Below are 72,089 nucleotides of genomic sequence, written 5' to 3'. Positions count from 1 at the left end.
CCTCGCTTTGACCTTCGAGAAGACGTGTGCTGTAGAGCTCGCGATCAGCGTGGGCTCTGCAAAAGTTCGCATGGAGGGCACATATCAACCACAAAGTATGCGTGAGCACCCTTCCGATACCTAAAATGAAAAATGAGACACCCTACGGTCTCATGGAGTTAATGGACACACGAAATAAGTACACAAGACTGAAAATTCATATGAAGTGTGCCATTTGAGACAGGGACAGTGCCTAGGACCGTGAACCACAATAGTCACATCTATGAGGTAATTCAAATGTAGTTTAATTTTTGATGTCATAGGTCAATATCTTTTGCAGCACTTAAACGTGTTAATCCAGAAGGCCAGTATTTATCCGGAGGTCTCTGTTCAGGTTTATTAATGTAATTATAATTTAGCACTGCTGAAGTTTCATCGAGATCAGTTAATGTATGCAGAAGTTATAACACACTTCCTTGCTTTTAAGCTGCCTTTATGTGCTTTTTGGAGCTTCAAATTTCATTTGCAATGTGTTCCACATTCAAACCAAAATATCTGACTTTCTGTTGGTCTGAGCTAATGACTGTAAATTAGAAAGTTGTTCGGCCCGACGAGATCTAGAAGTGTTCCGAGTTTCATATTATTACATGCAAGCATGTTTGATATATGGACAAGTGTTTGAATCCCATTCCAGGTGTCGCTGTCGAGCCCCCTGCCACGCCCGGGTACCAGATTCAGCCCCCCCCCCCCCCTCCCCACACACACACACACACACACAAAAAAAATTTGGCAGGCCCATTCTGTCTGTCAGACAGAGAGACACTGAGAGAAAAAACACAGAAAGGGAGGAGGAGGGGTCACTCAGAAAGAGAAAAATTTTAAGAAATCCACATTCAAACCACAATATCTGACTTTCTGTTGGTCGGAGCTAATGACTGTAAATTAGAAAGTTGTTCGGCTCGACGAGAACAATATACACGCCGAGTTTTGTAACTGTAGATAGAACTAACTAAGTTATAACACACTTCATGTGTCCATTTTTAGTCATAAATCAATTTCTCGCCACGGCCAAACCGTTCGAGATATCAAAAATCCGTCCGGAATGTAGCATCCTCAATGTCTTGACTTCATGCCGACCGAGTTTGGTGGCGATTGGATTCATTCTCTAGGAGGAATATATATAATTCCAGAGCACGTGTTTCCAAACAACCCATAATAGCCGACTTCCTGTTGGGCTGGCGTAAAACTTAGAGCACGAAAGTTGTTCGGCCCGACGAGACCTACAAGTGTACCGAGTTTCATATCATTACATGCAAGCATGTTTGATATATGGACAAGTGTTCGAATCCCATTCCAGGGGCGCTGTCGAGCCCCCTGCCACGCCCGGTACCATCTTCGGTCCGACCCTGATGGCCGCGGGTTCCGACCCGTGTGCAAAGTTTCAAGAGTTTTCGAGCACGTTAAGGGCCCCAAAACCTTGAAAAACAAAAATAAAAGCATTTTCACTCCTCAGCAAAATCAGCACCCTCCCCCAGACACAGAGAGACGTAGGGTCAGTGAGAGAGGGAGAGAAAATTCTCCAAAACATCCACATTCAAACCACGATATCTGACTTTCTGTTGGTCTGAGCTAATGACTGTAAATTAGAAAGTTGTCCGGCTCGATGAGAACAATATAATTCCTGAGTTTTGTGACTGTGGGTCAAAGTGTAAAGCAACCCCCACTTTTGTCAAAAGGTGGCGCTACTGAGCCCCTGCACCACGCCCGTTTCTGAAACTTTGCACATGTGTACTGGCTAATAAATGTGATGAGTCTGTCGAGTTTCATGCAATTTCAAGTATGCTAAGAGTCTCAAAAGCATCAAAAAGAATATTCGAGTTTGAAGCGTTGCGCGCTGACAGTATCGAAGATATCAATAATCCTTTCACATGTCTACATCTGCCGTGTGTTTACATTATACACCTAAAGTTTTAAGTAAATCGGGTAAAAATAAGTGGGTGATTTCAAAGCATTTTAAAAGTGACACACTTCCTTCTGCCAGTTGGTGGCGCTATAACTTTGACTGACAATAGTCACATCCATGCGATCGGCTTCTTCCAGCGATCACGCTGCTGCGGTTTCATGGAGATCAATTAATGTATGCAGAAGTTATAACACACTTCCTGTTTCTCTTTCGCGCCATCATTTCGTTTCTCGCCACGGCCAAACCGTTAGAGATATCAAAAATCTGCCGGCAATTTTTCATGCTCAATGTCTTGACATCATGCTGACCGAGTTTGGTGGCGATTGGTGGAATTCTCTGGGAGGAGTATTCCAAATTCCATTAGCGTGCGTTTTCAAACAACCCTAAATAGACGGTTTCCTGTTGGTCTGGGGTAAAAAGTAAAAGTATGAAGGATATATGAAACGATGAGATCTATACGTGCATCGAGTTTCATATTATTACATGCAAGCGTGTTTGAGTTATAGACCAAGTTTTCGGACCCTGTTCCAGGGGCGCTGTCGAGCCCCCTGCCACGCTCGGGTACCAGCTTCAGCCCGGCCCTGACAGCCGCGGGTTCTGACCCGTGTGCAAAGTTTCAAGAGTTTTTGAGCACGTTAAGAGCCCCAAAAGTGCCCCAATAGTCGTAAAAAAAAAAAAAAAATAATAATAATAATCCTAACGAAAACAATAGGGTCCTACGCACTTTGTGCTTGGGCCCTAATAATAATAATAATAATCCTAACGAAAACAATAGGGTCCTACGCACTTTGTGCTTGGGCCCTAATAATAATAATAATAATCCTAACGAAAACAATAGGGTCCTACGCACTTTGTGCTTGGGCCCTAATAATAATAATCCTAACGAAAACAATAGGGTCCTACGCACTTTGTGCTTGGGCCCTAATAATCCTAACGAAAACGATAGGGTCCTACGCACTTTGTGCTTGGGCCCTAATAATAATACTAATAATAATAATAATAATAATAATAATCCTAACGAAAACAATAGGGTCCTACGCACTTTGTGCTTGGGCCCTAATAATAATAATTCTAACGAAAACAATAGGGCCTTGCCTTTTCAAGGCTTGGGCCCTAATAATCCTAACGAAAACAATAGGGCCTTGCCTTTTCAAGGCTTGGGCCCTAATAATCCTAACGAAAACAATAGGGCCTTGCCTTTTCAAGGCTTGGGCCCTAATAATCCTAACGAAAACAATAGGGCCTTGCCTTTTCAAGGCTTGGGCCCTAATAATAATAATAATGTAAGAGTCATGAGAAATTAAAAGTACGTAGTGTGTATCTTACTGAGCAATTATTTCAAAACACAAGAAAAGAGATATGTTTTTAGATATGTTTGTCTTTAAGACTTTATTCTGTTTAAACTTTTACTTTTCTGTTAGTTTAAAAACTTGATTGATATTATTTTATTAGATAGAATGGAAGTTCCTTCACCTGAGAAAGTGTAAGAAATGGAGAAAGTAGTAATAATAAATTTAAAATGTAAAATGTAAAGCTCTGCATGAACAGAAGGCTAAAAATAGTTTTTTGTTTTTAAATGGTCTGAGATGAGAAAGTTTGAAAGCAGTTAATATAAGCAGTTATTATAAATATCACTATTTTTACTGTTGAAGAATAAATTAAATATATTATTGTGAGATTGTAAAATGAAAAAATAAGAAATAACTGTAATGAGATTAGAAACAGTGTGAGGGAGTGGAATGCGCCACCCCCCCCCCCCCTTCTCACTCTCGGTCTAAAATTGATAAGTGTCTGCTTGAAACAGAAACACAAGAGCAGATTTTGAAGAAATATCCATAAGTTGTTTTATTTTATTTTATTTTATTTTGATTTGATTTGATTTTTATATGTAGAATGATGTGCCTTGACAATAATGTTACAGTGATATGAAGGAGATGTTCAAACAGCTCTCCTCATCAATGATTTAAGATTTTATATATTCAGAGGGCAATCTAAAGTTAAGGGTTTATACTGAAGACAACAGATTAAGTTGAAAATTCATCTAAAAGAATAAATGTAGGTTCAAAAACTATCTAGAGACTATTATTGAATTAAGGTGATGTTTTTAATTAGCTTCCTAGAAGCGTGAGAGGCTTTGTTCTGATGTTAGACCCCACCATGATACATAGTTTTGTGTACGATTTGCTAAAGTAGCAGAAATAAAACCTGAATGGAAATTAATGATCTATAAATGAGTTCAATTTTAGCATATTTTACTTTTACTTTGGACAATTTTCATAGATTGATTAATTTTGAATAATGCTTTTTTTAACCATGTTTTGAATTGTCTCCATATTTAAGCATTTGTAGATGTTCCATTGGCTGTGTTGGTTCTCTGGTGATACTCCCTGAAAAAGAAAATATCTGTTTACTGATACCAAATTATTATGGATTGAGGACTGAGCAGTATCAAGACCAGTGGCAAGAGGTGATGACCCAATGACGGGTAAGACTTGACAATGGCGCACCGCCCAAGAAGGTTTGAAAGGGTTTTAAGGAAGTGGATGAATGCTCTTAGATCAGAAGCATCAAAAGGGAGGTCAAGAAGAGACCTGCCCAAAAATTGAAAGTTCCACTGAACCCGACTGCATTTTAAGCATTCTGTCACTGTGTTGTCAGGGGATCATACCCTGTGTAGAGGATTATTTATAGATTGTTTTTGGGGGTAAAGTTTTGAGAACCGTTGCAGACAAAGGAGTGCTTGACTTTTTATAGAAGTATTAAACAAACATGGGGAATGTTTGTATGATAATGAATTTAGACTGGAAGATGATGTATTACTTTTACTTATGCTTTAATTGAACTCATGTACATTTTATGTTTAGATACATGGTGGTGACTAAAGATTAAGATTGCTTGTCTTGTTTGTTTGTAACAATATAAATGGAATTAATTAAGAAATAGGGTGCAGGGTTGGCTACAATTGGTATAATAATTTAAACAACAATTCTTGAGAGGAGAATAATATTATATTGTGTGTTACCATTGATTAAATAAAAAAAACAAAAAACAGATGAAGTACTGATTAATGAAAATGGTCCAATGCAACAGAAGGACCAAACTGGGAGGAAATTGATTACTCCAATGATATGTTATATATTTGATAATTCTTTTATTGATTTAATAATCTGAATTACTCTGATGTAGTCTGAAACTATGAAAAACAGCTTAGCTTGCAGGGAAAATTAATTAATGTGATACAGACATTGAGAGACCTTGGGAAACAGGAGGAAATGAAATGTATGTGATAAGTGAATGAGTAGGGAGTTTTAAGATAAGGAACACCAGGAGGAGGCAGAGGACCCATGTGTTATTGTGATAGAAATGAGATGCAACAAATGTGTGTGTAGCAAATGACTGTAATAAGGGAAATCATTTAATATACTAACCAAATGAATGCAGAAAGTAATGATTGTTAGTTAATATAGAACATGTAACCATATGAGGTGATTACAGTGTGCTTTCTGCATATAAAATGAAATAGTCATGCTGTTGCCATCATTGAAGCAAGTTAGGACAGGATGACCCGCTGAAGGAGAGAAGGTGGAAAACAATTGCGGCCTACAATACCAATGAATAAGAAAGACATATTAATATGGATGTTATTACTGACATACTTGGGACAAGTGTTGCCCCCAATACAGGGCCTACCAGAGAAACGTCCCAAGAAGGACCAGGATCCCCAGATGAACAATTCTAAGAAAGCATACTGCAGAGTGGGTTCCCTACAATCAGCCTTGGGGATCTTGGCTGGCCTTTCCAATGAAGCTGACCTAAAACGAAATACTCCAGAAAGTGAATTCAGAAAGTACAGAGCACTTGATGGACTGTATTGAAGTAACTATGAATATGGACTTCCCAACGATGAATACGAGGCAAGATTCAGACAAAGAAGAACAGCAAGCACAAAACCAAGAACCCGAGGAAGAAGATCAGCAGGAAACGGCTACAGAATCTGAAGAAAGAGAAGAGGAAGCAGAAGAAGGACAAACGCACGTAGGGGAAGAGCATGCTGAGGCAGAAAGAGGAATTGAAGTATGTGCCGCAGTAGAGCAGGAAAGCATAGAAAGTGAGACGGAAGTAAATGTCACAGAGGAACAGGACCAAGAAGGTGAAGAAGGAGAAAGACAAGAAGAAAGTGATCGTCCTGCTGAAACAGATACAGAAGCAACTGAAGGAAATGAAACAGGCCAACAAGCACAGTCGTTCGATGAAGCGTTGTGGCACATGGAGGAAAGAATGGAAGCTCAAGGAGGTATTAGTGTGGATGATGCTGTTACTAACATATTTGGGACAGGTATTGCCTCCCATACAGGGCCTACCGAAGAGGAGATCCAGGAAGGCCCAGACTCCCCAGGCGAGGGACCATCACAACGACCATGGCATGATGAATTTCCTACAACTGACATCTCAGACCTTCAATATTATTCCCCCAAATGAGCAGAGACTAGATAACATAGCACGAGAAATCAGAAAGAAGCGAACGCCTGGATCACTAAACAAAGGTGAACCCGAAAAGCAAAGAATCTGGATAAGCAATTTGGCCAAGCAGAACAAACCGAATAATCTGCCTAAAAAGACACCTGACAAAAATAATCACCCAAAGACTGAAAAAGCCAATAAATTTAGAAAATGATATGGAACCCATAGAGTCAGCAGGAACAGAGGAACTATTAGAACACGCAAATCAAAATGACTGGTATAAATGGGCCAGATATACAGCTAAGCAAGCAAAAATGACGAACTGTGTAATGTGCTCACCCTCTCCATTGAAAAAATTGGTAGTAGTCCCGAATCAGTATGATTATAAGCATTGTGATGAGTATTATGCCAAAAAATTGTGGTAAAACAGGCAGAACAGTGTTCTGCCCAGCAGAATGTTTGGCATTCTTGGGTCATCCGGAATATGATAAATATTATAAGATGATAGGGTGGGGAGATGAATGAAGAAAATTAGACGTACATGTGGATAATGAGAAAAAAGAAAGCCCATTATCATATCCAATAAATCGACAACTGGAGTATCAATGTTTTAACAAAACTAAAGGAAAAATGAATGTAGGACAATTTAAGGGCAATTGCGCAGTAATATGGCACTAAGATGATGAAATGTTTTTTTTTTTTAATAATAATGTGATTAGGTTTAGTGGATCGCAATATGGAAAAGCGACATTAGAACAAAATTTTACTGCGAACATAACTGCAGGATGTCTAGGTGTAGTTGTCGGTCATTGCCTTACAAGATGTGAAAATCAGACTCTAGTATCGCCTGCAATAAAAATCCATGAGGAACAAACGGAAACTTTAGGGGAATATTTTTGGTTATGTGGGAGAGGTCAATTGAAACCCGCACTACCTAAAGGCTGGAAAGGACTGTGCGCTAGAGTAAGGCTAATACAAGAAGTAACTAGAATGGGACCCCTCTGAAATCCAAACTGCACCAAAACCTTTAGTGCACACACAAGCAAGGGTGAAAAGAGCGTACACCCCAGATCCTGATGTTTATCTGGATGAAATTGGCCAACCGAGAGGAATACCCCAACAGTTTAAAGCTAGGAATGAAATTAAAATCAGGCTTTGAGTCAATATTCGTATGGTTAACAGCCAACAAAAATTTAGAATGGATTAATGATATTTACTATAACCAACAGAGATTTATAAACTATACTGATGAGGCACTGGAGGCGTTAGGACACCAATCAGCAGCCACTAGTAAAATGGCATGGCAAAATCTTCAAGCACTGAATTGGTTATTAGCAGATAAAGGAGGAGTATGTGTTATATTCGGAGCAGATTGCTGTACATACATACCAAATAATACATCTCCAGAAGGAGCTTTTACCCAGGCAATGAAGAAACTGCATGATCTGTGAAAGGAAGTTAAATCTAATGCAGGTAGAGATCAGCTTGTTGGGACATGGTTTGATGATCTTTTTGGTTCATGGAAGTTGGGGCTAATGAAAATAGGTATAATAATAGTTATAGGACTGACCCCATTTGCATTATTGTTTTGTTGTATTATACCCATTCTGAGATCAATTATGACTAGAACGGTGGCTAAGCAAATGGTAACTGTATCAATGATGCCAACGCAAACAAGTGTAGCAACCAGACAATATACCGTTGGGCCAGGATTGGATGAACTTGATGAGATTTACTGAGAAGCAATCCAGAAACAACACTGGAATTTAAGGGGAATTTTATTTTTGAACACTTTTCTCATGTTTTTGATAGTAAGGGAGATAACATGACTATTGTACTTTCATTTTACATAACAGAATAGATAGCAACTCAAGAAAGGAGTTAGAGGGTGTTTTGTTTGTTATTTTTGATATTTTCCCCTAAAAATATACATATGAAATAATTGCCAAGAGAAGAAATGTGAGGGGGATATTTGAAGAAAGGAGCGACGAGCACCTCAGTGCTTGGCTGCAAGAGCAAATAGACTCAACTGGTGGTTTAAAAACCCGCTGTCTGCTCCAACACACCACCAGATAGCGCTCCAGGCTACCGGAATTGTCTGTGAGTTCCTCTGGCAACGAAGGATGAATATTACTATGTTACTTTTACTAGTGTTTTGTTAAGCATATATATCTTCTACTTAATGGATAATCAGTTGTACTCTACATCACGCAAGGCTTCACATTTGCATGCACATGCTTATTACAAATGAGTTGATTTTTGTTACCCACCCCCAGGAACAGTGCTAGCTAGAGGACTGGGATCTTTTACTCCTTCCTAGCCAAGTGTGGAGGGAGATGTTTGGTCCCAAGTTCTGCAGAGTGCAGCCCCATAAAGATGGCATTGGATAGTGGAATGAGTGGCCTACTTTAGCTACATGATGGAATGGGACAGGCTGGCTTGTGTGACTGCACTCTGGTTTGAGGGAAATAGAGTGTGAGACTTTTATAAGTCTCAGAGGTGGGAGTATATAGTATATTTTTCAATATTCTAGTATGTTTTTATATCAAAGTACTTATATGAGTTTCCTGGCCTTTGTGTGACCCAGGAGAGAGCATATGAGGTTACTAAAATTGTTGTTGCTGCAGAGGCCACAAAGAGCACCCAGCTGTAACAAAATAATGAGACTAAGGACATTGAAGATAGACTAAAGCCAAGTTTCTACCAGTAAAAATATATCAAAAGGCTCTGTGAGATAATGGTGGCAAATAGTATCCATTGGTTACAAAAATAACAAAGGGGCACAGAAATGAGGTAATGCCAGATAACAAATTGTATAGAAGAGGAGGTTTTGGACTTAGAGAGTCAGAACGGACAGCTGACCGGTCTCATGTTTGTTGGTGTTCAATAAACTACAACTTTGGCATCTGGAACTCAAGACTCCGAGAGTTTTCTTACAGCTTAGAGAGATTTATCGTGATTTTCCACGACAATCCCTGCATTTTGCAGACAATGTGGTCCTGTTGGCATCATCGGTAGTGACTTCAACTGTTTATTGGGATGGAGTGTGAAGCGGCAGGAATGAGGATCAGCACCTCCAGGTCCTCTGCCGGCAAAGGGTAGAGTGCCCTCTACAGGTCGGAGACTCCTCAGTGATGATCGGTTCTGTGCATAACTTGCTCATCTCAAATGAGCCTAATATCTAGGCGCTGTGCAGTCAAGCCGCACGGCTGTGCTGATGATGCAGTTTGCATCACACATACTGTGCGCAGAGAAATCTGCAATGCGTACACCCAAAGTATACTTTGGTCTTTAATAAGATTGAAAGTCTTAACTCAAACTATTCAATACAAAATTCAGGCTACGAGGAACAACCACAATACCTTGTGCTTGAATATATAGGGTATTTAGTTTCTTATTAAGAGTTAATAGAGGTTTTAGCTATTTTGTCATATTATTTAGGTTGTTTTGTTGCAAATAGTTGTTTTGTGGGTTGTCACCATTAGAGTTGTGTCCCCTTTGGCCAAGTGTCCTGTTTTGGTCCTTAGAATCACTCATTTTCCTGTTGTCTTCAGAAGTACAGGTGTCCATGCATTTATGTGGAGAAATACGTTTATCTAATAATTGACGTAGAATCTGTTTTAATCTTCTTTATCTAAGCTGTGTTATTGTGTGACCTAAATTTGAGACCTAAAGATTTGATTCAAATTATTAGGTAGAAACAACAACATTTAAATAGCAAATCTCAGCCAAGTCTACTTGTATCTACTTACCTTAATTTAAATAGTGAAGTTCAATCTATATGATCACCAAGTTATGAGAACTGAGTTACACAAGTTTTAAAGGCACAATTACTCAATTCCATTGAGGGAAAGAGTTTACTCAATCAGTGAATCAACGTATTATGGTATTCAGTGTTTATATCTCGTACTCTCTTATTTATAATCCACAGAATTTCACACTTTTGACTTGGAAAACGTTGGACCTAAAGATAAACTTTCCTCATCTTGGAGTATGAAACTTTGCTCATCTTGGGGTAGGAAAAAGAACTCACAACTTTGGACAATGTTGTAGATTTAAATGCCTCATTAGATGGCTGAATTGTGTGAAACTCCACCCACATGAAAGGTATTGGAATGGCTTTTCTCCAGTATGTACTCTCAAGTTTTTTACGAGCACTTGTACAGTTTTTCTCCAATATGGGTTCTTTGGTGCATGATCAACTCACTGGCTCTAGTATTGTCATTCCCACACACAGAGCACACATTAGCTTTCTTACCAGTATGTTTTTTCAGGTGGTCTTTAAAATAGCACAGCCATAAAAAAGTATTTCCAAAAATAGTACTGAAGTAAGGCTTCTCATCTGTATGAATTTTGACGTGTCTTCTAAGGTGTGCTACCAACATAAATTTTTGCCCATATTGATCACAGTTAAATGGTCTTTCTCCAGAGTGAGTGAGCAGATGAGTTTTGAGACTTATTGCATGTGTGAAACTCTTTCCGCACTGAGTGCGCATGTAAGGTTTCACTCCAGTGTGGATTCTTATGTGATCTGTCAGGTTCGCTCGGTGTGAGAGAATTCTCATGTGGTTCTGAAAATGTCCTATATGTGCAAAAGTCTTCCTATATGAAGCATAAGAAAGGCTTCTCTCCAGTGTGAGCTCTTACAGTGCATCCAGAAAGTATTGATTAAATTGACTAAATTCATTATTTTCCTCAAAATTCTACAAACAATACCCCATAATGACAATGTGAAAGAAGTTTGTTTGAAATCTTTGCAAATTAAAAAAAAAAAAAAATCACATGTACATAAGTATTCACAGCCTTTGCTCAATACTTTGTTGAAGTACCTTTGGCACCAATTACAGCCTCAAGTCTTTTTGTGTATGATGCTACAAACTTGGCACATCTATTTTTGGGCAGTTTCTCCCATTCTTTTTTGCAGGACCTCTCAAGCTCAATCAGGTTGGATGTGGAGTGTCGGTGCACAGCCATTTTCAGATCTCTCCAGAGATGTTCAGTCGGGTTCAAGTCTGGGCTCTGGCTGGATGACTCAAGGACCTTCACATAGTTGTCCCGTAGCCACTCCTTTGTTATCTTGGCTGTGTACTTAGGGTCGTAGTCCTGTTGGAAGATGAACCTTTACCCCAGTCTGAGGTCCAGAGCACTCTGGAGCAGGTTTTCATCAAGGATGTCTCTGTACATTGCTGCATTCATCTTTCCCTCGATCCTGACTAGTCTCCCAGTTCCTGCTGCAGTAAAATATCCCCACAGCATAATGCTGCCACCACCATGCTTCACTGTATGGATGGTATTGGCCAGGTGATGAGCGGTGCCTGTTTTCCTCCAGACATGACGCTTGCCATTCAGGCCAAAGAGTTCAATATTTGTTTAATCAGATCAGAGAATTTAGTTTCTCATGGTCTGAGAGTCCTTCAGGTGCCTTTTGGCAAACTCCAGGTGGGATGTCATGTCCCTTTTGGGGTACAGGCCTGATTGGTGGAGTGCTGCAGATATGGTTGTTCTTCTGGAAGGTACTCCTCTCTCCACAGAGAAACGCTGGAGCTCTGTCAGAGTGACCATCAGGTTCTTGGTCACCTCCCTGACTAAGGCCCTTCTCCCTCGATTGCTCAGTTTGGCCGGGTGGCCAGCTCTAGGAAGAGTCTTGGTGGTTCCAAACTTCTTCCATTTATGGATGATGGAGGCCACTGTGCTCATTGGGACCTTCAAAGCTGCAAACATTTTTCTGTAACCTCCCCCAGATCTGTGCCTTGATACAATCCTGTCTCGGAGGTCTACAGACAATTCCTTGGACTTCATGGCTTGGTTTGTGCTCTGACATGCACTGTTAACTGTGGGAACTTATATAAACAAGTGTGTGCCTTTCCAAATCATGTCCAATCAACTGAATTTACCACAGGTGGACTCCAATCAAATTGTAGAAACATCTCAAGGATGATCAGTGGAAACAGGATGCACCTGAGCAAAATTTTGAGTGTCATGGCAAAGGCTGTAAATACTTATGTACATGTGATTTTTTTCATTTTTTATTTTTAGTAAATTTGCAAAGACTTCAAACAAACTTCTTTCACGTTGTCATTATGGGGTATTGTTTGTAGAATTTTGAGGAAAATAATGAATTTAATAAATTTTGGAATAAGGCTGTAACATTACAAAATGTAGAAAAAGTGAAGCGCTCTAGGCAAGTGAAGCATTGTTCCTCAAGGTGTAATTTTTGTTTAAAACCCTTTCCACACTGAGGGCAGATAAGAGTCAGTTTTTGTGAGAAATTATTGTCAGTCTCTGAGCAAATAAATTATTTTTCTCCAGTTACGGAATATGAGGTTCCTGATACTGATGTTTCTCCTCCTCTTCATCTGGTTCTTGACTTTCCTCTTTCACTTCCAAAAGGTCTAAAATTAAACAGTAATATGCCAAATATCAATTCAAGTGTGAAATATGTGAATGTGGCAGGGCCTTGATCATACACACCCGGTCCCTTATCAGGCTAATCAAGCCTCCGAGAGGGATAAGGGCCGACTGCGGAGGATTGTGCGGGAGAGAGAGATCATACAAATATACACTCACCTTAGAAGGCACGGTTCCTTGACGCCCCCATCTCCCAGGTTGACACCTTCGAGGACTTTGCCCTGCAGTTCTTGACAGTTAAGCAGCAGACAGAGTCTATTCAGCACATGTGCCCCAGCACGGATCAAGGAACAACACCCCGTCTGCTCGTCAGCAAAGTGGTTCCCCTGCTGTACAAACACCGGATTAGTCTGCCCTCCTGACTGCGCTCACTTCCATTAAGAGGGTAGGGGATCTGCGGACGTTCTCTGTCAGCAACACGTGTCTGGAGTTTGGTCCAGAATACTCTCACATGGTCCTGAGACCCCGACCGAGCTATATGGCCGAGGTTCTCACGACCCCGTTTAAGGATCAGGTGGTGAACCTGCAAGCGAAGTTGCCCCAGGAGGAGGTAGACCCAGCCTTGGGGTTGCTGTGTCTGGTGTGTGCTTTACGCATCTATTTGGATCTCATGCAGAGCTTTAGATGCTCTGAGCAGGTGGAAAGGGAGCGCTGTCTCCAAACTTAGGGTCGCCCACTGGGTCATTGACACCATTGTGTTGGTATATCACACCCAGGATGTGCCACCCCCCCTTGGGGCTATGAGCACACTCTACTAGGAGGGTGGTGACCTCCTGGGCCCTGACCAATGGCGTATCTTTAGCAGACTGGGAAACACTCAACCTCTTTGCGAGGTTTTACAACCTCCGGGTTGAGCCGGTCTCATCCCGTGTTTTGTCAGGTACGTGCAGGTGAGTTCCGAACAGCTGGCTGGGTGTACTGCTTGCATATAGCGCCTTTCCCCTCCCGGTGGTGAAAACGTGTGCTTTTTACCCCCAGTCGTGTTCACCCTGGATGTCCTTCCTAGCTACCCCCCAGGTTAGGACCTACCACAGGACTTCTCCACATGAGACACAGCCGACAAGACTTGGTAAGACCATGTGACGTATTTCCACACAAACCCCCATCCCCCCTTCGGGCGGGGTATGGTCCCTGCGGTGTTCTCCCCTTGGGAGGGACACCCCCAATGCGAACCCCATATGGCCACCCGGTCCCTTATCAGGCTAATCAAGCCTCTGAGAGGGATAAGGGCCGACTGCGGAGGATTGTGCAGGAGAGAGATCATACAAATATACACTCACCTTAGAAGGCACGGTTCCTTGACGCCCCCATCTCCCAGGTTGACACCTTCGAGGACTTTGCCCTGCAGTTCTTGACAGTTAAGCAGCAGACAGAGTCTATTCAGCACATGTGCCCCAGCACGGATCAAGGAACAACACCCCGTCTGCTCGTCAGCAAAGTGGTTCCCCTGCTGTGCAAACACCGGATTAGTCTGCCCTCCTGACTGCGCTCACTTCCATTAAGAGGGTAGGGGATCTGCGGACGTTCTTTGTCAGCAACACGTGTCTGGAGTTTGGTCCAGAATACTCTCACATGGTCCTGAGACCCCGACCGAGCTATATGGCTGAGGTTCTCACGACCCCGTTTAAGGATCAGGTGGTGAACCTGCAAGCGAAGTTGCCCCAAGAGGAGGTAGACCCAGCCTTGGGGTTGCTGTGTCTGGTGTGTGCTTTACGCATCTATTTGGATCTCATGCAGAGCTTTAGATGCTCTGAGCAGGTGGAAAGGGAGCGCTGTCTCCAAACTTAGGGTCGCCCACTGGGTCATTGACACCATTGTGTTGGTATATCACACCCAGGATGTGCCACCCCCCCTTGGGGCTATGAGCACACTCTACTAGGAGGGTGGTGACCTCCTGGGCCCTGACCAATGGCGCATCTTTAGCAGACTGGGAAACACTCAACCTCTTTGCGAGGTTTTACAACCTCTGGGTTGAGCCGGTCTCATCCCATGTTTTGTCAGGTACGTGCAGGTGAGTTCCGAACAGCTGGCTGGGTGTACTGTTTGCATATAGCGCCTTTCCCCTCCCGGTGGTGAAAATGTGTGCTTTTTACCCCCAGTCGTGTTCACCCTGGATGTCCTTCCTAGCTACCCCCACCCCAGGTTAGGACCTACCACAGGACTTCTCCACATGAGACACAGCCGACAAGACTTGGTAAGACCATGTGACGTATTTCCACACAAACCCCCATCCCCCCTTCGGGCGGGGTATGGTCCCTGCGGTGTTCTCCCCTTGGGAGGGACACCCCCAATGCGAACCCCATATGGCCCCCAGCTGAACGATTTTGTTCCTTTTGGGGAGAAAAAAGGAGAAGAGGCTGCGGCTGGGCCAACCGTTCCCTTATTTTGGGCAGTTGACTTGTCCCCGAGTTGCAGGGGAATGTAGGATGCTCGTAAGAGCGTTGGGGGAGGTTACATGATGGCCGGGTGTTCTGGCTACGAGGCACACAAGGGTCTGCCCGTCTCGCATCGCCAGTACATGCAACACAGTTCAGCTAGTTGTGGCATTTTGTATAGGGACCACTAGTGTCACTGCATTGACACAACTTCAAGTGAGTGACAGATAAGGAATGCCGTGGTTACTTTTGTAGTATTATACATGCAGAAGAATTGCAGCCATATGATTTGAATCAAGGATTTACCCAATCTTATTCCTGGAATTCCACAATGTCATAAATTGAAAGACTTTGGTGCCAGTGAGTCTCACATCTGGCCAATAAAACTAACAAAGAGACTTGTCTAGATCCCATATGACTTAAGAACTTCTCTGCAAAGAGGCCCTAATTTCAAAGGTCAAAGCAATAAAAGACAGAACACACACTCTTGGAGTTCCCGAAAGACTCGAAACACACAAGATTCTGTCCTCTGATATAAACCAGTTTGCTGCACTTAGACTCATCAGATCATGTGACATTGTGATCATTGTTCAGCAAACAGCATCTTAAAAAGGACATTCCTTAATCCAGAAACATCTCACACAAAGTCACAGTACTTTGCTGAATCCTATAAAATATACAAGACCGCATGGACCCACATTCAATACCTAGTCTTGCTAGGCAATTCTGACAATAGAACTGTGGTAACTTGTATAACTGACAAATGAATGATTATAGCCTGATATACCTCTTTAAAATGTGTGTAATGTTTTATCCATTTTGTATTACCAATGAATTAACCAGTATGATTTGTAACCAGGGATTGTCAGGTTTTGATAACTACACGTATAATATCATGAAAGAATGTCATGTTTATTATGTAAACGTTTGCTGGCATATGCAGAGAAAGCTGATGACAACGAATGTCATGCAACTTGTACCATTTGCAAGATATAAAGTTAATGATTAAACATGCACTATTTTGAGCAGGAATTTTGTGAAAGAATCTAAAACAAAGTCTGTCGGAATAGACAGCCCAGTTGACCATGTGGCTCTGAAATGTCACTTCTGATTGGTGCAGGACAACTTTGGGGATGCGTCCAATTTCAATTCAAATGTTTCCAAACCGGAAGAACTCTTCCTTTCTTGTCTCTTCCCTTCTGCACTCTCTGCTCTGACTCTTCCCTCGTGGTCTCCTCTGGATCTCGTCAGAACCAGATCCATGCCATGTGAGGTCCAAGAAAGCTCAGGACTCGAAGTCCTAAGGAAGCTCGTCACTCTCTACGGTTCACACACCCATGAGAAGGCCTCGCTTCAAAGCCAACCTCATCGTTCATACAGACCATAACTATCTGATCTTACAGAGGTCCAAAACATCGACGGAACAAACTTTCGACCAAGAGCCAAGAACCGACCAACACAAAGAACGCAAGGAAACACCAAAGACATGCAAGTACATCTCCAATATTGTGCTCAAAGTGCTGGTGGATTAGTTGAATACTTTGGGTAATCCGATTACAAATCGATGTAGACTCAAAGAAGGATAAATCCGGCCGATCACAACCCGGCCCCACCCTCCGCCCTGCCACAGTGTGATATTATTTTCAATAAGCCATGAGAATAATATCATTCCAATAAGTGAATTAATCATAATTGACTTATTAAAGCTAATTCCTTACAGTAGAAATTGTGAGCGGATACAACGAGATGTTGTATTACGATTTTAATGGTGGAGAATTTTATTCAGTTAATCTAGTTATTTGTCATTTATCTAAATTATAATGGTTGTCATACACGCCTGATTCCGTTATAAATTGCCTTACACAGTAATGTAGAATTAGGACAGTTTAATTTAGTTCATAGCTCACATATTTCGAGACCCTAAATTCCCTTACATATGATGGTGTGAGAATGAGGGCACTTTCACGGTTCCCGTCTAAATTCATCAGTACCAAATATCCTACACTTTCGTAACCTCCATTCCCTGATGGAGGGAACAAGATGTTGTGTCATGCAACTTGTACCACAACACTGAACTACCCTCTAAAATGGCTGGGACCTTGTCTCAGCTCCTCAGCACAAAACCTGAATGAGTGGTTGAAAGGCAGCTCCTTTTATACCCGTATGTCTGGGAGAGTGGCATGCAAATTCCACTCGCCAATTCCCATTGGCCTTTTCTCAAATATCAGAGGTGTTTGGGGCTCCCATGGGCAACCCCAAGTGTCACTACATTGACACAACGTCTCATTCCCTCCATCAGGGAACAGAGGTTTCGAAAGTAACAGGACGTTTGCCACTGAAAATGTTTATTCTTCTGTTTGAATTATCACTGCACATTCATGTTCATTTACTGACATTTATGTTGAATTACTTTACTGAGTTTATTGAATTTTGATGTTTGAAATAAATTATAAATGATGCTTTCTCTATATATGTCCTCTCTTAGTAACACCAGGATCAGGGCTGACTGTAATAATATTGTGGCATAATAACCTCAAAAGTAACAAACCAAAAAAATGCTAAACTTTGACAAAAGTAGTCTTTGATAATGTTTAAATATATATCTAAATGCAGAACTTGTGACAAAATCTAGAAATAATCTTCTCTTCAACCAGGGATTGTGCCTCTGCAGCCATCTAGTGTTTATACTTGGAATTTCATCATTTTTTTTTTTTTTTTTTGCTTTTGTTTTTTTTTAATGGACGGCATTATTCTTGAGACTTCAAGCTTTCAAACGGTAAATGATTTATGAGGATTGGTTCAGTATTTGTTCAAGGTAACATAGGTAAATAAATTAGTGAATACAAAATAATAATAAGGTCTAAATACCCAAAAAAGCCACTCAAAATGCACAGCTCTAGTCCTTTTACATGACTGAAGGTAGATTTGATAAATTTCTTTCATAGCAATTAAAAAAAATTACATTATTTTTTTCTCCCCAATTTGGAATGCCCAGTTTTCTAAGTCCTCGTGGTGGCGTAGTGACTCGCCTCAATCCAGATGGTAGATAACGAATCTCGGCTGCCTACGCATCTGAGACCATCAATCCGTGCATCTTATCATGTGGTTTGTTGAGGTCGTTATCGTGGGACAGAGTGTGTGTATAGGCTTCATGCTATTCTCTGCAACATCCATGCTTAATTTACCACATGCCCCACCGAGAGCAAACCACATTACAGCGACCACAGTGAGGTTACCCCCATGTGACTTTACCCTTCCTAGCAACTGGGCCAAATTGGTTGCTTAGAAGACCTGGCTGGAGTCACTCTGCACACCCTGGAATCGAACTTGTAACTCCAGGGGTGGTAGTCAGCGTCTTTACTCTCTGAGTTACCCAGGACCCCTTAAAATTACACTCTTTATGTTTCTGGTCACTTTTGACTGGGAACAACTGTAATGTGATTCAATAATGAACAAGGCATAAGGGTTAATAGTAGGAGTGGGCCATGATGGTCGAATAATCAACCAACAATAGACTAGTCGACAAGTAAGAGTAACATTTTGTGCCACTTTATTTTGGAGCCTTCCTTTCTTGAATATTCATTAGTTGCACTTAGCATCCATATCTGCATATGAAACGCATCTGATAGCTATCAGCAAGTAAAAGACTTCTATTGAATATGAATTTGCAACACTAGTGTGTTTCATATTCATATTCACTAGTGTTGCAAATTAATATTCAATAGAAGTATTTTACTTGAGGTTTGGAACCGTAACATTCTTCTGAATTACATTTGATTACATTTTCATTGCTGTAATATAGCATTTACAATGACTCATTAAAATCAGCATAAAGGCAGTGCAAAAAAATGGTTCTGAAATGTATACTTCTTGTGTCCTTAGGTTTAAAGTTTGTCCCTATCATCTGCAATTGTATTGAAGAGATGGACCAGAATATTCACTAAAATGTCACCATTCACGATATGATGGTGACAAAATGATAACAATTTTCATTTTAGGGTGATCTATTTCTTAGATGCAGTCATGAAGTGATTTAGGCATACAATGACTATAGGCCTACTAAATGTGCACCATTAGAAATAACATAATAGCTATAACAGTAGATTATGTGATAAAACGGTGCGAGTAGTACAAGTATATAAAACACAACAACACTCGTCCACATTTGGTTCTTGGCATTACAACAGCATACTGCATTCACTTCGCATTACTAAGGTAAATGTTTCATTAAAGGGTAACTAAACCCCTGCTCAGAGTCTGACTCCACCCACTAGCAATATTTGAAAAATGCTCGAAAAGTGGGAAGACCCCAGCGGGGATTTGGGAGTGGTGGTGGCGTAGTGGCTAAAGCACTGGGCTGTTAATCAGATGGTCGCTGGTTCTAACCCCACAGCCACCACCATTGTGTCCTTGAGCAAGGCACTTAACTCCAGGTTGCTCTGGGGGGATTGTCCCTGTAATAATTGCACTGTAAGTCGCTTTGGATAAAAGCGTCTGCCAAATGCATAAATGTAAATGGATAGAGGGGACGCATTTCTAAAATCTTTTTTTTTGGTGGGGGGGTAAAAGTGATGCTTTCCAAAAGAAATGCACTTAAACAGACATCATCCTTCAATTGGAATGTATTTGTGGCATATATAAGTTTAAGGTATATCTTTTACACGTACGTGTAAAACACACACACGCAGGCACACACACAACCGTTCTATATACCTTTTCCATGATCTCAGACAAAAAGCATTCAAAAAAGGTTGGGTGAACGGGACTTTTATTTTTAAGGACATTTATCTTGCTTCATAGGATTTTTGTATTGATGACGTCACAAGGGTTGCGCCGCAGATGAGAGGTTTGTGTTTTGAGTTGTGCATTAAAGATCCAACGATACAAATCGTTCAGAAATAGTTTGAATTTGTTGCAATAATTCTCCTTCAACAAATAAAATATTAATGAAAGTAGTGTAATATTGCTTGCGTTAGCAATGTGAAATAAACGGAGATGTTATATTGTAATACTTTATGTGAAGTGCTGATATTTGGTCTCACGTAATGGAGCAAAATTAACTTTTTACTTTTAATACGAGTAAAGTGCATGCACACATGTGGAAGAGAGATTGAGGTTGTTTTGCTGTTTCCAACCATTAATGTTTGTTGTGGCATTTTTTATTTTTTTAGGAAGCAATAATACTGGAAGAAGAAATCATTACAGAAAAATAACAAAACAGATATAATGTCTTCCCATTTGGGTTATTTGCTTATTTATTTCATGGAAAGGCTGTTTGTACTAAGCGTAAATAGCAACCAAATGCATCTTCTTTGGACTAAGTGCAAATAGTGACTAATAGACATAAGTGTGGTCATCACTGCAGTGTGTCCCACAGACACTCTACACCAGACTATACCCATAAACCTAACTCTAACTTCACCTTACTATATTAACCATGGTTTTACTTCAGTAACCATAGTATCACCATGTTATTTTACTAGTAAAATCACAGTAACCCCAAAATTAAACATGGTTACTATATTAACATCATATTTCTGTAGTAACACCATGATTAATTGAATTAGAAATATGGCTTCTATCTAAAACCCTTACCACAACATTTCTATAGTAAAACCATTAATTTTAACTGGATCAAAACGTTCTCTTAATTCCGATCTTCACTGTGAACAAATCAATGTGAGGCAATCAATTTTATATTAATTTGAATTTATTATTTGAAGTAGTATTATGAGCGGAGACAGGAAACAAGATGGGAAAAAAGGCAGATTTGAACCGGAGTTGTCTGCACAAAAAAGCACAGTCACATTGCCATTACACCCCATGCCAGTGCAACAACACTAGGGCACAGTTTGTTTTCAATTTCTGTTTCCACCAGACTTTTGTAGGGCAAATATGCTGTTTGGTTGCTGCTATTTACACCTAGTGGAAAGGACTTCCTGTAATGGCAGATTTTTATATTATAATCTATAATTCAGATTTTGTTCACAGATCTAATCTTATTACGTGTGTAAAGGTTTGTGCCCAATTTGAGTTTATAAATATGGTTCTAAATCCGGGACTGTTACATATCTTATACACTGATCAGCCACAACATTAAAACCACTTGCCTAATTTTGTGTAGGTCCCTCTCGTGCCACCAAAACAGCACCAACCTGCATCTCAGAATAGCATTCAGAGATTATATTCTTCTCAACACAATTGTACAGAGTGGTACCAGATTATCATATCTGAATGCTAAAAGAGATGCAGGTTGGTGCTGTTTTGGTGGCATGAGGGGGACCTACACAATATTAGGAAGGTGGTTTTAATGTTGTGGGTGATCGGTGTATATTTCTATCTGAACAATACACAGATTGTCCTCATATTCACAATTTTGTAATTTTTTTTATTCAAGTTACTGATATCGGTCTTGTGTGAAAAAAAATAGCTTGGCCACGCTCATGTAAGGTTATGTCGGGTACCATAATCGGTTATGCCTCGGTTAGGAACAAGCGGGACCAAAATTCGGATGTGTCAATGTATTGCCTCTGTGCATTAGGTCTTGCAGTGAAAATGCAACCATATTTATTTTAGAATCTCCTGTCATGAATCATGTATTTCTGCTCTTGGTTGTCATTGTGACATTTCTATCATAAAACAGTTGTCAAATATTGAAGCTGGTGTCTTAGACCTTTCCAAATATGGTGTGCCAAGATCACATTTTTAAACAGGACAAAATGCACTAAATGTAAAAAAAATGTGTAGGTGAAATTCAGGAGTAGCATTGTGTATATTAATGTAAAAGTATATATGTGGTAATTAATTTATTTTTCATTTTCATTTCACAGGTCTTTTGCCACACAGAAAATCTTATCACAAAATCTTCACTGAAGCCAATCCCACAGCAACTCACCAATAAATGCTGGAAATATTCCCATCATCTTACAATTGAAAATCAAAACAAGTAGGAAACACTACTGGTGTAAAGACACATTCTACTTATGTAAAGATGGAGTTTATTAAAGTGGAGATTTTGGACATGGGTGATCCAGCACCATGCAGAGTGAAAAGTGAAGATACTGAGGAACAAAGAGGTTGGTGTTCATTCTTCATCAATGACTGCTGAGGAAAATTTAGGTAATAAAGCTACAGGCTCTAGATATAAAATCACAAAGAGTTGTGAAATAACATAAATAAAGGGCAACATTATATAGTATAATTGTTTGTTAAGAGTTTGTAAAGACTTGTCACTGTGGTTTAAGAGAAACTGTATTGAGGTTCTGTATTGAGAAATGACAAATAAACTGACTTGGCTAAATTATTTTTCTTTCTGCAATGAAAATGGGGTTAATTTTATTTCTTTACATTGCACATCTGATTGGAATTTTGCTATGTTCCTTCTAGACCTGATTGGAGTGAAAGATGAAAGTCAAGAACCGAGTGAAGACGAGGCGAAACATCAGTATCAGAATCCTCATAATGTCACAACTGGAGAAAATGCCTTAACCAAAATTTATTTCATCTGCCCTCAGTGTGGAAGGAGTTTCACCCAACAACATCACCTTAAGGATCACATGAGAATTCACACTAGAGAGAGACCTTTTACTTGTCCTCAGTGTGGAAAAAGTTTCACCCAACAAGGACAGCTTAAGCGTCATGTAAGAATTCACACTGGAGAGAAGCCTTTCACATGCCCTCAGTGTGGAAAGAGTTTCACACAGGCACAAAGTCTCAAAATTCACGTTCATGTTCACTCTGGAGAAATGCCGTTTAACTGTGAGCAGTGTGGACAGAAATTTGTTTTGGCATCACACTTACAAAGACACATAAGAACTCATACAACGAGAGGCCCTACACATGCTCTTTTTGTGGAAAGAGTTCTAAACGCATCAGTGATTTTAAAAAGCACCAAATAACACATTCTGGTGTTAAAGCTCATGTGTGCTCTGAGTGTGGAAAAGCTTTTTCTAGAGCTAGTGACTTGCAGCGGCACCAAAAAGTTCATAGTGGAGAAAAACCTTACAAGTGTTCACTTTGTGAAAAAGGTTTTAACGAGTCTTTTAAGCTGAAAATACATGCAAGAATGCATACTGGAGAGAAGCCATACACCTGCACTTTATGTGGGAAGAGTTTCAGCACATCAAGTGCTCGAATGATTCATAAGAAAAAGCATTGTCCAAAGTTATCAAAGTGAGCAAAGTTCATATTCAGGTCCAAAGGTTCCTTTGAAGATCCAGGCTCAGCAGGTCCTTAGAATGGGAGAGGATGGTGTTTAGATATGTGTAGGTCCAAAAAACACAGATAGTCAGCATAAAGGTAGTCCATCCTAAATTCAGCGGTTTTAATGTCTTCTAAAGTAAACATATATTAACAATATTTAAAATTTTTGGGAAGTTTTAGAACAACCTTTATTTTTAATGTTTCAGGAATGCTTAGGAAAAGGTGGAATGATTTCTACCATGAAGCAAGGACTGATTTCTCTCATTCAAAAACCAGACCATATACCATATATATATATATATATATATAAGTTGATTGCAACAGTGTATTCCAACAGAGTCTTGATCAAGTCATAAATGAAACACAGACATGTTTTATGAAAGGGCGTCACATCAGCTGTAATATCCGGCTTGTTTTGGACCTCGTAGTCTATATGGAAGAAATAAATTCTGATGCAATAATTATATTTCTCGACTTTTATAAACCCTTTGACATGGTACGACACTAATTTCTTTTCAAATCTTTAGATACTTTTGGATTTGGAAATAAATGTATTAATGTTGTGAAAATGCTGATTAAGAGTTATTAATAGTTCTGTAATATTGAATCTGCGTACTTCTGAAAGGTTTCCCATCCTTTGTTTAATTCGTCAGGGGTGCCATTTAAGTGACTTTTTATTTGTATTTGTAGTAGAAATCTTGTCCATTGATATTTTACACAAGAAGAGCTTTACTAGTCTTAACATCTGAAACAGAGACATTTACATTTCACAGCTAGCAGATGATTCGACTTTGTTTAAAAAAAAAACAAAAAAAAAAACATTTGATACCAGTTTAAATACAATTAAATATTTTAATTGTGCTTCTGGGCTTACCGACAGTTAAAAATTATGTGAAGTACTAAGGAATTCATATCACAAAGAACTCAATTAGCAGACAACGTTTACATTTCTCATCTAGAATACTTAAAACTAGACATACATTTACTGTAACAACTGGCTACAAGGAGATCTGTCCATTTGAATCATTTTGTCCCAGGAAGATGAATTATCTAGATTTGTCTACCCATCCTTGTCTTTACATGTCGACAATAAAACATCGAAAGAAAGAAATTAATAGAGTATTCCTTCATTTTATTTATAAAATAAATCACACAAACTAAAGAACATTTTCTTGCAAAAAAGAGATGCGAAGGGGGGCTCAAAATACAACATTTGAAATACAAAAGTGAATTGGTTGAAAAGATGTCCATGGCAATAAATACTTGTGGTATTTTATCCCTAATAATGTCTTTACAAAATTGGTGGCCTTTCCTTTTTAATGAAGTGCTACTATTCAACAGGTGAATTACCTATTAAATTGGATCCGTTTCTCCAGCAAGCATTAGCATGGAAGTCAACTTGCAATCACAACTTCTCCCCCTATGTCTCGTAAGTCCTTGTGGTGGTGGTGTAGTGACTCAATCCGGGTGGCGGAAGACGAATCTCAGTTGCCTCCGCGTCTGAGACTATCAATCCGTGCATCTTATCACATGGTTTGTTGAGTGCGTTACTGTGAAGACATAGCGTGTGTGGAGGCTTCACGTTGTTTTCTGTGGCATCCACGCACAACTCACCACATTTACACGCTGAGGTACCCAGTCCCATGGGGGACATTGTATTAAAAACATAAGATATGTAAAAAAAAGATTAAGCCATGACCAGCTATTTGTAATTTTTGTGTTGTGGCCAGTGAAAATTTTGCCAGAGCCAGTAAAAATCTGAAGCACTGGCCCAATCGGGCCATTTGAAAAAATCCTTAGCATTGAGCCCCGATATGTGTTCAGAAGAAAGACGGTCATACACATCTGGGATGGCATCAGGGTGTGTGAATAATGAGAGGATTTTCATTTTTGGGTGAACTATTCCTTCAGTCTCAATAACCGTCCTGTTATTTGACACTTTCATTCATTGATTAAAGTAATCATGGCTGACTGTGAAAACAAAATTTCTACAATGGCACCTGAAACTGAAAACTATTGATTTTAAACAATGCTGCATCCAAACCGCTAGATATCAGTGTAAGTCCAAGATGTCACAAAGACAAAAGTTACTGAATGCACATTTAACTTGAATACTCAACATGACTATCTGTAAACAGCTGGGTTATAACTAAATGGTTAAGTCATACTTTGCAGAACCATGTTGGGAGCATGGAAAAAAGAAAAGTAATAATTTTGGATGGTTAAACATGACATAGTTAGACAAATTAATTTTAAATAAATACATGTATACACCAAGAGTGATTGTGTCTCCAATTCCTCAGTTGATTCTGCTACAACCATTGGTTGATTTAACATTGTTGGAGGCTAGACGAAAAGGATGGTTAGAATGAACAAGAAGTGGTAAATGTAAGGGAGTATTTATGTAAGAGTTTGGGAATAACAGTAAGGTAATAACTCCCATATATTTACAAACGCTTCAAAAAATTTAAATAGCAGACAGGAAGGTATCGCATTTACATATGCTGAGATTCAAGTTTTTCTCTATTAAATCTTGATGCACAGCAGTCAGAAACAAGGACAAATATTGTATTAGAAATTCTCCAAATCTGCAAACATGCTACTTTGGGGCCCGTGTGGGGTCCCAGTGGACAAGCCCAAAAGAGTGAGATGAGTGTAGGCTGCCCAAACTAAGCAGAGTGGGTCCCCAGTTGGGCCCATTTTGGGCCCACAACATGCCCACAGTATGCCCACACTTTGAGCTGGGACTGGGCAGCCCCAATGCGGGTTCAAAGTGTGGGCATACTGTGGGCATTTTGCGGGCTCACAATGGGCCCCACTGGGGGCCTACTCTGCTTAACACTAACCCTAAAGCACAGCCGGGTGTGCCCACAGGTTGTGTGGGCATGGTATCTGGGCAACAGTATGCCCTGTGGGTGTGCTCAGTGGGTCCTTAACAAATAATCAAATTAGTTTGGTCTTACTTTGTACCTGCAGAATACCACAACATTATTATGAATGCATATGCAGAATAAAATAAGCAGTTATAAACTAACAGTCAAATGTTTCAAATACTTGCATTTATTCACAGCCAGAAAAAAATATAATATTTAAAATTGAGTACAAAACAAAGCATGTATTAAATACTAAGTAAAATGCATTTTATAAAACAGAACAACTTAGAACCACATTAAAAAACATCAAGTATAAATCAATCCCCTCAGTGGCACCAGTGGATCTCTGCCATTTATCTTCTGGTCCTTCTACTCATTCCCTCATTCCTGTCTCTAGCATTGCAGAGCCACATTTTAATCGAAGCTTCCACTTTGGATGCTGTGGCCCATTTACTTTTTGACACAGCTGTGTAAGGATATTTTGTATGCGACATTTAGAAGGGAATTTAGAGTCTCGAAATATGTGAGCTATGAACTAAATTAAACTATACTTATTGTAAACTATTAGACAACCATTCTAAATTAGATAAATGACAATAACTAGATTATTTGTCTTAATAGATTCTCCAGCATTAAAATTGTAATACACGTTTCGTTGTATTCTGCTCACAATTTCTACTGTAAGGAATTAGCTTTAATAAGTGAATTATGATTCATTTACTTATTGGAGTGATATTATTCTCATGGCTTTTTGAAAATAATATCACACGTATTTTACACAGCTTGTACAGCTTTGAAGCTAAATCTTTTAGAAACAATGATTATTTATCAAAATATACCACAGTCAATCATCTTTGAATACAGACAAACTTTATTACTATTCTAAACATAAATCTAATCTAACACATATATACATAAGACAGGTTGGTGAAAAGAGTGACAGAATGTGAAATAAATGATCAATACTGTGAAAATGAACTTTATGGAGTCTGTTGACAATACCTTAAGAACCATTTATCCTTCTTTGAGTCCACATCGATTTGCTATCGGATTACCCAAATTATTTAATTAATACACCAGCACTTTGAGCACAATATTGGAGATGTACTTGCGTGTCTTTGTGGTGTTTCCCTGCGTTGCTTGGTTCTTGGTGCTTGGTCGAAAGTTTGTTCCGTCGAAGTTTTGGACCTCTGTAAGATCGAAGAGTTATTGTCTGTATGAATGATGAGGTTGGCTTTGAAGCGAGGCCTTCTCACAGGTGTGTGAATCGTAGAGAATGACGAGCTTTCTCGGGACGTAGAGTCCCGAGCTTCCTTGAACCTCACATTGCATGGATCTGGTTCCAACAAGATCCAGAGAAGACCACGAGGGAAGAGTCAGAGCAGAGAGTGCAGAAGAGACAAGACGAGAGGAAGAGAAAGAGAGAGTTCATCCTGTTTGGAAACATTTGAATTGAAATTTTCCGCATCCCCAAAGGTGTCCTGCGCCAATCAGAAGTAATTTTCAGACTCACATTGTCTTTTCCGACAGTTGATTTATGGTCCTTTGTTTCAGATTCTTACAAATCTACCACTCAAAAATAGTGCATATTTAAACATGAGCTTTTATATCTTGAGAATGGTACAAGAGACATGATATTTGTTGTCATCAGCTTTCTCTGAATATGCCAGCAAATGCTTACATACTAAACATGACATTCTTTTCATGGATATTATACATGTAGGTAACAAAACATGAAAATCCCTGGTTATAAATCATACTGGTTAATTCATTGGTTATACCACATGGCTAAAACATTACACACATTTTAAAGAGGCATATCAGCCTATAATCATTAATTTGTCAGTAATACAAGTTACCACAGTTCAAAGAAAATTTCAGAATTACCTAGCAAGACTAGGTTTTCGTGGATTTAAATGCATCTTGTACATTTTAGAAGGCTAAATCGGTTAAGTACTGTGACTTTGTGTATAATGTTCCTGGATTAAGAGGAAAAGTCTGCCTTAACTCTGTGTGGAAGTTCAGGAGGTCGTGCAGAGGGGCCTTTCAGACCCATGACCCTTTTGCTTTAAATTTGGTTGATTAGAGTGTCTTAACCATTTTATTGTCCAAAGACAGGCCATCAGTAAGAAGTTGAGGCTTGGTCAGTTACTTTATGATACTGAGGAATTCTAGGATTAAAAGGGCAAATCGTAGATTCAAATAATTTTGTTTAAACTGTTCTGCATGTATAATACTACAGCATCTAAGTGAGAAAGAAAACAACAATTAAAAAGTAAATGTAAATGACGGACACTTTTTCCGTTAATGGTATCTCTGGTTATAATTTGTTGGCTAACATTTAGTTTGTAGCAGTAGGCCTACCTCAGTTTAGTTTTTTTGTCAAAACTAAACAAATGTCAGCTGTAAAAAAGGTTTAGGCTGGTTGAGCCACAGCCAAAGATATTCTGTAATTTTGTTCCCCTTCTAAGGCCTTATTGCATATGTACATTACATACTGTACCTATGACTGCTCTGCAGACCAGCATATCCCTAAAGACCAGCTTCTGGCCAGAACCACGCCTTCACAATTGTTGAGCAAGTGGGGTGGTTAGCATGCACACAAGGATGCGTCTTGTGTTGGCGGGTGGGTTAGGACCCCCAACTGTTGCCAGATACTTAGCCTAAATTGAGGTTATAATATATTAGAGTATTCATAAGACAGAAACAAACTGTAATGGGAAATTTAATAAACGTTTCCCGTATGATGTCGTTTAAGTAGGCTATAAGCTGCATTTTGTGTCACTCCAGAAACTGGAACAATTTTATTCCAAAATATATTTTTGGTTTGTATTTGCTTAGTTTATATCCTCCCCGCCATTACAGGTATGCGTGAATAATAAGGTCCAACCTGATTAGGTCAGTTTTTGAGTGTTTTGAACACCCATACTAATTTTAAACAGGGATGCTAATTTTAACATTAACTGACCTAGTCCCAAATATTTGATACTATAGATTAATACTTAAAATTTGAAACCTATTTTTTCAGGTGCTTAGAAAAACTACCGTCAATACAGTAGGTGGCGACAATAAGTGAGTCATTCAATCAAACCTAGTGAAGGTCAGTTTAATTTCATATAGAGTTTTTAGGATGACTTGTAGAATACAAACATTAGACATATATATGTATCTTGAATTTTTCCACAAGTAATGGTCAATAACCGATGGTAAGTTTATATTTTCCTAATATACAAAACTAATATACAAATACAACCCTAACACTTAATAACTATTACTAATACTAACACATTAACATAAATTACTCAATTACTAAAAAATATTCAAAACGTATAACTAAGAACTAACAAATTATTATCAGTACAGCACAATGGATTTCCAGTTAGCTGTTTAACGGATTTATCGATAGGTAGCGAGACAATCACTTTGAAATTCACACCACAAGCTCACTGAGTGACAGTTTGGCGCATGGCCAGTTCTGTATATTTTGTAATTGACCTTTTTCACAGACTGTGACGCGAGATCAATGATATTTTTTCTTAATGAGGTGTTTTGTTGCCCACTCTTGTAGAAACCCTGTGCGTGAAGCTAGAGCTCAGACTCCAAACTGCAGTCCTCCACTCTTGACTCATTGTACTCCAAATGTTCCAGTGTTATTGATTTTCCTTTTTTGTTCCAATTTAATAAAACTATTTCCCCAGTTATTTCTCTTGTTGTTCCTGTCGTAATATAACGGTTTGTTCTGTTATTCCATATGTTCCTGTTTTTAATAATTATGTTCCTGCAGCTCAATCAGTAGAGCAAGGCACTAGCAACGCTAGAATCCTAGGAAATGCATGAACTTGATAAAATGTATACCTTGAATGCAATGTAAATTGCTTTAGATAAAAGCGTCTGCCAAATGCATAAATATTAATGTAATAAAACAGTTTGTCCTGTTATTTATTCCATTGGTTCCTGTTTTGATAAAACAGTTTACCCTGTTCTATAATGGAAGTGGTGGTATTTTTTTGTCTTGCCCAATATATTACGGGCCAACAATGCTTAAAAGACTTTTTGTTATTTACCTATGCATATTTATAGAATGTCTTACCTGACTGCCTATCATATTTTCCAGTGAGCCGAGTACAGGACTGCTTCGCTACTCCATTCATGTAGTGCATCTGTTTGGCCACTATTATGTTATCCCGATTTTCATAGTGATTATCACTGTCTTATGCAGTGTTTACTCACCACTGTTACTTGCAGAGATAGGGCAGTAGAGTTTGGTACTAAACACACAGTCTTACAACTGATCCTGCTCATGCAACAATTATCAGATGACAAAATTCATGATTGTGAACTGTAAAATTTTGTCAAGTGTAAAATACTGCTTAAACACAGCATGATTAAGCACATTTGTCAGGTGATATCTTTGTGTGAATTTGATAATGTGCTTAAACATGCTTGTAAATGCTGTTTGAAAGTGGTTCCAACACTGCACATTCCCTAATCTAACAGACCTGATTTATCTCATCAGTTGATTGTAAATTAATTCATGTCCTGAAATGGGTGTTTAATTTAAGGTAGACAATGCAGTGTTGGTGGGCCTTCCATGAAACACTAAAAACATTGCATGAGTGTCCTCTACTGACTGATTATTGCAATATATTTTCAGGCTTGTGGAACTTAGTGATCACAATTTGAATTAATTAAATTCTGTATTGTGTATTCCACTATAATTGTAAGGAAAAATAAATTTGTGAACCACTGTCCTAAAGCAGCTAATCTAAAAACTAAGTTTTAAGGGCAAAACTGCTGTGGGCCCCACGTGGCCTATCCCACATGGGACCTACGTGGGATTATTGTGGGTTTGCCCTGCCCACACTGTCCCACAGTAAAACTTGCCCATGGTGGGCCTGCATGGGCATGTTTGCTGGGTAAAAAGGGTTCAGTAGATTTACTGATAACACATAGCAGATCAGAAATCGAATAATTAATTAAAAAGGAGATTCATTAAATATGGCAACAATATTGGCTGACTGATACTAAGGAAAGACATTTTATACCCATTACAGTAAACAGTGTGACGGGGAAGGTATTCTGGTTGGGGAGTATATAATACATAAAAAAAGTTATGGAAATATGGATAAAATAAATATAGTGGATGTTAGTAAAATACAATTCTGATGCTTTATTCTGCCTTCCTCGCAGTCACTCTTCGATCAGCAGATAAGTTCACCGGTGGGAAGAAATACATGGACACAGAATGTTACAAGCAGTTCTTCGATTTATTAAAATCAAGCAAGGGGTTTATATGGTTCTTGTCACACAAGGCTGGTTATACCTCCCACCTCAAACTTTATCAATCCTTCACATATGGGGTTGTTTCCTCTTGCTTACAGAAATACATTCTTTTCAAGTACATTTTGTGCTCAAGACAGTGCCGAAAACATAAAAAGCAGATATGCAAGCATTAGCATAAAAAGGTCACATTGTTCCATCTGAGGCCTATTTCTCACAGCAGAGTTTTTTTTTAATTGATCTGAATTGTGAGGGGCTAGTCTATGGAGCCAGAAATTCCACAGGTAGTGGAAGCTGGTACGTCAGCAAAATACTCGGCATGAAAAATCCGCATTTGGCGGGTGTTAATTTGAAACCTTGTTAACTAGAAGTAGGCTTTAAAATTTGGGAGAAAGGAAATCAAAACAGTGTCATTGACTTCAAGCTTTGCAATCGCACTCACACGTTCTGTTGGAAAAGTATCTCTATAAAGTTTTAAGTGTTCATGTGTTGGTGAGAGACCCGGCGAGCCACCTGATTTTTAACAAAGAGCCACATGTGGCTCGCGAGCCATATGTTCCCGACCCCTGGCTTAGACACATGTCTCATGTGCTGAGAATGTGCTAACGTGCTAACCATAAAAAATATAAATCATAAAAGTTTAAGAACCACTTCATGGTCAGAATTGCAACCTTTTGAATCACGCTCGTTCCAGAGAATTATTGCACCTAGACCTGTAATTGGCCAAAATTCTCCGTTTTACTTTTCCGAGACCCTCTACTCTTCCCTGTGGAACACGGAAGCTTGATCTCTGACCCACTTTCTGTAGGTCTGAATTTCTGCAAATTTTAGAATATTGAATTTGATGTGCTGAATTTCTTCTTCATCTTGAAAACTTTGTAACGCTCAGCCTAGATTTATAGGAGATGATACACAAAAACTACGATCTAGACCCCAAGTTTGTATGGTGATGAAGTTTATTAAAAAAAGAAGGCTAGGAAGACAACAACTCGATTTAAACCCAAGGTGTATTTACAATAAGTAGAAGAAAAAACATCAAAGTGAATCCAGACATATATATATATATATATATATATATATATATATATACAAATGCACAAAAGACAAACAAGAAAGCAAAAAAAAAATAATAATAATAAATGAAAAGTAGATGGAATGACTATAGGAGTCCCGTACAATGTCGTGTTTATGTGTGTGTGTTGAATCGGCCTCACCGGTGGTTGTGTGTTAAATCCGTGAGCTCGATGTGAAGCAGCGCTGTTCTGTGACGAAATCCAAAGGTGAAAAATCAACAAAAAAGATAATCCCACAGTGTCTTTCTGTTCACAGTCTGTAACTGCTTCTGGAGGAGGTTTTCGCGCAATCGATCATTAATCCCCTTGAGCATAAACGTATCGCTCCTGAACGCCGGTTTCCCGGCTCCATTTAAACGGAAGAAATAAGTCATCCAGCTGATTTGGAGTGACGTCAATGGGAATTCCCTGGAGCTTCGCGACAGAACTCTCGCGAGAGTTAAACGGGAACTCAAAAACACTTAACTTGGCAATAAACCCAGGAAAATAACATATATTAATTATGGCTGTTTTCTAAGAACAATTAGATTTTTTTAACAGCAATATATATATATATTCCATACTTATGTGGCAGCGCTACAACTTGAAGCTGTATTTTTTTAAACGGAATATTTACAGTGTAAGAATTCAGAACCAAAAATGTGCTGTTTGAAAATACATATTTATAAAATGGTGCCATTTAAAAAAAACAATTTACACAACAAATTCAAATTGTTTTGTCAGATTTTTGGCTCCATACTAGTCAAAGCTGGAGAAGGGAAGAGGATGTTTCTGTTCAATGCTAACAATAGGTGGTAGTAATGCACTTGTTAAGTTGTGATTCGCTACTAAATAGAAGAAGAAGACGTCGATGTAGATAGACAACGAAGAAGAAGGCGGTAAGCAAGTTGTGTTTGTTTTTGAGTGTTTCAGCATTTAAAGGTTTGAGCAAAAAGTTAAAACGTGATTTGTTTTTGCTAAATTCAAATGTATTCAGTAACCGAAGTTCTTGTCTTCAGATCTTGAAAAAGCTGTGTTTGTTTCTTTTTGTGTAAGCTAAGTGAAGAAAACTAAATAAAACTAAATCGAAAGATCTCTCCTCGCAGATGCTTTGACAAGACAGCCCTTACGAATATTAACCATGATTTTACTGTAGTAATACTCTGTTGTAATAATAATAATAATAATAATAATAATAATACAAATAATACTGTACTATTTATGATAAAAGTGGTTTTACTACAGTAACACTGTAGTGTCTATGATAAACATGGTTTTACTGCAGTAATACTGTATCTGTGTTAAATGTGGTTTTACTGCAATAACACTGTAGTGTCAATTATAAACGTGGTTTTACTGTAGTGACACTGTATTGCCTATGATAAACATGGTTTTACTGCAGAAACATTCTAGTGTCTGTGATAAATGTGCTTTTACTGCAAAAACACTGTAGTGTCTATGATAAATGTGGTTTTAATGCAGTAATACTGTATCTGTGCTAAACATGGTTTTACTGCAGTAATACTGTATCTGTGATAAGCGTGTCTTTACTGCAATAACACTGTAGTGTCAATTATAAACGTGGTTTACTGTAGTGACACTGTGGTGTCTATGATAAACATGGTTTTATGCAATAACACTCTTGTCTCTATAAATGTGTTTTTACTGCAATAACATTCTAGTGTAATAAAATTGGTTTTACTGCAAAACTGCGCGCTTTCACCGGCTTTTTCTGTACATAACGCGGAATACATAATTAGGCGCATAATTAGTGCTCAGGGCTCACACTAATGACCGTAATTAATAAAAAATAAGTGGCTGTTTTTGACGTCGTTTTTTTCTTTGGTTCAGTTCAGGTGGCCGAGCTGTTGTCGTCTTTGTTCGTCATTTGAAATCGAATGACCGTTTGTAGGCTATTCAAATTTGAAGCCTAGTATATATTGCCTAATTGAGTGCGCGAACGACCGCTGCTTTTTCATTGGCCATTTAGGTTAGTTACGTTATTGTTCACGTGATTGGTTCATCTTAAAAAAAATTGTGTGTGTGAGCCTGAATTTGTTTGAATTTCTAAATACATTTGCAATACATTTCAAACAATCCATGTGTTTTTGCATTTTTTTCCAAACACAATATTACTCAACTTGAGGCTTTTACATGTAGTTTAAATAGAATAAGAAACTTCTGTTTCAGTTTTTTGTTTTTACCAAAAACTCAGGCTTCAGGTATCAGTGTTGCAATTGTTTGGCTGTAATAGTATTTCTGAAGTTTTTTTTTTTGGGTGGGGGGGCGTTAAGAGGATCATGAAGAGGTCAGGGGGGCGTTTGTTCAAAAAAGGTTGAGAACCACTTCTATAGACGAACTTGAGTGAACTCGTGTCCAATGACAGGCGCCCGCGCCGTCACTGTATCAAAGCCCGCCAGAATGGGCATGGCTAGAGTGCATATAAGCGTAAGTTCGTAGGCTGGAACCCTGATTTTCATCTATTCAGCGAAGCTCTTCGCATCTCTGAACTGCAGAAGCTGCGTCGCCGTTCGAGGGGCATCTAGCAAGCTTGGACAGCGCTCGAAGAAGCCGGCCGTCTTCGCCACCTTCAGCCATTCTGCGAGCTACGCCATCCGGCGACGTATCCTTTTTAGAGCAAGCTAGTTCCTCAGCGAACTTCACAAAAAGAGCAACGAGCGTCTTTTTAAAGATGCCTCGCACCACCTGCGCCTCATGCCGCGCCCCTCTCAGCGCCGGAGACCGCCACCTCATCTGTGCTCTCTGCCTGGGATTGGAACATGCAGAGCTCGCCCTCGCTGACGGCGGATGCGACCTCTGCGAGGAGCTTCCGATGTCGACCCTGCGGGCTCGACTGGAAGCACTCAAAACCGAAGCTGCCGCGCGCCTTCGTTCGCCAGCGCAGAAAGAAGCGCCGCTCCCAAAGGCTGCCGGAACCGGTGTTAGAAGCGAATACCTCGCCGGAGCCTCTCCCTCGAGCCTCGCTTTCACCCTCCCCACCCCCCCGGGACACGCAGTTGCCGCCGAGCGGCCGCACTGTTGCCATCTCGGATGACGAGGCGGAGGATAAGGGCTGCTGTTCCATCATGGCTTCGGACAGCGAGGAGTGGTCAGGCTCCCAAGCCTCCTCCTCGGCCCAGGAATCCAGCAGGACCCGCGCCGGAGTCGAGGAACAATTAACGCGCCTCCTCACCCAGGCCGTCGACCGCCTCGGGCTCGAGTGGTCACCGCCCTCTGAGCAGGCTCCCAACAGACTCTACGGCTGCTTTCTTCAGAGCCGTCGCCGCGCGGCGCCCGCTTCCTTCCTGCCGGAACTCCACGCCGAGCTCTCTAAATCGTGGAATGCGCCTCTCTCGGCCAGGAACCGATCCCATGTCTCCACCTCTTTCGCTTCGGTGGACGGCGCCACCGAGAGGGGCTACTCTTCCATCCCCCCAGTCGAGGATTCGGTAGCAGCACACCTTTGCCCGCCCTCCGCGAGATGACGGTCTAAGCCAGTGCTCCCGTCTAAGGCCTGCGGAACTACTTCCGCCTGTGTTGGCCGCGCCTATGCCGCCGCCGGCCAAGCCGCATCTGCTCTGCATTCCATGGCCGTTTTACAGATCCTCCAAGCGGACCTCCTTCGAGAGTGGGATGAGAAAGGCAGGCACCCAGAGGCTGTCTCAGATCTAAGGAGCGCGACGGATCTCTCCCTTCGCGCCACCAAAGCTGCAGCTCAAGCCCTAGGGAAGTGCATGACCGCGCTGACTGTGACCGAGAGACACCTATGGCTAACGCTAGCCGACATGGGAGACGCTGAACGCTCCACGTTCCTCAATGCGCCGCTCTCTCCGTCCGGTCTCTTCGGTTCAGCGGTGAGTGGCATTGTTGGCCGTTTCTCGGAAGTCCAGAAAGCCACCCAAGCCATGAATCTCTTCCTGCCTCGTCGCGCTAGCTCCTCTGCAGGCCGCCCACGTGACCAGCCTCCTGCACGAGCCTCTTCACAGCGCCCAGCTCAGCAAAGCCAGACTTCTCAGCGTCGACAGGGCGGCCGCCCTAGAAGCAGCTCAGACAGCCGCCGCAGACCGCCTCCCCGCGGGCCTCGGCCTAAGATTGCGCTGAAACCTGAGCAACCGAAGTCCTCCTAGCTTTGTTGAGGAAGCGGCGGATCAGTCCGCCACGGCTGGACCACCGTCAAAGCTTCGCCCCTGTCAGTCCCCTTCTCTCAGGCTACTGCAGTGGTGGATTCAGCAGCCAACAAGCCGGTGATACTGCCCGCTTGCCTGCACTCAAATGCCGTTTTCACGGCAACCCAAAGAAATCTTGTAAAAAGCAAACATGCCTTATGTGTAGAAAATGTGCCCACAATCCAGTGTTCACCCCTACACACAAGCATTACACTTCCGATGTCCCTATCAGAGCCCACTCACATAAAGCGGGCACAGCCAGCTCGAGTGTTAGTCAATAAACGCCCCACGAATCCATGCGTGCGCCCTTCTCTGCCCGCTCTGTCACACGGCCAGCAAACACCTCTCTGTATGTAAGTCCCATGCCCGTGACTATGCTTGCGCATCACTTCACAGATGTGACTCTTTCCCCATTCACCTCAATCGGGAAGTCACTCACAGAACAGCCTGTCCCTGCTGTCTGCGAGCAGTCATGCATAAGCACAGTAAGCGTGCTCACACATTCTGTTCAGCTCGCTGTGTGCGGCAATCAGGGCGACTTGGCCATTCACCTTCTAGCGTTACGCTTCAAAGCGTGGAAAGCTATCCCAGGGATATCCTAATGGGTGTTAAGCACAATAAAACAGGGCTATTTGCTACAGTTCGATCGCCGTCCTCCCCGCTTCAGAGCGCAGCTCGAAACTACTGTGAACACGGAAGCAGCCTGCATGCTTCGTTCAGAAATAGCAAACCTTCTGTGCAAAAGGGCCATAGAGAGAGTGCCACCTTCTCTGAGCGAGTCGGGGTTTTACAGCCGTTATTTTCTTGTCCCCAAGAAAGACGGCGGCCTCAGACCAATATTAGATCTCAGGGTTTTGAACAAGGTGCTCGCAAAAAGACACTCCTCGCGCATGTGCGCCAGGGGGACTGGTTTATTTCTCTCGATCTGAAAGATGCCTACTTTCAGATTCAGATAAATCCCCGTCACAGGCCATTCTTGAGATTCGCCTTCGACGGCCAGGTTTATCAATACACCGTCCTTCCGTTCGGCCTGTCTTTAGCACCCGTACTTTCACGAAGTGCATGGATGCGGCGCTCGCACCCCTGCGGAGTCAGGGCTTGCGAATTCTGAACTATTTGGACGATTGGCTGATTTTGGCACAGTCACATACGGAGCTTCTGTCTCACAGGACAGTTCTCCTCAGTCATCTGAACAGTTTGGGTCTTGCAGTCAATTGGACCAAGAGCTCACTACAGCCCAGTCAGGCAATTTCCTTCCTTGGAATAGAACTAGACTCCATGGCGATGACGGCTCACTTATCTACACAGCGCGCGCGCCGTGTTCAGCGACTAGCCACGTCCTTTCAGATGAACAGCCTCATGCCTCTGAAAAAATTTCAGAGAATGCTAGGTTACATGGCCTCAGCCACAGCAGTACTTCAGCTGGGTTTACTGTGCATGCGCCCGCTTCAGCATTGGCTAAATACCCGCGCGTCTCGCCGGGCTTGGACTACGGGCCGCCAGCCGATCAGAGTGACTCAGACCTGTATTTCAGCTCTGCAGCCCTGGGCAGTGGCCGAATGGTATCAGCGGGGAGTGATGATGGGAGCTGTATCTCGCCGAAAAGTCATCTCGACAGACGCGTCCAACACGGGTTGGGGCGCGGTCTGCGAGGGCTCTCCGGTTTTTGGCCTATGGTCAGTTCAGGAAAAGCTCCTTCACATAAATTGTCTGGAAATGATAGCGGTCGAGTACGCGCTCGTGCGCTTCCTCCCGGTCATTCAGGGTCACCATGTCCTGGTCCGTTCGGACAACAGATCTGCGGTATCCTATCTAAACCGTCAGGGCGGTGTCAGATCCAGGAACCTCTTCCATCTGACAAAACGCATACTGAATTGGTCCCAGTGCCACCTGCACTCGCTGAGGGCGACGCACGTGCCAGGCCACCTGAACGACGGCCCAGACAGACTGTCCAGAGACAATATTTCCCCAGGGGAATGGTCCCTGCACGCTCAAACAGTCCAGAAGTTATGGAGCATATTCGGCAGAGCAGAGATAGACCTCTTTGCGTCAGAAGAGAACTCTCACTGCCCAGTATTTTTCTCGAAAAGCGAGGACGTGCTGGCCCAGGACTGGCCCAACCGCCCGCTTTACGCCTTCCCTCCCGTCGCGCTATTGCCACAGGTAATGCAGAGGATCAGGGAAACGCGGCACTCGGTGCTCCTCATAGCCCCGCGCTGGGAGAATCAGACATGGTTCCCGGAGCTTACGCAGCTGTCACTGATAGCCCCGTGGCCCATCCCAGTGAGAACAGATCTCCTCTCTCAAGCTCGCGGCACGATCTGGCATCCCCACCCAGAGCGCTGGGTGCTGCACGCGTGGGTGATCAACAACTACCCGTCGCTTTGCCAGAAGGAGTAATAAACACTATCATACACGCTAGAGCCCCTTCCACGAGAAGACTCTATGCGTCCAAATGGTCTGTGTTTTCAAAATGGTGCACCGACAGAGACCTGGACCCACGGACATGTGGGGTGTCGTCGCTGCTCGTGTTTTTACAAGAGCTGCTGGATAAGGGCAGATCCCCATCCACGCTCAAAGTGTACGTGGCGGCCGTCGCGGCGGTCGCTGAACCCCTGCACGGCCAGTCACTGGGGAAAAAACGAGCTGGTCATCCGCTTCCTCAGGGGAGCTAGAAGGATGAACACCCCCCGCGCCACTCATCGGTTCCTATATGGGATCTTTCCGTAGTTCTCGAAGCTATGAAAGTCGCCCCTTTCGAACCGCTTCAATCCGTGGTTTGAAATACCTTTTACTCAAAACCGTTTTTCTAACTGCCCTGTCATCAGTTAAACATGTGGGAGACCTTCACGCGCTGTCTGTCAGCGCTGCGTGGCTTGAGTTTGGACCAAGTGACTCCAAGGTCATTTTAAAGCCTAGACACGGCTATGTCCCCAAGGTGATCGGTACTCCTTTCAGAGCACAAATTATTTCCCTATCGGCGCTGCCAGCATCCGATAGCGAACGCGACGCCAATCTCCTTTGCCCAGTCAGAGCACTGAGATTGTATACTGCGCGCTCCGCCTCTTTCAGATGCTCTGAGCAGCTTTTCGTTTCGTTCGGAGGGCGCACCAAAGGTTTCGCCGCCTCGAAACAGACACTGTCTAGACGGATAGTGGACGCTATTGCTGCCGCGTACGCGTCAAAAGACCTACCATGCCCGTTAGGCATTAGGGCTCACTCCACTAGAGGCATGGCCTCCTCGTGGGCATGGTCCAGCGGGATTTCCATTCACGACATATGTGTGGCAGCGGGCTGGGCTTCCCCCTCCACCTTTGTCAGATTTTACAATCTGCAGGCAAAACTACTAGCGGTTTAATACGCTACAGCTCCCCTGGTGAGCTGCACTGACGGGACACATTCCACACAGACCGGCACCGCCGCTCTGTCTTTCCCTTCCCACTATGTGCTTATGTATTACACACACACTGGCCCGCACTCTTGCCGGCCAAATATTATTCCCCCACTCACAAGGGCTCCCCGGGTCCCCCACCCCGGGGCTCATGCAGTGGATGCTTGGCGCGACGGCGTTGACAATGGGTTCCCGTAAGCGTAAGCTAGCTTACGCAATACAAGAGAACCTCTCGTAAGAGAACGAATCGTTTACCTAACGTAACCTCGGTTCTCTCTAGATGAGGAACGAGTATTGCGTAGCCGGCCGTGCTCGCGCCATGAGCGATTTTCGCTTCATTCATTGAAAACCAGGGTTCCAGCCTACGAACTTACGCTTATATGCACTCTAGCCACGCCCATTCTGGCGGGCTTTGATACAGTGACGGCGCGGGCGCCTGTCATTGGACACGAGTTCACTCAAGCTCGTCTATAGGCTGCAGCAGTTGCCGCAGAGCAACCAATGAGCTCGCTAGCTAGCCCGCTCTAGGTATGCAGCTGCTGTACTGCGTTGACAATGGATACAAAATTAAGGATAATTTTTTGGCTTCAATATCTCAGAAAAGATGAATCTTTCCCGTAGCTTAAGCTAGCTTACGCAATACTCGTTCCCTCATCTAGAGAGAACCGAGGTTACGTTAGGTAACCGATTCATTTTAACCGCGGAAAGATGTCAGTACAGTAGCCTATAATCCATTATTCAAATTCAAATCCACCGACGTTAAACTTCTCTCTCCTGACTACTTTGTTGGACAAAAATGGCGTATTATGATTGATTGATCAGATCGCCAGTCAATCAAACTCCCGGCAAATGTTTTTTTTTTTTTACATTTTATTTACCCCCACCCCCGATGAAATCGGTATTACCGGTGTTATCACAAGTCAATTAATCGAATCGAAATCGAATCGGACTGGAAAAAATTAATCGGTAGATTAATCGATGCATCGAAAAAATAAATCGCTAGATTAATCGTTTAAAAAATAAACGTTTATCCCAGCCCTACACTGTAGTGTCAATTATAAACATGGTTTTACTGTAGTGACACTGTAGTGCCTGTGATAAACATGGTTTTATGCAATAACATTCTAGTGTCTGTGATAAAATTGGTTTTACTGCATCAACACTGTAGTGTCTATGATAAATGTGGTTTTAATGCAGTAATACTGTATCTGTGATAAACGTGGTTTTACTGCAGTAATACTGTATCTGTGATAAACGTGTCTTTACTGCAATAACACTGTAGTGACAATTATAAACATGGTTTTACTGTAGTGACACTGTAGTGTCTATGATAAATGTGGTTTTACTGCAGTAATACTATATCTGTGATAAAAGTGGTTTTACTGCAAAACACTAGTGTCTAGGATAAATGTGGTTTTGCTGCAGTGACACTGTAGTGTCTATGATAAATGTGGTTTTACTGCAGTGACACTGTAGTGACTATGATAAACGTGGTTGTACTGTGGTAACAGTAGTATCTATGACAAACGTGGCTTTACTGCAATAATACTGTAGTGTCTATGATAAACATGGTTTTTCTGCAGTGACACTGTTGTAGTGTCTATGATAAACATGGTTTTACTGCAGCAACACTGACTACAGTGTTGCTGCAGTAAAACCATGTTTATCATTGTCTATGATAAACGTGGTTTTACTGCAGTAACACTGTAGTGCCTATGATAAACTTGGTTCTCTTACGAGAGGTTCTCTCGTATTGCGTAAGCTAGCTTACGCTACGGGAAAGATTCATCTTTTCTGAGATATTGAAGGCAAAAAATTATCCTTAATTTTGTATCCATTGTCAACGCAGTGCGGCAGCTGCAGACCTTGAGCGGGCTAGCTAGCGAGCTCATTGGTTGCTCTGCGGCAACTGCTGCAGCCTATAGACGAGCTTGGGCGAACTCGCATCCAATGAGAGGCGTCCGCGCCCTCACTGCATCAAAGCCCACCAAAAAGGGCTTGACTAGAGTGCATATAAGCGTAGTTTGTAGGCTGGAACCCTGATTTTCATCTCTTCAGCGAAGCTCTTCGCATCACTGAACCGGAAGCCGCGTTGCCGTTCGAGGGGCATCAAGCAAGCGTGGACAGCGCTCGAAGAAGCCGGCCGTCTTCGCCACCTTCAGCCGTCCTGCGAGCTACGCCATCCGGCGACGTATCCTTTTTAAAAGCAAGCTAGTTCTTAAAGAACTTCACAAAAGAGTACGAGAGTCTTTTTAAGATGCCTCGCCCACTTGCGCCTCATGCCGCACTCCTCTCAGCACCGGAGACCGCCACATCATCTGGCGCTCTCTGCCTGGGACTGGGGCATGCAGAGCTCGCCCTCGCCGAAGGCGGATGCGATCTCTGCGAGGAGCTGCCGATGTCGACCCTGCGGGCTCGACTCGAAGCGCTCAGGACCGAAGCCGCCACGTCGCCTTCCGTTCAGCCACGCAGGAAAAAGCGCCGCTCTCAAAGGCTGCCGGAAACAGTGGTAGAAGCGATTGCCTCGCCGGAGCCCATCCCTCGAGCATCGCCTTCACCCTCCCCGCCCACCCGGGACGCGCAGTTGCCGCCGAGCAGCTGCTCTGCTGCCATCTCGGACGAAGAAGCGGAGGATAAGGGCTGTTCCATCATGGCTTCGGACAGCGAGGAGTGGTCAGGCTCACACGCCGCCTCCTCGGAACAGGCAGTCGACCGCCTCGGGCTCGAGTGGTCACCGCCCCTTGAGCAGGCACCCAACAGACTTGACAGCTGCTTTCTACAGAGCCGCCGCCGCGCAGCACCCGCTATCCGGGCCGCTCCCTTCCTGCCGGAACTCCACGCGATCTTTCCAAATCATGGAACGCGCCTTTCTCGGCCAGGGTCCGATCCCACTTCTCCACCTCTCTTGCTTCGGTGGACGGCGCCACTGAGAAGGGCGACGCTTCCATCCCTCCGGTCGAGGATGCGGTAGCAGCACACCTTTGCCCGCCCTCCGCGAGATGGCGGTCTAAACCAGTGCTCCCGTCTAAGGCCTGCAGAACAACTTCCGCCTGTGTTGGCCGCGCCTATTCCGCCGCCGGCCAAGCTGCATCTGCTCTGCACTCTATGGCCGTCCTACAGATCCTCCAAGCAGACCTTCTGCGGGAGTGGGATGAGGAAAGCAGGCATCCAGAGGCGGTTGCAGACATACGGAGTGCTACGGACTTCGCCCTCCGCACTACCAAAGCTGCAGCCCAAGCTATAGGGAAGTGCATGGCCGCGCTGACTGTGACCGAGAGACATCTGTGGCTAACGCTAGCCAACATGGGAGAAGCAGAGCGCTCTACGTTCCTCAACGCACCGCTCTCTCTATCCGGTCTCTTCGGCTCCGCGGTGAGTGGTATCATTGACCGGTTTTCAGAGGTCCAAAAAGCCACACAAGCCATGAATCTCTTTCTGCCTCGTCGTGCTAGCTCCTCTGCTGGCCGCCCACGTGAGCCTCCTGCACGAGCCTCTTCACAGCGCCCAGCTCAACAAAGCCAGACTTCTCAGCGTCGACAGGGTGGCCGCCCTCGATCGCGCTCAGACAGCCGCCGCAGACCGCCGCCCCCCCCACGGGCCTCGGACTAGAATTGCGCTGAAACCTGAACAACCGAAGTCCTCCTAGCTTTGTTGACAAAACGACGGATCAGTCCCGCTGCGGCCGGACCACCGTCAAAGATTCGCCCCCTGTCAGTCCCCTTCCTTCAGGCTACTACAGTGGTAGATTCAGCAGCCAACAAGCCGGTGTTAACGCCCGCTTGCCTGCGCTCAAACGCCGTTTTCACGGCGACCCAAATAAATCTGGTAAAGAGCAAGCATGCCATATGTGTAGAAAATGTGCCCACAACCCAGTGTTTACCTCTACACACAAGCATTACACATCCCGTGTCCATACCAGAGAGCAAACATGTCTTATGTGTAGAAAATGTGCCCACAATCCAGTGTTCACCTCTACACACAAGCATTACACAAGCATTACACAAGCGTTCCGTGTCCCCATCAGAGCACACTCAAAAGCGGTTACGAACCACTCGAGTGTTAGTCAATAAATGCGCTCACGAATACGTGTGCGCGCCCATTCTCTGCCCGCTCTGTCACACGGCCAGCAAATACTTCTCTGTATGTAAGTCCCGTGCCCGTGACTATGCTTGCGCATCACTTAACAGATGTGACTCTTTCCCCATTCACCTCAATCGGGAAGTCACTCACAGAACAGCCTGTCCATGCTGTCTGCGAGCAGTCCAGCATAAGCACAGTAAGCGCGCTCACACATTCTGTTCAGCGCGCTGTGTGCGGCAATCAGAGCGATTTGGCCATTCACCCTCTAACATTACGCTTCAAAGCGTGGGAAGATATTCCAGGGATATCCGAATGGGTGTTAAGCACAATAAAACAGGGCTATTTGCTACAGTTCGATCGCCGTCGTCCTCGCTTCAGAGCGCAGCTCGAAACTACTGTGAACACGGAAGCAGCGTGCATGCTTCGTTCAGAAATAGCAAACCTTCTGTGCAAAAGGGCCATAGAGAGAGTGCCGCCTCCCCTGAGCGAGTCGGAGTTTTACAGCCGTTATTTTCTTGTCCCCAAGAAAGACGGCGGCCTCAGACCAATATTAGATCTCAGGGTTTTGAACAAAGCGCTTGCAAAAAGACCGTTCAAAATGCTTACAACCAGCAAACTCCTCGCGCATGTGCGCCAGGGGGACTGGTTTATTTCTCTCGATCTGAAAGTATGCATCTTTCAGATTCAGATAAATCCCCGTCACAGGCCATTCTTGAGATTCGCCTTCGACGGTCAGGTTTATCAATACACCGTCCTTCCGTTCGGCCTGTCCTTAGCACCCCGTACTTTCACGAAGTGCATGGACGCGACGCTCGCACACCTGCAGAGTCAGGGTTTGCGAATTCTGAACTATTTGGACGATTGGCTGATTTTGGCACAATCACATATGGAGCTTCTGTCTCACAGGACAGTTCTCCTCAGTCATCTGAACAGTTTGGGCCTTGCAGTCAATTGGACCAATAGCTCACTACAGCCCAGTCAGGCAATTTCCTTCCTTGGAATAGAACTAGACTCAGTGGCAATGACGGCTCGCTTATCTACACAGCGCGTGCGCCGTGTGCAGCGACTAGCCGCGTCATTTCAGATGAACGGCCTCACACCTCTGAAGAAATTTCAGAGAGTGCTAGGCTACATGGCCTCAGCCGCAGCAGTACTTCAACTGGGTTTACCGCGCATGCGCCCGCTTCAGCATTGGCTAAACACCCGCGCGTCTCGCCGGGCTTGGGCCACAGGCCGCCAGCCAATCAGAGTGACTCAGACCTGTATTTCAGCTCTGTAGCCCTGGACAGTGGCCGAGTGGTATCAGCGGGGAGTGATGATGGGAGCTGTATCTCGCCGAAAAGTCATCTCGACAGACGCGTCCAACACGGGTTGGGGCGCGGTCTGCGAGGGCTCTCCGGTTTTTGGCCTATGGTCAGTTCAGGAAAAGCTCCTTCACATAAATTGTCTGGAAATGATAGCGGTCGAGTACGCGCTCGTGCGCTTCCTCCCGATCATTCAGGGTCACCACGTCCTGGTCCGCTTGGACAACAGGTCTGCGGTATCCTATCTAAACCGTCAGGGCGGTGTCAGATTCAGGAACCTCTTCCGTCTGACGAAACGCATACGGAGTTTGTCCCAGCGCCACCTGCGCTCGCTGAGGGCGACGCACGTGCCAGGCCACCTGAACGATGGCCCAGACAGACTGTCCAGAGACAATATTCCCCCAGGGGAATGGTCCCTGCACGCTCAAACAGTCCAGACGTTATGGCGCATATTCGGCAGAGCAGAGATAGACCTCTTTGCGTCAGAAGAGAACTCTCACTGCCCAATATTTTTCTCGAAAAGCGAGGACGCGCTGGCCCAGGACTGGCCCAACCGCCCGCTTTACGCCTTCCCTCCCGTCTCGCTATTGCCACAGGTAATGCAGAGGATCAGGGAAACGCGCCACTCTGTGCTCCTCATAGCCCCGCGCTGGGAGAATCAAACATGGTTCCCGGAGCTTACGCAGCTGTCACTGACAGCGCCGTGGCCCATCCCAGTGAGAGCAGATCTCCTCTCGCAAGCTTGCGGAACGATCTGGCATCCCCACCCAGAGCGCTGGGCGCTACACGCATGGGTGATCAACGACTACCCATCGCTTTGCCAGAAGGAGTAATAAACACCATCATACACGCTAGAGCCCCTTCCACGAGAAGACTCTATGCGTCAAAATGGTCTGTGTTTTCAAAATGGTGCACCGACAGAGACCTGGACCCACGGACATGTGGGGTGTCGTCGCTGCTCGTGTTTTTACAAGAGCTGCTGGATAAGGGCAGATCCCCATCCACGCTCAAAGTGTACGTGGCGGTCGCTGAACCCCTGCACGGCCAGTCACAGGGTAAAAACGAGCTGGTCATCCGCTTCCTCAGGGGAGCTAGAAGGATGAACCCTCCGCGCCCCCCATCGGTTCCTATCTGGGACCTTTCTATAGTTCTCGAAGCTATGAAAGCCCCCACTTTCGAACCACTTCAATCCGTGGATGTGAAACACCTCTCACTTAAAACCGTTTTTCTAACTGCCCTATCATCAGTTAAACGGGTGGGAGATCTTCACGCGCTATCTGTCAGTGCTGCGTGTCTTGAGTTTGGACCAAGTGACTCCAAGGTCATTTTAAAGCCTAGACACGGCTACGTCCCCAAGGTGGTCGGTACTCCTTTCAGAGCACAGATCATTTCCTTGTCGGCGCTACAGCATCTGATAGCGAACGCGACGCCAATCTCCTTTGCCCAGTCAGAGCACTGAGATTGTACACTGCGCGCTCCGCATCTTTCAGAAGCTCCGAGCAGCTTTTCGTTTCGTTCGGAGGGCGCACCAAAGGTCTCGCCGCCTCGAAACAGACACTGTCCAGATGGATAGTGGACGCTATTGCTGCCGCGTATGCGTCAAAAGACCTACCATGCCCGCTAGGCATTAAGGCTCACTCCACTAGAGGCATGGCCTCCTCGTGGGCATGGTCCAGCGGGATTTCCATTCACCACATATGTGTGGCAGCTGGGCTTCCCCTCCACCTTTGTCAGATTTTACAATCTGGAAGTACCCACTCTGCAGGCTAAACTGCTAGCGGTTTATCACGCTACAGCTCCCTGGTGAGCTGCATTAATGGGACACAGTCCACACAGACCGGCACCGCCGCTCTGTCTATGTGCTTATGTACTACACACACACTGGCCCGCACTCTTGCCGGCCAAATATTAATTCCCCACTCACAAGGGCTCCCCCGGGTCCCCCTTAATTCCCTGGGGCTCATGCAGTGGATGCTTGGCGCGCATGGCGTTGACAAAGGGTTCCCGTAGCGTAAGCTAGCTTACGCAATACGAGAGAACCTCTCGTAAGAGAACGAATCGGTTACTAACGTAACCTCGGTTCTCTCTAGATGAGGGAACGAGTATTGCGTAACCGGCCATGCTCGCGCCACGAGCGATTTTTCGCTTCATTCAATGAAAACCAGGGTTCCAGCCTACGAACTACGCTTATATGCACTCTAGTCACGCCCTTTTGGCGGGCTTTGATGCAGTGAGCGCACGGACGCCTCTCAATGGATGCGAGTTCGCCCAAGCTCGTCTATAGGCTGCAGCAGTTGCTGCAGAGCAACCAATGAGCTCGCTAGCTAGCCCGCTCAAGGTCTGCAGCTGCCGCACTGCGTTGACAATGGATACAAAATTAAGGACAATTGTTTGGCTTCAATATCTCAGAAAAGATTAATCTTTCCCGTAGCGTAAGCTAGCTTACGCAATACTCGTTCCCTCATCTAGAGAGAACCGAGGTTACGTTAGTAACCGATTCGTTTTACTGCAGTAATACTGTATGTGTGACAAAAGTGGTTTTACTACAAAAACACTGTAGTGTCTATGATAAATGTGGTTTTACTGCCGTGACACTGTAGTATCTATGATAAACATGGTTTTATTACAGTAACGCTGTAGTGTCTATGATAAACATGGTTTTACTGCAATAACCCTCTTATGTCTATGATAAATTTGGTTTTACTGCAGTAACACTGTAGTGTCTATGATAAACATGGTTTTACTGTGGTAACACAGTAGTATCTATGACAAACGTGGCTTTACTGCAATAATACTGTAGTGTCTATGATAAACATGGTTTTTCTGCAGTGACACTGTTGTAGTGTCTATGATAAACGTGGATTTACTGCAGTAACACTGTAGTGTCTATGATAAACGTGGTTTTACTGCAGTAACACTGTAGTGTCTATGATAAACTTGCTTTTACTGCAGTAATACTGTATGTGTGATAAAAGTGGTTTTACTGCAAAAACACTGTAGTGTCTATGATAAATGTGGTTTTACTGCCGTGAAACTGTAGTATCTATGATAAACATGGTTTTATTACAGTAACGCTGTACTGTCTATGATAAACATGGTTTTACTGCAGTAATACTGTATCTGTGATAAACGTGGTTTTACTGCAAAAACACTGTATTGTCTATGATAAACATGGTTTTATGCAATAACCCTCTTGTGTCTATGATAAACTGTGTTTTACTGCAATAACACTGTAGTCTATGATAAACGTGGTTTTACTGCGGTAACACAGTAGTATCTATGACAAACGTGGCTTTACCTCAATAATACTGTAGTGTCTATGATAAACATGGATTTTCTGCAGTGACACTTGTAGTGTCTATGATTAACATGGTTTTACTGCAATAACACTGTAGTATGATGTGGTTTTACTGCAATAACACTCTTATGTCTATGATAAACTTGATTTTACGGCAACAACACTGTAGTGTCTATGATAAATGTGGTTTTAGTGCAGCAATACTGTATCTATGATAAACTTGTATTTACTGTAATAACACTGTAGAATCTATAATAAACATGGTTTCACTTCAACAACGCTGTAGTGTCTAATAAATGTGGTTTTATTGTAACAACACTGTAGTTTCTATGATAAAAGTGGCTTTACTGCAATAACACTGTAATGTCTATGATAGACGTGTCTTTAATAGAATAACACTGTAGTCAAGTCAATTTTATTTGTATAGTGCCATTCACAACACCCATCGTTTCAAAGCAGCTTTACAGAATATCAGCATTAACAGATGATAAAACTGTAATGTCTGTAAAGTCGATTAATCATCATTGTGTAATTTAGATAAAATACGATTTTTAATAGTGTTTAAAAATAATTAAATGATAACTGTATTAATAACCCCAGTGAGCAAGCTGTAGTCGTGACTGTGGCAAGGAACACAAAACTCCATAAGATGTAGATTAATGGAGAAAAATAACCTTGGGAGAAACCAGACTCACTGTGGGGGCCAGTTCCACTCTGGCTAACATTATGAATGTATAATGTAAATATTAATTATGTATAGGTAAAATCATGGTTTAAAATTATTAAACTAAGTGTTAAGGGTCAGTGATTAAACGTCGATTGTGTTTGAACTGTAAGATTAATGACCAAAGTCTTTGAAGTCCATCTTGATTAATTGCAGAAGTTCACATAGAGGCAATTGTCCTTGTTAATTGGCTGATGAAGGCTTTTGTTGGCAATAGTTAGTCTAAGCATTTCATTTCAAGATCGTAGTCCATAAATAGACCGAGGTGATGCAGGTTGGAGTTGGCATCATTTCATCCTCTGAAGTCCGTCATAATAGATTGAAGTGATGTTTGGCAGACACCGGCTGCATTTAGTCGTCATCATTCTGCGACATGTAGCAGTGGAGTCCAACATGAAGCAGGAATGGTGCTGGATCCAGCCGGTTCTGGTGACCTCAGGATAGGAGTCCCGAGGTTGGGACAGGGAAACAAATAAAAAGATGTAAGCGTAGATGCCATTTAATTTATTGCAGAGTTAGAGATCATGCTCAATGTTTCTGGTTCCGGCAGACCCAACTAAAGCAGCCTAATTGTGGGTTGGAGGCTAAATTAGGTGTATGGCTAAATAGATGAGTCTTTAGTCTAGACTTAAACTGAGAGAGTGTGTCTGCATCTCGAACAGTGTTTGGGAGACTATTCCATAGTTTAGGAGCCAAATATGAAAAGGATCTTCCTCCTTTAGTGGATTTTGATATTCTAGGAACTATTAATAGGCCAGAATTTTGCGATCTTAATGAACGTGTTGGAATATAGCGTGGTAGAAGATCACTTAAGTACTGCGGAGCTAGACCATTCAAAGCTTTTTACGTAGTTAACAGAATTTTAAAATCAATACGGAATTTAACAGGTAGCCAATGTAACGATGATAAAATGGGGCTAATATGATCATATTTCTTGGTTCTCGTCAGCACTCTGGCTGCTGCATTTTGAACCAATTGAAGTTTATTTGTTGATCTTGCTGGACATCCTCCCAGTAATGCATTACAATAATCTAGTCTTGAGGTCATGAACGCATGAATTAGTGCGCTATGATAAACGTGGTTTTACTGTAGTAACACTGTTGTATCTATGATAAACATTGTTTTACTGCAATAATATTGTCGTTTCTATAATAAACGTGGCTTTACCGCAGTAACACTGTAGTATCCATGATAAACATGTTTTTTTTTGCAGTAATACTGTAGACACTACAGTGTTGTTGGCATGTTTCCAGCGGCTTTCTCCTTCTCTGCACACTGTGCAGGTCACGCCCATGGGCGCTTCGACAGCACTTCTGTAAAGAGTGTATATCCTCTAAAAGAGAAATGTTTTCCCCCTCTAAAAGAGAGTATTTTCCATTCTTAAGAGTAATACACAGCAGGAGTTGAACGTCCTGTTCAGGATGTGTCTTTTTAAAGATGCCCGTCCGCCTCTGTGTAGTTCCTGGATGCGGTCGATATCTCTCCAAATCTGACTGTTATAGACGCTGCATCGTGTGTCTGGGCTGCGTTTGTGGATGGTACATGTACTCACTGCGAGAAAATGACCATGACAACGTTGTGGTCGCAACTTTCTTTTCTCAATGTGAATGCCACTCCAGCCGCCCCCTTCGTCACTCCTCCTTCCCACGGGATTGAGGACGACCCGGTTGGTGATGGAGGTGATTTGGGGAAGGCAGGTACGTCCCCACGAACCACCCGCACCCCAGCACGCCCACTTGCTTCCATCAGGGTTTGAGGTAAGGGCGGCTCGCCTCACGGCCAGCCAGCATTCTCCCTCGAGCCCCCTGAGTTGGATGATGATGTCACCGCTGCATCGGAGAACGTCCAGGCGTCTGACGCAGAAGACTCGACTGGGCTGCCACCTTTGGGTCAGCCCGCCCAGTCTGAGGCTCATGCACTGATTGCCGACATGCTTTCCCGGGCTGCTGTGAGCACTGGGTTGGAATGGAACACTCCGTCCTCCCCACAGCCTTCACGGCTTGACGATTGGTACCTCGGGTCATTGGTTAATTTAGACAGTTCAAGCTTTCTAAAGACATATTTCTCATGTCTGCGAGGCAAGTATACGCTGAGTTTCAGTTAATTTTTGTGATATGTTCCAGACAGACGTTCACGGAGACCGAGATGCAGAAAGTGCATCCTGTATGATTTCTTTATTTTACAAAACCACAAAGTTTTGCTGTTATTGTCAGTGTACACAAATAAAAGTAAACCCTTTATAGTTTTGAATTATATCTAACTCTTATCTGTCCTGTTATGAGGGAAAAATTCACGTGATCGGGCCGGCGTCTCCGGTGACCACAGAGGATTGACTATGTTATGTTATCAATATAAAAAAAACAACTCAAACAGGAGCAATTCAAATATTGAATTTTGGGGGCATTTCCGACCCTGCACGACGCTATTTTCAGCCAATGCCTGATTAGCTTGCTTGTTAAACTTAATGGAATATATATATTGCCTAAGTTCTGCTGGCTCTATGGGAGATAGAGTGGTTTAATTTCCCAGCAGTGACAAACAATGTGGAAGTTTAGGGCAAACATATCCTTACCTGGCTGTCACAAATGAATGCTGGTCAGGTAGACTTCAAAGTTGTGTGGAGGGCTGGACTGGGAAGAGAAATCGGCTCTGGGATTTACATAGCAACTGGCCCAAAAGCTGTCCTTTTCTGCATATCGCGGCACCATTCAGTCCGCTTCACGGTTGTCCCACCGGCACGTTCTCCCAATGGCCAGTCTGCCCCTGATAGGCCCCAAATGTGTCGTCCCACCAGGAAAATGCCCGGTATGCCAGATTACCAGTTCAGACCTTGCTGTGACAAAGAATGTCAAAGAGGGGGAGGGGCAGGGGCTTGTGTGGTCTTGCAGAATTACAACTTAAATGCAGATGTCGAACACACATTTAATTGAGAATTGATGCCAATAAACCATGAAAAGCATGAAAAAAAATATTCTCATTCGATAAATGAGCTAAATCGATTGAGGAAAAACTAGAGAGTGTTAAATTGAATAATAAATTAACAGGCATGTAGAGATGGTGAAATAATTTATAATAAGCTTTATAATAAGCAGTTTATTAATGCCTGATAGAAAAGTATCTACCTTTGTAGAGCAATACAAAGGCAATTGCAGAATAGTCCCATTAGTCACATATACTCTTCAGAAAATTTAGTACACAACTATTTCTGGGCTTAAAAGATACAAAAAACAAATCAATGCGGAACATTGTATCTCAAAAGGAATGCAATGTGGCCCCTATGCACTACTTATAACCCGATGTGGCCCCTTTACCAAAATAGTGCCCACTCCTACACTAACCGAATGGGTAGTGAATGTTCATATAGGGTGAGCGCTGGCTGCGGCTTATGGAATGACAATATCTAAATAAGCTGGTAGTAAGCAGCAGAATACACAGTCTAGCTCTCCTTCACAGTTAGCACTTGGGAAGAGAGAGGTGACATCCAGGTTGTAAATTGAACAAAAGTGCACGGCAAAGCCCAACCTGCAGCAATGCAGATGTCCTCAAGGGAAACACCATTAGATAATGCCCATGAAAAGGGTTATGCCTCATTGGAGCTTTAACTCCAATAGGGCACTGTTTGCTTTGCGAGTCATATGTGAGCGTAATGGCATCTCTGATCCAATGTGAAAGCCTTTGTTTGGAAAAATCCAAACCCTTAAAGTGACCTGTTACGTGCACAAACAGCTGATTTGACAGCCTCATTTGCCTTGTACGTTCAAAATACGCATGTAACGCCTTTATGGGTCATGTTGTCTGCAGAATTTCCACCTTGTCCGAATCAAACGGAGGAGGAGAGAAAGCCTGAAAGGTAATAACTTGTGCCCTGAAGGGAGTGGCCAAAAGTTTTGGCATTTAGCCTTCTCTGTGTTTGAGAATGTTGTTTGACAAGCCCAGTCCAAACTCTAAACAGGAGTCATCGACCTATAGTGCTTGAAGTTCCCAGAGAATTTTCACTGAAGCCAAAGTGAGAAGCAGCGCAGTCTTTAATGAGAGTATGTGTAAACTCACTGTTTCCAGTGGCTCAAAAATGAGTCCTTTAAACACAAGAGCTAAGTCCCAAGCCAGAACAGTAACATGGTGAGACAGTCTCAAACGCATCAAGCCACGTAATAATTTCACACATCAAAGGATGTCTGCCTACTGAGAGGCCACCAAGTTGGACGTGTCTGGATGCTGTGACAATGACATACACTTTAAGCATAGATGGTATAAAACCTGTATCCAAGTGCTCTTGCAGAAAATGAACTATGGGCTGTACATCACAATGTACAGGGTCCTCGCCTTGCGAGGAACACCAGTGAGACATGAAGTTTCCCCAATTATGGTTGTGGATGCCAAATCGTGGATGGGAGGGAATGAATACTTGCATCCTGCTGGCCATTTGTGGGCTAGAGCATCCAGACCCGGTCAAGCATGAATCAGGGAATACCATAGGCAACAATGCATTGTTTTCGGGGATGAAATTGATCTATTTCTTCTAGGGGTGTAATGGTATAAAAACGATACCGATGATTACCAACGATAACAGAAGCATTGGCACCACAGTTCACCTCAAGTTTATTGACGCATCTGGAGCAAAACATTTTGTGAAGAAATAAACATCAACTAGACACTGGGGTGTAACAGTTACAATTTCTATCACGGTTTAAGGGTCACTGTTTTGGTACGGTTCAATATTTGCTTCATTGCCCATAAATAACAATCATTGTTGTACAACAGTAACTTTAGATTAACCATGGCATTTGTATTAAAATCAGAGTAACCACAATATAAACATGGCTACTGTCATGGTTACAATATATAGAAAAATCATGGTTACTATATAGACTCTACAGAACTGCTGTTATAAAACCATGGTTAATTGTATCAAAACCATGATATCTGTACAGAAAACCATTGTGACAGCAGTCATGGTTACTACAATATTACTATAGTAAAACTTTTATCAGGGTCCTTAACTAAAAAAAACAAAAAACTACTAAATCAACATTTTAACTTAATATCTGCACTAATACGCTACATGCATCAACATAAATTGCACTTCAATCTCATCTCAACATATATTCAATAGTCAGAAGCTGTACATCTCTATAGAAGGAGTAACCTTGCTATTAAAATGCATATGAGAAGGGATGTTGTGATAATGCTGCTTGAGTATTTTAATAATATGTGGAAATCCCACATGAACACTCCAAGTGCTTTAGTTATTGTTTCATGTCTGTCCGAAAAGGCATGGAGTGCCTGTTTAAAAATGGAAGAGAGTGTGTGCAGTTTCGGCTCACCTGTTGCTCTTTCCTTTGGTGATAACGGCATAAATGTTTAATCATGTATCAATGTATTACTATAAAGGCATCTTAATACCATTAATCAAAGAACATTATTGACGCTTTTGATAGATTACAGCCTTGTGAGGAAACAGGAAGAACTTGCGTGCGTATTTTAAATAAACCCTCACACGCATTATTAACATGTATTACCAGTATACAGCACTCGTAAATAGACTAAGCTGTGTATTGCACATAATTATTGCTCAATGGGGAAGTTTTAACTGTTCATGAGATGGATAGCCTTAGGGAAAAAACATTTCCTGTGCCCGAAGGTTCTGGTGCTCAGTGCTCTGTAGTGCCTTTCAGAAAACAACAGTTCAAAAAGGTAGTGGGCTGGGTGAGTGGGTGATTCCAGAGTGATTTTTCCAGCCCTTTTCCTCAATCTGGAAGTATACAGTCCTTGAAGGGAGGGCAGGGGGCAACCAATAATCCTCTCAGCAATCCAAACTGTCCTTTGTACTCTTCTGATATCTGATTTCGTAGCTGCATCAAGCCAGACAGTTACTGAAGTGCAGACTCAATGACTGTTGAGTAGAACTGTATCAGCAGCACCTGTGGCAGGTTGTACTTCCTCAGCTGGCAAAGGAAGTACAACCTCTGATGGACCTTTTTCACAATGGAGTCAGTGGTCCTGTTCAGGACCTCTTCAGGTCCTGTGAAATGGTAGTGCCACAGTGCTGTTCAGAATGGTGAGCGGGGTCAATGTCCACAATCATCTCCACTGTTTTGAGCATGTTCAGCTCCAGGTTGTTTTGACTACACCAGTGAGCCAGCTGTTCAACCTCCCTTGTGTATACAGACTCATCTTCATCTTGGATGATGCAGATGACAGTAGTGTTATCTGCAAACTTCAGGAGCTTGACAGAGGAGTCCTTGGTGGTGCATTCATTTGTATACAGGGAGAATAGTAGTGGGGAGAGCACACATCTCTGCGGGGCACCAGTGCTCATTGTACATGTGTTAGAAGTGAAATTCCCCTGTCTCACTAGCTGTTGCCTGTCCGTCAGAAAGCTGGTGATCCACTGACAGATAGATGTGGGAACAGAGAGTTTATGTAATTTAGTTTTGCAGGAGGTGTTGATTTTTGTGTGAAGTGAAGGTCAGAGCGGGTGTGGGGTGTGAGATTGGGCCTTTCAAATCTACAGTAGAACATATTCAGGTCATCAGCCTGTTGTTGGTCCCCTACAGTGTTGGGCGTAGGAGTAAAATGTTTCAGGCCACTCCACACTGATGCAGTGTTGTTAGCTAAAAACTTGTTTTCAGCTTATCAGAATAGCTTCTTTTAACCACTCTGATATTCTCTGATTCTGTGTGTTCCTGGCCTGATTGTACAAGACTTTATCTACACCTCTGTAAGCATCCTCTTTTGCCTGAGGAAGCTGCCCGATTTGTCATTGTTGTATGTTAAATAACTCCTAGTAGGAATGCACACACCCTCACAGAAGGCTTGTAGTTCCAGCTCTTCATTGGTCCATTTCTTTATAGTCTTTACTACAGGTTTAGCTGATATTATTGCCTGTAGGTTGGAAGAAGATGCACCAGACAGTGATCAGAGTGGACAGAGTGATATGCATCCTTTATTGTTGTATAGCAATGATCCAGTATATTTCTCTCTTTGGTTGGTCATGTAATGTGCTGTTTGTATTTGGTCAGTTCACATGTGAGGTTTACTTTGTTAAAATACCCAAGAATAATAATAACTGAGTCCAGGTAATTTTGTTCCGTGTCTGTGATTTGATCAGCCAGCTGTTGCAGCACTGCGTTCATGCACACGTGTGGCGGGATATAAACACTCACCAGAATAAATGAGGAAAACTCCTGCTGCAAGTGGGCTTACAGTTAATAAAGAGTGCTTCTTAACATTGTTACATCTGTACACCAACTTTCATTGATCTAAAATCCTCCACCTCTCGTTTTCCCAGTTAACTCCGAGAACAGCTGAAAGCCTGGCAGATGTAATGCACTGTCCGGAATGGCTTCACTCATCCAGAATTCTGTAAAGCACAAGGCAGCAGAGGATGAAAAGTCCTTGATAGCACGGGTGAGAAGAAATAGTTCATCTGTTTTGTTAGGAAGTAGATGAATACTCTGGAGCACTGTTTGAAAGCCGCAATGATGGAGCGTGTCCAGTGCGCTGGCTCGCTTCCCTCACCTGCGTCTCTTAAACGACACAGCTGCACCTCTGACTAAAATGTCCAGCAAAGTGTCAAAATAGTAAAAAAACATGAAAAGATTGTCTGGTGTGTGCTGTCGAATGTTCAGCAGTTCCCCTCTGGTAAAACGTATTGGAAAAAGGTTACTAGACACTGGGCAAACAAACAAAAACAACAAAAAAATTGGAGAGCTCCACAACAAGGCTGCCATCCGTGGCGCCATCTTGATTTTGATCATCGTGGTATAATTAACGGCAAAAAGAAAATGTTCCCAGATGCTTTCACCATGGTTTTCTGTGCAGAAATCATGGTTTTGGTACAATTAACCATGGTTTTACTACAGTAATACTATATTTTCCATACAGTAACCATGATTATATTATACAGTCAGGTCCATAAATATTGGGACATCGACACAATTCTAATCTTTTTGGCTCTATTCACCACCACAATGGATTTGAAATGAAACGAACATGATGTGCTTTAACTGCAGACTTTCAGCTTTAATTTGAGGGTATTTACATCCAAATCAGGTGAACGGTGTAGGAATTAAAACAGTTTGTATATGTGCCTCCCACTTTTTAAGGGACCAAAAGTAATGGGACAGATTAACAATCATAAATAAAACTTTCACTTTTTAATACTTGGTTGCAAATCCTTTGCAGTCAATTACAGCCTGAAGTCTGGAATGCATAGACATCACCAGATGCTGGGTTTCATCCCTGGTGATGCTCTGCCAGGCCTCTACTGCAACTGTCTTCAGTTCCTGCTTGTTCTTGGGGCATTTTCCCTTCAGTTTTTTCTTCAGCAAGTGAAATGCATGCTCAATCGGATTCAGGTCAGGTGATTGACTTGGCCATTGCATAACATTCCACTTCTTTCCCATAAAAAACTCTTTGGTTGCTTTAGCAGTATGCTTCGGGTCATTGTCCATCTGTACTGTGAAGCACCATCCAATGAGTTCTGAAGCATTTGGCTGAATATGAGCAGATAATATTGCCCGAAACACTTCAGAATTCCACTACCTCCTGGAGAGTGTTCTTGATCTGGCCAACAGTTGTGAAGGGTGTTTTCTTCACCAGGGAAAGAATTCTTCGGTCATCCACCACAGTTGTTTTCCGTGGTCTTTCGGGTCTTTTGTTGCCGAGCTCACCGGTGTGTTCTTTCTTTTTAAGAATGTTCCAAACAGTTGATTTGGCCAAACCTAATGTTTTTGCTATCTCTCTGATGGGTTTGTTTTGATTTTTCAGCCTAATGATGGCTTGCTTCACTGATAGTGACAGCTCTTTGGATCTCATATTGAGAGTTGACAGCAACGGATTCCAAATGCAAATAGCACTTGAAATTAACTCTGGACCTTTTATCTGCTCCTTTTAAATGGGATAATGAGGGAATAACACACACCTGGCCATGGAACAGCTGAGCAGCCAATTGTCCCATTACTTTTGGTCCCTTAAAAAGTGGGAGGCACATATATAAACTGTTGTAATTCCTACACCGTTCACCTGATTTGGATGTAAATACCCTCAAATTAAAGCTGAAAGTCTGCAGTTAAAGCACATCTTTTGCTTGTCTCGTTTCATTTCAAATCCATTGTGGTGGTGTATAGAGCCAAAAAGATTAGAATTGTGTCGATGTCCCAATATTTATGGATCTGACTGTATATTGTAAACATGACAGTAACCATGTTGATTTGTAGTTACCGTAATTTCCGGACTATTGAGCGCACCTGAATATAAGCCGCACCCACTGATTTTTAAATAAAATATTATTTTGAACATAAATAAGCCGCACCTGTCTATAAGCCGCAGGTGCCTACAGGTACATTGAAACGCATGAACTTTACTCAGGCTTTAACGAAACACGGCTTGTAACAAAAATAAATAGGCTTTAACGAAACACGGTGTGGCAGCGGGCGTGGTCAAGCGCCGTCCGGAGAGAAAAGCGGTAAGGGGCTTACACCTGAGCTAAATTATGTCTAACACCGGTGTCTAATTTCAGTAAGCATGGGGAGAGCGGCATAAAAAGGCAGCAGCCACAGAGCTGAGAGAGTGACACACGTCAGTCTAGTGTTGGCACATAGAAGAATTGAGAAACTTTATAAAATTGATTGTAAAGATTGCTGTGGCCATTAAAAGCCTTACCTGGAACGTCAAGTGCCCTGCTGAAAACTGTCACACTGGTACCCGTTTGACAGTTTTCCCAAGGACGACACGTGAAGCAGGGCACTTGAAATTAGACACCGGTGTTAGACATAATTTAGCGCAGGTGTAAGCGCCCTTACAGCTTTTCTCTCCCGGACGGCGCTTGACCACGCCCGCTGCCACACACGGCTTGTAATAAAACATTTGCAGTAAACAGTAGCCTACCAAGAAAGTCATTGGTCACTATCTTCCTCGTCCTGTGCACTGAAACCACTGAAGTCATCTCCTTCGGTGTCGGAGTTGAGTCAATTCCTCACGCTGCTGTTTCCAACGTCTTATCATCGACTCATTAAGACCAAGCTCCCGTGCAGCAGCTCTATTTCCTTTCCAACAGCCAGATCAATCGCCTTCAACTTGAAAGCAGCATCATACGCGTTTCTCCATGTCTTTGCCATGGTGAGGGTAACAAAATTACTACCGTAATCAGAATGATGGGAAGTTTGAGCGCGCTCGATTTAATCTAAACAGTAAACAAAAAAGTTGTTTTGACCTTAACCCGTTCGGAAATTTCAATTGGTCTAATGAAAGCTTCACGCCGCCAAAAAACTGAGCACGTCACAGAATGTTTTTTTAAAAAAACATCTTATATAAAATTTGAAAGCGGGAAAAATCCATATATTAGCCGCGTCATTGTATAAGCCGCGAGGTTCAAAGCGTGGGAAAAAAGTTGCGGCTTATAGTCCGGAAATTACGGTACTATGTTTTTACTACAAGTACCAAAGTTAAACTGTTACAATAAAAAAAACAATGATTTTTATTCAGGGCAAACCTGTTGAAGTGTTTGTTACAAAATTTGGCAGTAATATTGTTTTTCTGTACATTGCAAATTTCAAACCATACGGAAACCTTGACCCTAAAACTGCAATACAAACCGAACCATGAGAAATTTGAAAGTTACACCCCTAATTTCTGCTTCTCCGAACAATTCCATTTCATCAGCACTGATTGAGGACAAAGTCTACATTCTCCTTTTATAACGCCCAGTCGCAAGAGCAAATCTGCACCATGGTTCAGGTGACCCGGAACTACATCGCACGTATCAATAGAAGAGGTTTCTCTTACCAAAGGAGAAGCTGATGCGGCAAGTTTGTTCCCCTTCTGTCACTCACTCGACGTTGTGTCGATTGTAGTGACACAAGGGGCCTCTTTTGAGAGCCTCACATACCTCAGAACTTGAACTTGAGAAAAGGCCAATGTCAAGTTGGCAGATACAATTTGCATGCCCTGCCCCGGACAAACGGGTATAAAGGGAGCGGGCGAGCGAATGCCAGACAGATTGTTTCTTCTGAGTTGAACGGTTGTGTGAACAGCGAGCTGTGTGACACACGACTGCATTCCACCGTATTTTCAGACTTTCTTTGTCTTTTTTTTTTTTTTTTACTTGTTCTTTAATATCATGAAAAACACACTGACATAGTGATTGATGTATGTCGTCATGAAACGGAGACCCTATCCTCTAAATCTGAACACAAGTGGTCACAGGAGAAGCATTTACGTGACCAGGTGTAAACAGCGATGTGTCTCGCCTGACCACATGTGATCGGATCACTCGAGACTACAGATGCAACGATGGACCAGCCAGGGACCGGAATTAGACGATTTCCGCATGCTCGGCCCGGATCGGTGACCGGCCGGTCAGCCTCACGTCTGTCCGATTCCAAGCCGGTCCGTTTTGTTGCCAGCGGTGCAGGCAATAACGTCACAGCTGCATGTAAACATGTCAATGGCATGGAAGATCTTCACTGTGTGAGTGAAGAATACATAAAGTTCGCCAAAGTAAACGTGGGGGAACCACAACAATAACTTTCGGATCAACAAACCTAATTAGACATTTATAACACCATCACCCTGCTGAAAATGCCCATTTTAAAAAAGAAGCTAAAAAGTAAAAGCGGCTAAAGCTAGCCAGAGCTCAGAGCCAGTCCCAAGTCAGCAGCCTTTCCTATCATTCCTTGGTATGAGCAACGAAAAGACCAAAGCAATTACAAGGGAAAAGATGGAATTCATGGCCCTGGATGACCAGCCGTTCTCCATATTTGAGGACAGAGGGATCAGAAATCGGATACATTTCCTGGATACAGAGTAGGAGGTACTTTCTGACGTCGCGTTGTCCGAGTTATTTAATCTCATGTCATGTAACACACGCAGCCGGTTACCTGTCAACATTTGGGTACACAAATCCGGGAGAGGGGAAGTGGGGTGCTGGATGGCAGAGGCAGGCTAAATACATACAAATTGTGCCGTTGTTGATTTAATGTGCTGAGTAACGTAATTTTTCCCACCGTGTCCGATATTAAAATCAGTGCGACACGTATTGCAAAAGGCGTGGGCATTGTCGATATGGCTTCAGGATATGAAATTCAATTCTTCCATCCAGCTGTTGTTAAATTTACATGTATATTTTGCTTTTTTCACCGGAGCACCAGCTGATTCTTCTCCTCCCATCTACCAGTGATGCTTGATTTAACATCCCACGTCTACTGCCTGCGCAGATATCAACAGCGCAACTGGGTTGTAGGTTGCCAGATTGAGGTCATACATGATTTGTAATTTGTATGATGTGTCGATTGTGTGAGTAGGATGCGTTTCATTCAAGATCTGGCAACTGGACCACCTTGGAAAAATATATTGATGTGATTATTCATATAACGTGGTTTGGCCATACAAATTACGGGAGTTTTTTGGGAGAAATAACAAAACGGGAGACTCCTGGGGAAAAACAGGAGGTACGACAGGTATGAAGTTACAAGCCGTTCCCGAAGCAGTGCTGTTTTACAACTAATATTTGGACATCTAACGTAAGTTGAGCGTATTGGACACTTCAGTTTTTCAGATCTTTGGAATTGTTTTGTTAGACGAGTAATAAAGAGAAAAAGGTCCATTTATAAAAATAGTGGAAAATGACATCTGTTATATAAAGCAACTTATTTGCAGTTAATTGTTATTTCTACCTCTTTCTAGTCACAGAGCACTTTATTTTGAGAGTTGTTTAAGTGAGAGAAGAGCCTGTAACTTAGTGCAGTTTGGGGGAAATTGTAATGTTTAATAATTTATTTTATTATGAAAATAAAATTTAGCATTGAAGAAAGGTAGATTTTTTTTTTGTGTATGTGGTAAATAATAGTTCTTAGAAAGAAAATCGGAATCGGAAACCGGCCAAGAAAATTGCAATCGGTGCTTCTCTACTCGAGACGCATCTTAATACTAATGTAAACGAGTTCGTAAGGTCATGAGAGAAATGCAAACATCAGTCATTGTTTATTTTACACAATCTTTTTGAATGTACAAATACATTCAAATTGCATTGTATTTTTGCATTTATTTAATAAAAATAACTGCTCTTTACAGGTATACACAAATGCATGTTTTGATCCAGTCAAATGACATAAGGCCAATTTCTTTGTTACATCATCCCTGGCCGCTGCCTTTGATAAAGGATAGACTGGAAGTTTCATTACAAAACAAACGTTCATTAGAGCAGACATGAACTAACCAGTGTGAAAAAGCTCTATTGCAGTATTGGATATCAGAATGTTTGTAAAATTGCATGTAGATTTCTTAACAACTAAGGTTTAGAGCAGTGTTGCCTCCTGCATGTTAACCAGTGTAACAAGTTAAAGCCGTCTTTAACGATATAAATTTGTTCATTATTTATTTTTATTTTTGCTTTCTATTTTTACAGATCTGTAGTCCTCAATGCTACACAGTAAATCATAACATACAATGGATTCAAACAAGTAGGAAAAACCTCTGGTGTAAAAACACCTTTAACTGCTGTAAAGATGGAGTTAATTAAAGAGGAGTGTGAAGATACATGTGATCCAGCCCCATACAGAGTGAAAAATGAAGATACCGAGGAACAAAGAGGTTGGTGTCCATTCTACATTCATCATTTATGATTGCTAAAGAACATTAAAGCTTCAGGGGGCCTTGTTCATGAAACGAGCAGAACATATTTTTGTGTACATCGTTTGCAAAGCTATTCTGACGTAAATTCACTGATTCATGAAAGTTTTCGTATTTTCAATAATTTAGTCGGTACGGACAAAAGTCCTGCTCCCGACCAAGTGTAGATCAGGCGTAAGACATTTGAATGTGTTGTTTTTCAGTAAAACTGCCATGACTACATTTTGATAGAAGTGAAATGAAATAAGTAATTAAAAAAATGTATTAATAATGAAATTATTACCTTTTACACAAATTATGATGGTGATGTGCTGCAAACTGAACCAGAGAAAGTTAATGGGTGGTGGACATCATCCTGCCGATTTGAACTGAACATTTTTACACTCGTCAAACCATTTTTATTGACTTATTGAACTGTTTGATTCACAAAAGAGCCTTCAATGACAGCAAAAACATGCAATGACAGTAAGTCCTCACTTTTTTTGAGATGCTATTTTGTTTGCTGAACAAAAATTCTACGATGTGAATGCACTTCCGCATAGATGTTAACAGCATTTACTAGCGAGTCTGGTGCCTTCCTTATATAGGATTTTTATGGCCGTGGATTATTATAATTTTGAATGAACGTGCAGATGCCTCCAGTTCACTAACATACACAGGTTTTACTAACAAATCTGGGGAGTACGAAGCATTTGTGAATCCGGTGGAAAGTTTACGGGAAGGTCCATTTTATGCGCAAATTACTCTAAATTTGCTCATATACAGTATTTACGAAAGTTTCATGAATGAGGCCCAGGGAGATTACCAAATTTAGGGGCTCTATTTAAAAAAACAAACATAAGTGCTGTTAAAAGCATATAAGCAAATAATAGAGAGCAGTATTATATTAGATTGTCTTTTGAAGATCTGCTACGTGTTCTGCAATGTCCCTCTTAAATTGATTTATTTTGTCATTTAACTTTGATCTATTTAGACTTGACGGTGAATGAGGAAAGTCAAGAACTGAATGACATGGTGGAGAAACATCAGTATCGGGAACCTCATCATTTCAAATCTGGAGAAAAATCTTTTGGCTTCTCTGAAAAAAGAGTTCCTAGTACAGGGGTCAAAATGCCTTTCACATGCCCTCAGTGTGGAAAGAGTTTCAAACAAATAGGAACACTTAATGTTCACATAAAATTTCACACTGGAGTGAGACCTTTTACTTGTCTTCAGTGTGGAAAGAGTTTCACACAACAAGGAGAACTGAAGCGTCACTTAAAAATTCACACTGGAGAAAAGCCTTTCACATGCCCTCAGTGTGGAAAAGGTTTCAGACAACAAGACGATCTTAAGCAGCACATACGAATTCACACTGGAGAGAGGCCTTTCACATGCCATCAGTGTGGAAAGAGTTTTATTCATCAAGGACAACTGAAGCGTCACATAAGAATTCACACTGGAGAGAAGCCTTTCAAATGCCCTCAGTGTGGAAAGAGTTTCACTCAACAAGGACAACTGAAGTGTCACATAAAAATTCACACTGGAGAGAAGCCTTTCACATGCCCTCAGTGTGGAAAGAGTTTCGTTCAACAAGGACAACTGAAGCGTCACATAACAACTCACACTGGAGAGAAGCCTTTCACATGCCCTCAGTGTGGAAAGAGTTTCACACTACAAGGAGAACTGAAACGTCACATAACAACTCACACTGGAGAGAAGCCTTTCACATGCCCTCAGTGTGGAAAGAGTTTCACACAACAAAGTGCTCTAAAGGATCACATAAGAATTCACACTGGAGAGAAGCCTTTTAAGTGCCATCAGTGTGGAAAGAGCTTCACACATCGAAGTGTTCTTAAGCATCACATAAGAATTCACACTGGAGAGAAGCCTTTCACATGCCCTCAGTGTGGAAAGAGTTTTGCACAACAAGTACAACTGAAGCGGCACATAAGAATTCACACAGCAGATTAGCCTTTTACATGCCCTCAGTGTGGACAGAGTTCCATCCAACAAGGACAACTGAAGTGTCCCAGAAAAGATTCACACCGCAGAGAAGCCTTTCACATGTCATCAGTGTGGAAAACATTTCTGACATATTTTTCCACTATGAATTATTGGGTGCTGCTACAAGAGTTTTTGGTTCTACATGTCAAGAGTGCATAGTAGAAAGAAGCCCTTCATGTTGAAATCGTTTCAATGCAAAAATATATCTAAAAGTCTATATGAAAAAGTGTTGTCCAAAGGAAGTGGCCGCAATGAGCAAAGTTAAAGGGATAGTGCACCCAAAAATGAAAATTCTCTCTTAATTTACTCACCCACATGCCATCCCAGATGTATATGACTTCCTTTCTTCAGCAGAACACATTTGAAGAAAAATTGAAAAATATCTCAGCTCAGTAGGTCCTTATAATGGATGTGGATGCTAACACGATTTTTGATGCTCCAAAAAGTACAGATAATCAGCATTAACGTCATTCATAGGACTCCAGTGGTTAAATACATTTTTTATAAAGCAATACAATCACTTTTGGTGTGAAAAAGTTACATATTTAAGTACTTTTTAACTATAAATAATCGCTTCCGTTAAGCAGCGGTATGCACATTCACTAGAGCGCTGAGGTCACATGGTCTCTCGTGTGATGTATTGCTGTTGGCGTGTTCACACGAGACCCGGAAGAGCCTTGCTGTTTACAACTGAGGAAGAAGAACGCTGTACAGACCAAACATGTCAACAAACTGAAGCAAATTTAAACAAAGATGTAAGAAGATTTTGATTTAAGAAGAGAAGAGGAGATATAAGTTTTTGCACAGCTATATTTATTTGAATCTAAGTACTCTGACCAGGAGAAAAGGGAGATGGATGAGGCTGGACCAACAAGCCTCAGAGAGACAGAGCTCAGAAGACGTGGTGGTGCACATGTAGGCAATGCCAAAAGAGGTAGAGAGCATCTGCTGCAATGAATGGAATGTCGCCATGCCTTCGCTAGAAAGACTTTGGGACCTCAGGCCTCTCGTGAACTTACATAATGCTGCTTACTGGACGCAATGATTTATAGTTAAAAAGTACTTAAATATAGATTTTCTTTGCAACAAAGTGATCATATCTTAGATCAAGACTTAACCACTGTCATATGGTCATATGGATGACATTAATGCTGATTGTCTGTGCTTTTTGGAGCAATAGTCATAAACATCTGGGATAGCATGAGGGTGAGTTAATGATGAGGGAATTTTCATTTTTGGGGTAACTATCCCTTTAATCATCTGGCTTCAGGACTAAATGTATAGCTTGCAATTCAGATAATAATAAGAATCAACATATATCTTGTTACATGTGCTGTGTGTTTGCAAATATTTTATACAGTTTATGTGTGTTTCCAAGTAATAGGTTTAGGTAGCTTTTCTAGGTAGCTGACATACAGTGGTACAGAAAGTCATCACCCCCTTTTAAAATATTACCTTTTGTTGCCTTACAGCCTAAAATAAAAACATATACAAGTAGACTTTTTCTGGCTTTATTTACAAATAGTAACCCACAATGTTCAATTTTTAAAAAATACTGAAAATGAATCTTTATAATTGTGCTGTCATTCGATTTTTACCCCCAAAGTTTTTTTTATTTTATTTTGCTACAATATTACAATCTACATTTTACCATCCCTCACTAACAACAATTCCAAAGAAACCCAATTATTGCTGACCTTATATCTCAGCATATATACAAATCATGTACAGATACATACACAAATACCCACATAAATATGTATATACATACATACACCTACATACATATATAAACACATATACATACATAAAAAACATAAACACACACAACCATATTCCTGTACATAAACATCTACATATATAAAATCAATAAAATAAAATAAACAAAAATAATATAACATTTAAACTGAAAAACGTATTAAAATAAAATAAATATCACTGGTTTGACACCTAATTAAAATTATAAAGAAAAGCTCAATCAGTGATTACATATTATTTAGATCCATGAAGAGAAGACATTTTATCTCTGGACCACTGAGGGGCGGGATTGTCTCCTTCCACTTTAGCAGTACTGCCCTGCGTGCTAACAAGGAGATAAAAGCAATGATCTCACGCTTTGATATCGATAACCATGATTCCTCTGGGGCAACCCCAAATAGCTTCATCACAGGATCCTGAACTAGCTTGCATTGGAGGATCACTGAGGGGCTCTCAAATACCGATCGCCAGGAGCACTCCAGTTTAGGGCATGTCCAGAATGAATGTACCATCTTCACTTTCACATCAGTTACATAGGGGATTAGATCCAGGGTAGATTTGGGGTAATTCAACTTTTGACATATAGGCTCTGTGTACTACTTTAAATTAGAATTTTATTGTTGAGGATAACCCCTTAAAATGAAACATCTCGTTTTCGTAGCACATATTGATGAGGAGTGGACGTGCTTGAGAACCGAACTCCATGTATCTTCTGAAAGTAAGCAACCAAGATCTTCATCCCAGACACTCTTAAGCTTAGATAAGGAAGAGGAAGCCAGGTCTGCTATCAGATTATGAATGGCAGAAATTGAACCTCTGGCCAATGCATTATGTGAAAGGAAGTTGTCTAAAGGGTTCTCAATGGGAACTCCAGAGCAAGTGGCCTGACGTAATGTCTGACTTGCAGGATTCTAAAAAAAAATCTGATTTGGGAAGGCCAAATCGTTGTGATGTTTGATCAAAAGTAGCAAATGTATCATCAATAAATTATTCTTGCCCTTTGACAAACCAACTCTGAAACTTTCCATCCTGCTCTGATGGTGGAAATAGGTGATTACGGGCAATGGGGCTTAGGAGAGAGAAGTTTTGGAGGGTGAAAGGTTTCCTAAACTGAACCCAGATCCTCAATGATTGTTTCACAACTGGGCAATTGACGTGTGTAGGATATCCGTGGCAACGCAGCAACCTCTGCAACAACCCAGGATGGACCATCAGAAAGCCGGTGATAATGCCACCAATATAACATGTTTCGTATATTGGCTGTCCAGTTGTAAAATTTTAAGTTAGGAAGAGCCTTGCCACAATTGAATTTAGATCTCTGAAAAAATGCTTTGCGTAAGTGGGGATGTTTACCATTCCAAATATATGAAGAAATGGTAGCATCCAGAGATTTAAAGAATGACAGAGGAATAAACAGGGGTAAGCATTGAAAAAAGTAAAGAAATTTAGGAAGCACTCTCATTTGAATAGAATTAATACATCCATCCATCCATCTTCAACCGCTTATCCGAAGTCGGGTCGCGGGGGCAGCTGCTCCAGCAGGGGGCCCCAAACTTCCCTATCCCGAGCCACATTAACCAGCTCTGACTGGGCGACCCCGAGGCGTTCCCAGGCCAGTGTGGAGATGTAATCTCTCCACCTAGTCCTGGGTCTTCCCCGAGGCCTCCTCCCAGCTGGACGTGCCTGAAACACCTCCCTAGGGAGGCGGCCAGGGGGCATCCTTACCAGATGCCCAAACCACCTCAACTGACTTCTTTCAACGCAAAGGAGCAGCGGCTCTACTCCGAGCTCCTCACGGATGACTGAGCTCCTCACCCTATCTCTAAGGGAGAAGCCCGCCACCCTTCTGAGGAAGCCCATTTCGGCCGCTTGTACTCGCGACCTAGTTCTTTCGGTCATGACCCAACCTTCATGACCATAGGTGAGGGTAGGAACAAAAATTGACCGGTAGATCGAGAGCTTTGCCTTTCGGCTCAGCTCTCTTTTCGTGACAACGGTGCGATAGAGCGAGTGCAATACCGCCCCTGCTGCCCCGATTCTCCGGCCAACCTCCCGCTCCATTGTCCCCTCACTCGTGAACAAGACCCCGAGGTACTTGAACTCCTTCACTTGGGGCAAAACCTCATTCCCTACCTGTAGTACGCACTCCATCGGTTTCCTGCTGAGAACCATGGCCTCAGATTTAGAGGTGCTAATCCTCATCCCAGCTGCTTCATTAATACATCCAATTTGTGAAATTTTTAGGGGGGACCACTTAGCAAGATCTTTTTTAGTCTGTTCAAAGAGTTTGATTAGGTTGTTTTTGAAAAGGTGTTTGTAGTGGCATGTGACGCAAATCCCAAGATATGTACATTTACATTTCAATAACCATAATGGTATATTTAAATACTGTAATTGCAAAGCAGCACTATTAATTGGAAAGAGTTCACTCTTGTGCAAATTAAGCCTGGATCCAGAAAACTGACCAAAATCTTTGAGTAGAGAAACACTGTTCTCTACAGGCAGAGTACACTGAGGATTAGAAACAAAAAGTAACAGGTCATCTGCATACAGAGCCACCTTATGTTCGATACCCCATGATGAAACCCAGTAATCTGATGGCAGTCACGTAAGGCAATTGCCAGTGGCTCAATGGCTAGAGTGAATAATAAAGTACACAGAGGCCAGCCCTGTCTAGTCCCTCAGTGTAAATTAAATGTTTTTTAATACTGATTATTGGTTAAGACTACAGCAGAGGGAGCACTATACAATAATTTAATCAAAGATATGAAAGTTGGGCCAAATCCGAATTTCTCAAGTACTAAAAATAGATACTCCCACTCCACCCTGTCAAATGCCTTTTTTAGCATCTAAAGAAACAACACATTCTGGAATAGCCTGTTGATGGGAGTAAATAATATTAAACAAATGACGGATATTAAAAAAGAATGACGATTTTTAATAAATCCAGTTTGATCAGGGAAGACAACAGTGAGGAGGACATCTTCAAGCCTTAAAGCTAATACCTTGGCCAATATTTTAACGTCACAATTGAGCAAAGATATAGGCCTATACGAGACGCAGTCTTGTGAATCTTGATCTTTTTTAAGTAATAAGGAAATACAAGCCTGGTTCAACGTTGGGGGAAGAGCTCCTCTTTCAAGAGATTCAGAAAAGACTGAGGTCATATGAGGAGCGAGCTGTGCAGAATAATTTTTTTTATAGAACTCTGATGGAAAACCATCAGGTCCTGGTGACTTCCCTGACTGTAATGAAGAGACTGCAGCTACACCTCCTCCTGAGATACTGGCTCTTCCAAACAAGCTCTTTATTATAAAGATAATGTTGGTGTACTCAAGCTCACAAAGAATTTTCTCATGGCGTCCTACTTAGGAGTGAGGTCTGATGCATACAATGTAGAGTAAAACTCTCTAAACCTATTGTTAATCATGCCATGGTTAGTTGTGATCTCCCTATTATCTAGATGAAGCCCACTGATTGTTTGTTTTGCTCCCACGTAGCTGATTGGCCAATAACTTCCCTGTTTTTTCCCTAAATTCATAGAAATTACTTCTAGTTCTTCTCAAGAGATACTCTGTTTCACTAGTCGAAAGTAAATCGTATTCTGTTTTAAGTTTAAGGCACTCTTTGGACAGGTTTGGTATAGGGGACCTAGCGAGTCATTTGTGTCATTGAGTCAAAAATGCAGGCAAACTGCTAAAAATAGATAGATTTGCCCCTTGAAGGTCTCTGTGTTGTTCTGTCTTTTCTGAGTAAAGCAATTATTGTTAATAATTTGCACTTTACAATCCCGTTATTAATTTTATCTGACTCCAATTTTAAGTTGACCTCTAATTTTAGATCTAATTACTTTCTGATCATTCTTTTATTTTATTCTTTTAAGTTATTGTTTACTCTGAATCCTCTTTTATTCATTTACCTTTTGATCAGTTTCTAATGAGATTCAAAGTGAGAGTCTATAAGTGGCTTCCTCCTACATTAAAGTTTCAGTTATGATATAACTTATTCTTAAAATTGTATTCTCCTGCTCGGTTCCTCCAGAGTGGTTTCTCCTATTTTAAAGACTGAGTATTGATATAAATGATTTTAGAGGAATACAGAATAAATAAAAAAGAACAATTTATTTGCCAGGTAGGATTTAAAACATAAGTTACAGAAACAAGTCAAAGAACCTACCTGACAGCTGAGAAAACTACATGTAATTGCAAAGCATGGGAGATCTGAATGCAGATTCCTATTATTAAAGTTACACACATAGAGGTGTGTGATCATCTGACTACAGAGAACCCTGAGCTCTGGGCCAGCTTTCCTTAAATATCCAGACAGAATACACATTATGTACCAAATGGTATTATCCTTTGAACAATGAGAATTTGGGGGTGAATGGGTTCTTGGCTTCCTGGGGTTTAGCCTTCAAGGAGGGGAATAGACCTCCAGAATTATACAGTATTTGGCAAAGACCTTATTAAGTTTTACAAACCTGGGAAAAAGAACACTATACCAGTCGCACAGAGAACTCTTAAATGATATAAAACATGCCTACTTACATTATTTGTTTTCATGGTTTTTCTTTGTTACATTTTCACATATACATCTTGTGTGTCTGTGTTGTGCCTTGTGGGGGAAAACCAGGGGGAGAGAGAACATCTGGAGTTTGTGGGGACAGAATGTGGATGGCAGGATATCTCAGATGGACAATGTTTGTTAAGCTGGGTTTTTCACACAGTGATGCCTTTTGTTTTCTCAGGTGTAGTTCTAATTTATGAGAGAGTTTGAGTGTTGTGTTTCTTGGAAGTCTTCCATGTGGGCATGTTCTGGGTTGGCACCTAACCTTACAGCAGTATAAGAGATAACTTGTCCTCTTAAGTAAGCCTTAAAAATGCTTCCCACACTGTCGAGTTTGAAACAACTTATGATTTATTTATGCTTAAAAAAAGGGAAATTTGTTTAGATAAAAAAAATAAACAAAGCCCTCATCTGCTAAGAGGGAAGAGGTGAAATGTCAATTTCTCCTAAAGCAAGACAAATCAGGAAATTCCATGTCATTTTAAGGAGCATGATATAACAATGCTTTGGTATGCACAAGACTGAACCCTAGAGTTCAAAGTGTTGTCATGGAAGAAGTAATCGATACATGAATAAGTGTATTTATATTCA

The 72,089-nt window shown here is 42.1% G+C and overlaps 2 protein-coding genes across 2 annotated transcripts; both read left to right on the top strand.

Moving 5' to 3' along the window:
• Nucleotides 1-20,013: 20,013 nt before the first annotated feature.
• LOC127649656 (gastrula zinc finger protein XlCGF49.1-like) lies at nucleotides 20,014-23,877 on the top strand. Its single transcript, XM_052134902.1, has 3 exons — nucleotides 20,014-20,032; nucleotides 22,017-22,262; nucleotides 22,573-23,877. Exons 2-3 carry the CDS (start codon nucleotides 22,178-22,180, stop codon nucleotides 23,082-23,084), a joined length of 597 nt encoding a protein of 198 aa, XP_051990862.1. The 5' UTR covers nucleotides 20,014-20,032; nucleotides 22,017-22,177; the 3' UTR covers nucleotides 23,085-23,877.
• A 9,550-nt stretch (nucleotides 23,878-33,427) lies between these two features.
• LOC127649645 (gastrula zinc finger protein XlCGF8.2DB-like) lies at nucleotides 33,428-66,663 on the top strand. Its single transcript, XM_052134877.1, has 3 exons — nucleotides 33,428-33,492; nucleotides 62,965-63,149; nucleotides 64,162-66,663. Exons 2-3 carry the CDS (start codon nucleotides 63,065-63,067, stop codon nucleotides 65,139-65,141), a joined length of 1,065 nt encoding a protein of 354 aa, XP_051990837.1. The 5' UTR covers nucleotides 33,428-33,492; nucleotides 62,965-63,064; the 3' UTR covers nucleotides 65,142-66,663.
• The last annotated feature ends 5,426 nt before the right edge of the window (nucleotides 66,664-72,089 follow it).

Source organism: Xyrauchen texanus, chromosome 9 (genome assembly GCF_025860055.1).
Source record: "Xyrauchen texanus isolate HMW12.3.18 chromosome 9, RBS_HiC_50CHRs, whole genome shotgun sequence".
Classification (NCBI taxonomy): domain Eukaryota; kingdom Metazoa; phylum Chordata; class Actinopteri; order Cypriniformes; family Catostomidae; genus Xyrauchen; species Xyrauchen texanus.
The sequence above is the reverse complement of the archived record's forward strand: the minus strand, read 5'-3'. Positions and strand labels throughout refer to the sequence as shown.

Excerpts from the sequence above, each read along its gene's own strand:
- LOC127649645 (XM_052134877.1), top strand. The coding sequence starts at position 63,065 with ATGGAGTTAATTAAAGAGGAGTGTGAAGATACATGTGATCCAGCCCCA. Across the intron at positions 63,150-64,161 it reads AGATACCGAGGAACAAAGAG|ACTTGACGGTGAATGAGGAA; the intron begins GTTGGTGTCCAT and ends TGATCTATTTAG.
- LOC127649656 (XM_052134902.1), top strand. The coding sequence starts at position 22,178 with ATGGAGTTTATTAAAGTGGAGATTTTGGACATGGGTGATCCAGCACCA. Across the intron at positions 22,263-22,572 it reads AGATACTGAGGAACAAAGAG|ACCTGATTGGAGTGAAAGAT; the intron begins GTTGGTGTTCAT and ends TGTTCCTTCTAG.